This window comes from Platichthys flesus, chromosome 5, assembly GCF_949316205.1.
Source record: "Platichthys flesus chromosome 5, fPlaFle2.1, whole genome shotgun sequence".
Classification (NCBI taxonomy): Eukaryota; Metazoa; Chordata; class Actinopteri; order Pleuronectiformes; family Pleuronectidae; genus Platichthys; species Platichthys flesus.
The window spans coordinates 25,746,243-25,816,893 of record NC_084949.1 but is presented as its reverse complement, the minus strand read 5'-3'; the positions used below and the strand labels follow the sequence as shown (position 1 = coordinate 25,816,893).

The 70,651-nt window shown below is 42.0% G+C and overlaps 5 protein-coding genes across 5 annotated transcripts; 2 read left to right on the top strand and 3 right to left on the bottom strand.

Moving 5' to 3' along the window:
- Positions 1-10,271: 10,271 nt before the first annotated feature.
- Positions 10,272-20,222, bottom strand: LOC133954031 (B-cell receptor CD22-like). Its single transcript, XM_062388287.1, has 11 exons — positions 19,362-20,222; positions 16,687-16,840; positions 15,446-15,802; positions 15,088-15,309; positions 13,783-14,139; positions 13,480-13,710; positions 13,092-13,355; positions 12,742-13,002; positions 11,794-11,878; positions 11,610-11,667; positions 10,272-11,000 (listed from the first exon to the last, which is right to left on the bottom strand). Exons 2-11 carry the CDS (start codon positions 16,739-16,741, stop codon positions 10,920-10,922), a joined length of 1,971 nt encoding a protein of 656 aa, XP_062244271.1. The 5' UTR covers positions 16,742-16,840; positions 19,362-20,222; the 3' UTR covers positions 10,272-10,919.
- A 9,086-nt stretch (positions 20,223-29,308) lies between these two features.
- Positions 29,309-37,008, top strand: fam83fb (family with sequence similarity 83 member Fb). The gene is made up of 5 exons (XM_062387877.1): positions 29,309-29,945; positions 33,585-33,752; positions 34,230-34,351; positions 35,111-35,814; positions 36,581-37,008. Exons 1-5 carry the CDS (start codon positions 29,469-29,471, stop codon positions 36,616-36,618), a joined length of 1,509 nt encoding a protein of 502 aa, XP_062243861.1. The 5' UTR covers positions 29,309-29,468; the 3' UTR covers positions 36,619-37,008.
- Positions 37,009-38,226: 1,218 nt separating this feature from the next.
- Positions 38,227-48,792, bottom strand: cyth4b (cytohesin 4b). Its single transcript, XM_062387879.1, has 13 exons — positions 48,657-48,792; positions 45,981-46,063; positions 45,695-45,759; positions 44,868-44,934; positions 44,224-44,342; positions 43,731-43,811; positions 43,163-43,275; positions 42,753-42,901; positions 42,345-42,456; positions 41,893-41,969; positions 40,782-40,853; positions 40,274-40,428; positions 38,227-39,318 (listed from the first exon to the last, which is right to left on the bottom strand). The coding sequence occupies exons 1-13, from the start codon at positions 48,673-48,675 to the stop codon at positions 39,237-39,239; spliced, it is 1,194 nt and encodes a 397-aa protein (XP_062243863.1). The 5' UTR covers positions 48,676-48,792; the 3' UTR covers positions 38,227-39,236.
- A 2,335-nt stretch (positions 48,793-51,127) lies between these two features.
- On the top strand, positions 51,128-62,574 carry rac2 (Rac family small GTPase 2). The gene is made up of 7 exons (XM_062388083.1): positions 51,128-51,272; positions 54,929-55,000; positions 56,106-56,223; positions 57,184-57,246; positions 60,557-60,716; positions 61,375-61,508; positions 62,088-62,574. Exons 1-6 carry the CDS (start codon positions 51,238-51,240, stop codon positions 61,503-61,505), a joined length of 579 nt encoding a protein of 192 aa, XP_062244067.1. The 5' UTR covers positions 51,128-51,237; the 3' UTR covers positions 61,506-61,508; positions 62,088-62,574.
- A 1,990-nt stretch (positions 62,575-64,564) lies between these two features.
- LOC133953489 (serine protease 1-like) lies at positions 64,565-69,901 on the bottom strand. The gene is made up of 7 exons (XM_062387414.1): positions 67,297-69,901; positions 66,913-67,099; positions 66,573-66,770; positions 66,403-66,464; positions 66,059-66,171; positions 65,872-65,932; positions 64,565-64,593 (listed from the first exon to the last, which is right to left on the bottom strand). The coding sequence occupies exons 1-7, from the start codon at positions 67,334-67,336 to the stop codon at positions 64,565-64,567; spliced, it is 690 nt and encodes a 229-aa protein (XP_062243398.1). The 5' UTR covers positions 67,337-69,901.
- Between the last annotated feature and the right edge of the window lie 750 nt (positions 69,902-70,651).

Sequence of the window (70,651 nt, the reverse complement as noted above, 5' to 3'; positions counted from 1 at the left end):
TGTGAAAGTAGAACTGCAACACAAAGGAATTTAAAGAGAAATCCTCTGAATATCACCTTTAACCTTCATAATTACTTTCTTTAACAATTGCTGCTATTCCCTGTGTTTCATCCACAACTAACTGACGTGCATCTTATTCTCAAAGCACTTGATTAACTGAATAAATAATAAGCAACTGATAATGAAAATCATAATTCGTCGTGTAACTCCGGCTCAGTTTCCAATTAAGAAACAAATGGCTTCATTTGTCAGAAAGAGCAAACACATAATGATAATCATTTCCTCATCGTGCCTCTTGTTCGACCTGATGATAAGTCTTATATCGTCTCTGTTATAGTCGTGTGTCTTCTTTATTGTGATGCTATTCATTTTCATTTTCTGGTGACTTCGATGCACCCATCATAAACCTGTTTACTAGGGAGTTTATTCTGCTTTGATTTGGCTTGCACACGTTTAAGGAATGTGCAGGAGGGACAAGAGCAGTGAAGCGATCCATATAATTCCCAATTAAATTGGAATTGTGCCATAAAGTTATTGGCCCATCGTATCTGGGATTTATTCATCAAATGAAACTCTGGACCCGACGTATATTTTACCCATCGAATGTAACAGTGGTGATCAAAACAGAAAGATGCACAAGGAAACGTTCAGAGAGGATTCCCCCTGTCTGCCTGTCATGTGCCTTGCTCATCAGCTCTATTCCCCGACTGCCTCTTCTCTACCTGTCAGCCCCTCTGGCTCACAATTCTCCTTGCACCACTGGGCTGCATGAGTGTGTGTGCGTTGTGTGTTGTGTGTGTGTGTGAGTCTCCAACCTTCCCTGTGGGGATATTTGAAGCCTTTTAGAATGGTTGGCAAGATAGAAGAGACATACCTGTGGTTGTGTGTGTGTGTGTGTGTGTGTGTGTGTGTGTGTGTGTGTGTGTGTGTGTGTGTGTGTGTGTGTGTGTGTGTGTGTGTGTGTGTGTGTGTGTGTGTGTGTGTGTCAGCCTCGTCTCCTGAGGGCTGTAATGATCTGTGGTCAGGGTCAGGGTCTCTGAGTCATGAGAAGGTATCGACCCCAGCGAGCCCGGCAGTGATTGAGTGTTGTTGTGGGACAGTTGCTCCTCATCACTGAGCTCCGAGTGCCGCTGGTTGGACGAGAAGAGAAAAAACCTCACGATCCATCTCCCACAGCTGATGGGAACACACCCTCCTCCCTAAGTGCATCTCCTGGAGCAGAGCAGGGTCTCGGTGAACAACCTGGAGATCCATATATCACACACTGTTGTGCTTAGGCCTAGTCACCGAACAAACACACGTGTGAAACTTCTCAGATTCCTCCCCTGCACCTTTGACGTCTGCTCCAATAAAGAAACATGTTTTAGAATAATGAGCTGTCGTGTCATCCATCTTTGCGAGGGCGACACTAAGACCAGAGCTGTACACGCTGTTCTCTTCTTCGCTGTATCTCAGCAACGTTAACTGCATGAGCCGTCCCCGTTGAAAGAGTGGGGGCGTTTACACTTTTCAATATTAGATCACCTGCAGCTAAATCGGCAGAAATTTGGCAAATGAAGAATCACAGGAGGGACTGAATAAAAGTTTTATGAGAAAAGAGGATCTAGACTTTGTGAGAAGTGAGAACAAGATCAGTTCAGGAGTCGACACGAGGAAATCCCACTCAGAAATGGTGCATGAAACTCTATATTCATAGATCTAGAGCTGGAACCAACGATTACTTGTAATATGAATTTATTATTACATACTTTACATCAATACCGACAAAATCCTGTCTCACATATCCCAGAAGTCAACTTGATGTCTTCAAACTGCAGATTTCATACAACCACTTGTGCAAACCCAAGAGAACTGGACATACAATCAAATCAAATAAAATGAAATCCTGCATAATGTCTTCTTTACTGTTAAGTGTCTTTCAGCTCTTGTTTGTCTACACACAGTGTAGCTGAGACCTGGATTATGTAAACATTGGCTTCCCCTGCGAGCCCATGGGATTCTAACGTTACCCACAACAACCTTCCCTGCATAGGACAGCAGGGAATATTCAAAGAATTTTCTCCCCCAGAAGCCACAATTCCAACACAAGGGCTGGACAGTTACTGAATCATGTGAGTGAGATACTAACATGTCATGGAGCATGTCAACATTTAATAAGGTCTGAGAATCTCCACCTTCCTGCAAGAGCTACTAAAACACCCTCAGGCGAGTGAACCCCCACCAAAAAAGCCAAACAGTGGGTTTTAAAAACTGAATCAACACGTCTGTGATACTGAAAATCTACATCCAGGGACTTCCTTCAAAGCTGCCGTCCATAGCAAGACTGTCAGTCATTCAAAATCCAGAGGTCAGTACAAAACGTGTCAGTCCATGAAAAGTAATTTCTCTATTATCTTTTCTAATCTGAACAGATCTACATTCAGCCACATGGTGTCCCCAACCCACAATGAACTCTGTTAAACAAATAATGTGTCTGTAACCACCGAGTGCTGGGGGGGGGCACAAGGTGAACAGGCCTCTGCATGCTCATGTATAATTGAAGTCACACTGTAGACGGTTAACAATTCCCTGACCCCATATTTCAAGATAATGCTCCCCCCCAGACATTTCAAATCACGTTCAGCTGAACCAACAGGATAATGTTACACACCGTCCTTTTCACCATAATCTAAATTGATTCAGTCTTTATCCGTAGTTCAGCCCACTAAGCCCATTGGACTTCCAATGCCGACAAACTGGAACCGTTCCTCCATGGGGAAGGATGGGATGTTCTCTGACAGACGTGCACGGCAGCTTCCCGAGGATGATTGACACTGTTCTGAGGAGAGAGGACCACGTCCCGAGAAGGTGTTTCAGGCTTTTTCCATCTCACCCGGCGCAGCAGAAATAATGGGATGTTTATCCAATGCATCGTGTATCTGAGGCAGGGAAAAGGTTATGTATAATGTTACTGAATGCGGACTGATTTGTACTCTATTAGCATATTTCCTCAAATCTTAGAGGCAGAGGCCTTTACTTGACTGAACTGCAGAGGACAACAGATCTGCTATCTGGTATCATGAAGCATTTATTTCTAATTATCGCTTGATAATTTGTTATTTGGCTGCTTTAAGAAATGATTACAGGCTCCAACAAATCCATAAAACCCATAAAAATAATTTAGATGTAATCCAGAAGAACAAAGTTTGATTTCACGTTGAGATTATTCATTTAAATCGATAGAATATTTGCATCTTAACCGAAAGTCAACAGTATTTTGTCTGCACTGTTTTGTTTAGTTCTTAAATATTCCGACCACGTCTCTGGCCGTTGATGCAGAGCTCAAAGATCCAGTGTAACTCTGTTGTTCCTAATAACATCTTGGTGGGGAAATGGTCACCCTCTCTGTAATTGCCATTGCCAAACCCTAAGGGTTTATTTTCCAATTCCCACCCTCTGCAATTGGCAGGAAATGTACCAATATCCACATGGTTGCTATTATATTGTACAAGATCTAAACAAAATACAGACCAGTACATCAATCTCTGCTCCATTGTGCCAGTACTGGTCACCATCAAAGATGAAACAGTGAAAATACACACACATGCCTGGGGCGTCCACAATCTCATGGCGAACCTGTGAAGCCTTCTTCAAAGACAATGATGAGTTCTGCACTGGAGGTCACAAAACCCTCTTCAGCCACTAGCTGGGATTGGCTCAGGGTCATTGGCCTGGGATCCCAACCCCCACCTCGGCCAGAGAGATGGTCTCTAACCAAATGGTGGGATTAGATTAGGGTGTGGTGCAGGCTGGGGGGGGGGGGGGTGCAGCTGACCTTGAGTGAATGTCCGTTTGTTCTGGTGCTCACTTTCTCTCTGTTGCTCACTCACCTTATTTGTATAGCGATATTAAAACTCATGCACCTCTAACCCTAACCCTAACCCAGATACATGGGTTCAATTATCAACTGGCAGGTGATGGAAGCTCCTGTTGTTCCTGCTGGAGGCAAATCCCATTGTTAAAAGGGAGTGTGCTTTCTGGTCCCCACAACAATGTCACTCACAGTTTCCATCACATTTGGTTCTGCCTTTGCAAATTGATTATATTTCCTATTGTCTCTCAAGACACTGCAATCAGAAGTTAGAGTAAACACGACTTTCAAGTGTTTCTTTAGCATTGTAGCTGTAAACCGAGCAAATAAAAAGTAGAGAAGCATATACTCAGTTGTCTCCTGTCTCCCTGATTAATCTGTGGATGAATACTTTTTACATTTTTACATTTCTACTGCCCAAAATGTATCTTAAAGTTAATGGACTAATACAACTTCGGTTCTTCAGCTCGCCAAATGTTGAAGAATATTTCTCTTTGAAAAACACCCAGAGGCAGAATCTCAGTGAGAGGGGAGTCTGGTTTATTACAGCATCCGTATCCGTATTTATAACCCTAGACAAACACCTCTAGTTACCGATGCTGATGTGGCTGTGTGTGTGTGTGTGTGTGTGTGTGTGTGTGTGTGTGTGTGTGTGTGTGTGTGCGTTTGTGCATGTTTGTCCTGATGGGGAGTTCCCTCACATCCTCATATTGTGCTTGGATATTGATGAATGTTTAGCTAGATGTTAAATCCATGTCAACAAGTGACACAACATCGTTCATGCAGAGATGAAACTCACCCCAATATTCTCAAATACGTCTCTGCAGATATCTCTCTGTCTAAGCCTTTAAGCTGACATCACGACAAATTAAATAAAAACTGTCATCCTCCCGCAGGCAATTTGTCACGTTTGCCATCAAAAACATGTGGTTTGCATTGGGCTTGACTCACCACAGACATTCTTGCTCACCCACTTGCTCCCAGTTCTCATCCTTTCAGATTAAGCAAACTCTTAAACTCTTAAATCCCACCGTTACACAGAGGACTCCAGTGAAAGGGGGCTATTGCTGCATTACACATTGTTTTATATTAACACCAAATTCAATTTAAACTTGAGTTTACCATTTAAATAATTGCTGTTCATCTTACGTTCACCTGAATAGATCAAACATCTTCTCTTTGAGTAAGATCCACATTTCCATTAAACAAATTAGGAATGTGTAATTGGTGTTTGTCAAGGTTGTGTGTGCTCACATCACAGTAAAGTAGCCCTGAGGGTAAGATAACAGTGAATCCTGAGGAAGGTGCTCAACATCTTTTCAGATTTACAGTAGATAGAAGAAGCTTAATGGTCAGTGTCCTTCTTCTTAATGACTTGTACGGTTAAATAAAGGATTAGGAAATAAAAATCAAACTCAAGGCCACTGCTCCAAATGTCTGAGTAGGAAACAGGTAGCACTCATTTAATAGATGAGTGAAACCCAGGCTCATAAAACACAGTGAGCAGATTTTCAATGTATGAATGAATGAAACTGGATGTTTGTGTTTTTATTCAGAAAACTGTGCCTAAAATCATATGGTTCAACATTTTAATGACTGGAAGACACCTGAGACAATGTGGTTATAGCAGAGTGGCTCCTCTGAGGCTGTTGGGAATTAAGTGCTTTGCTTGAGGCGACAGCAACGGCCACAGCAGTGGTAGGATGAAAGCCTTAGTCCTTATTCCACCAATCACAAATCCCCCTGGAGGTTTGCATCAACCGCCTTGTGGTCACGAGCACACTCCTCTAACCTGGAGGCTACACACCCATCCGTGTGCACGTGAAGTGAGATGAGGAGAACACAGGAAAGATGTAGAAAGGCATCTTGTGGTATCAAGGTTTTGATAAAGATGTCATGTTGCTGTAACAACCATCGTCCTCGTCATTGTTTGATAGGCCAAGCATGCACAGGGGAGCAAGTAATGAGCTGCTCCCCCCCCCCCCCCCCGCCCCCTGATCATGATAAGATGAGACATCGTCCTCTGGGACTTTAATTGCCTCCCTCCTCTTGCTTCTTTACTCTTTAATCACTCTCCTCCTCAATGATACACAAAGCGTTTTGTTTATTAAGGATCAAACTGCAGTCACAACCTAAATATCAATCAGTCTCACATCCTCTACTCCCCCCCCGCCCTCCTCCATATCAAGCCTGTCGCCTGTCACACAAGTCTGTCACTGCACTAATGAATTCACCAGATCAAGTTCATTTCAAGCCAATCAGAAAATTGGATATATTCAAATTATCTACCGTCCTAATACAAGACTGCTGACTCATTATCAGCTCATCTGTTGTGCACATCCATTCATTATCTGTTAGTTTCATAGAAAATACCTTGGAGCATTTGATCTCATATCTAACCTGCAGCTGGATCTAAAAAAACAAAACAAAGAGCGCCCCCTGTTGGCTCTTTGAGTATCGTACTTGTGAAAATCAATTCTGACATGCATGAGTGCTAAGGTTCCTCTGAAACAACCATTCCAGAATTACACAAATCCAAAGAAATCAGGATCAGTACTTTCATATTTGCTGCGAAAGAGAGAGAGAGAGAGAGAGAGAGAGAATATGAGAATAAGATAAAGAGAGAGAGAGAATAAGAGAATAAGAGGATAAGATAAAGAGAGAGAGAGAATATGAGAATAAGATAAAGAGAGAGAGAGAATAAGAGAATAAGATAAAGAGAGAGAGAGAGAGAATAAGAGAATAAGATGATGAGATAAAGAGAGAGAGAGAGAGGTAGAGAGAGAGAAAGAGAGAATAAGATAATAATAAAATACGAGAGAGAGAATAGGAGAATACAAGAGAGAATAAGATAAAGAGAGAGAGAGTATAAGAGAATAGGAGAATAAGATAAAGAAAGAGAGAGAGAGAATAAGAGGACAAGATAAAGAGAGAGGTAGAGAGGTAGAGAGACATAATACGAGAATAAGAGAATAAGAAAATACGAGAGAGACAGAATAAGAGAATACAAGAGAGAATAAGATAAAGAGAGAGAGAGAAAGAGAGAGCGAGAGAGAGAGAGAGAGAGAGAGAGAGAGAGAGAGAGAGAGAGAGAGAGAGAGCGAGAGAGGCTCTCGGACCTGTTGACCCGCAGCCATACAGAGCAAATAGAAATTCATTATCCACTGAGCTTATGGAACGACCTGCACGCGGGCGTCACGTAATTGAAAAGCACATTTAATTTATTCAGATGAATCGGCCCTTCTCTTCAATAACCAACTGGGGCTTAAAAAAACGTAATTACCACTGGACGAGCACCCCCCCCCCCCCCCCCCCATTCAACGCACACTCCGCACGACGAGTAATTAAATATCTTAATTAACCCATCTCAGAAAAAAACTGATTGTTTGCGTCGTTTATGCGTCTTTTGGCAACGCATCATATCGAATCGCCTCATTGCTTAATAAAGATTAACGATGTTCTCGATAGCTGGTTGAAAACAATGAGTCAAACTGATGTTAAAAAGTGACAATGTATTGTTTATACGCCTCCACACATTAACGCCTAATATTTAACGATTCCAGTATTGGCCCGACTTATGCTTCTGTTATGTTGGATCTGGCATCACGAGGAGAACAGACGCTTTCTCTTACCTGGTCATACATTAAAGAAGAGCGCGTCCGCAGTTGTCCAGGAGAAGAAAAAGCCTCGTAATCCTCAAATCTACGATCTGTACTTTCCAGATTCCTCTCCCCTGCTCGCAGTAACTCCAGATCCTCTGCTGCGTCTCCGCTGGAGAGGATTGATATCCGAGAGATCTCCCCTCAAACCCAAAGCAAATATCCGAGCAGGAGGATTCCGCTGTGAGAAGCTCCCCGGCTCACCGTCTTCCTCTCGCACATTTCACCAGTTCCACGCAGGCATCTGTCAAACAGCAGCTCGCGCACAGAAACCAGAGGAGACGGACTGGACACCTGCGCGCATCAGAAACAGATCCGATGGTGCACCTCAAGAAATCCACGTGTGTTTCCTCTTCTTTCCTCCTCTCCCGTCTTTCTTTATTCGTGCGTTCACCGGACCAGGGAAACTAACAGTGACGAGAGGCCCAGAAACCATATCCAAGTTGTCCAGGGTTGTGATCTCTCCATCGGCGCAGGGTGACGCGCTGCGCCCCGGAGTCTGGACAGGTTATAGGCGGGACTAGGTCGGAGTCGCAGCACCGGAGAGCATCAGGTGTCCTCAGGGAGTGGGTGGTGGAGGATGTGGGCTGGGGGAGTGGGTGTCGTTAGAAGACATGCAGAGGTGTCTCCGGCTTTCTCTGCCTCCACTTTCAATCCATGCCCCGCACGACCCCCCGCGGTGATGTCCCCCCAGAAGACGAGTTTCAGCCCCAGCGGATGAGCTGAAGGTTATCGCCCACGCCCCCCTCACCATCCGTGTTTTTGTTTTTTTTAACAGGCGTCTTCTTCTCTTCCAAACTCGGGGAATATTCCTCAACTGATGAGCAAACGCGACTTTCTGGGATCTAGACGCTGCGCAGGGATTCGGGAGAGCAGAAGGAAACTACACTCGCTTGTTGCGGTGCGTGTTTCTGAGCCCGGTGGTTCATCAACAGTTTGCCCACTCACCGCTCGATGGAGCCTAAAGCCGCGCGCACGTTATCGACTGAATCCGCGGGTGGATTCATCTCGACGAGAAGATATAGAAGTGAAGTGGATTTGCGAGCTTCAGACTGAGCCACTGACCGCTCTCCTGTGATTCCTTTATGATCGCTGCTCTGACTGATCCACTTTAAAATGATAAGACGATGCGTTTAATAAAGATATTTGTCTTTTTTTTTTTATTGCGCATTGATTTCCTGAAGCCACGGGCTCCGTATCTCTGCCGGGGGGTGCAGGTGGGAGGCAGAAGGGCCTTTGAGGTGGAGCAGAGGAATATTCGAACAGGAGGAGGTGTGTGCACGCTTGCGTGAGAGAGAGAGAGAGAGAGAGAGAGAGAGAGAAAAAGAGAGACAGTAGAAGAGAGAATGAAAAAGAGAGACTAATAGAGAATGTGAGTGAAAATGAGAGCGAGAGGGGGAGGCGGGGAATGAGCAGTGTCTGTGTGTGCAGGAGAATGAGAGTAGGCAATATTAACAATCAGAAAAACAAAGTGTTAGATGGAGAGTAGGAGTAAAGCAGAGGAGAGAGAGAGAGAGGGGAGAGAGAGAGAGAGAGAAGGAGGGAGAGCGAGAGAAAGAGCAGTGAGTGTGCAGGAGAAAGTGAGTCAATGAGAGAGAAGTGGGCAATGTTAACATGTGAGCAGAGAAACTACTGTAGAGATAGAAAAAGAAGAATAGAAAGCTTGTGAGTCAAGCGAGAAAGAAAGAAAGAAAGAAAGAGAGAGAGAGAGAGACTTGACTTTTAAGTTAACTTTTATTTAAATCATTTCATGAAATAAACGTAATGAATAACACTTTGATCATATCAGATTTTACACAAGAAAACTACATGTCACACACCCACACGGAATTTAAAAATGAAAGATCAGTGAACCGTCCTCCTCTGTGGAAAATAAAACCTGTCTGATCTCCCACTGGGATGTGAAAGCTTCCAGGTTACTGGTCAGGCTGTAGAAGGCGTGTTCTATTCTCACGTGAGTTGTTACCAAGCCTTTAAAACACCTGACCACATCTGTCCAGTCTACCCCCAACATCTGGTTATTCCTGCTCTTCCAGGTAGCCAGTTTAGCAATGCTATACAGGAAGTAAACCAGGACGAGTGTTTCTCTGTTCAGTCAGGTTTAACGTGTGTCTCATGAACTCTAAAGCGAATCAAACCAACACAAAGTAAACATCAGTCCTGGAGGTGTCCTGATAACTTGTGATCAGTGCTGGGGTTTAATGTTAAAGTGTAAAGTGAGCGCAGGTCAGAGGAGGAGTGAGGAGGAAGCAGACTCCGACACAGACTCTGACACAGACCGGATCTTTAGCGAGTGTCTGTCCTGGAGCAGCTGTTAGAATTATTCAGAGTCCAAGTCGCGATGCTTCTAACAACAGAGAAATGTCCCCAGCTCCAGTGCTCAGCTCTGTGCAGTAGACGTGGAGGGAGGAAGGGTTCAGAGACTAGTCTAATCTTCCCACCTGAAATTTAGACTATTTATTATATTTTAATATATTTGTTCGGCAGGGACGCTGTGAGCAAACAGGAATATAATATTCATATATTTAAAAAAGGGCACTTTCAAGCTGCACCAGAGTTTAATCCCTCATAGAAACCAGTCCTCTAAATAATCCTGACTATTTTCATCAGTCTCACCAGTATAAAGAAGGTGATATAAACAGGCTCCTGGTTCCGCCCCTTTATCAGGATTCCTGCCAAAATGAAAATGAGTTTGTGGAAAAACTGTTTTTGGTTTTCTGTTGTACTTCTGCTCAAAAACAAACAGACATATAGATAATGACTGAAAACAAAAGACCAAAAAACTTTATTTAAGAAGAATCATAAAATCACGATACATAATAATTCATTATCCATGTAATAACCACATTAATATCATGTAGAAGACATGAGATGAGTCACGTGGTGTTACCACATTTTCAAAGGCTGATCACCAAGACGTCCAACATAGTTCAGAGGGTAACAGAAAAAAATCTTTTATCATCATTATTGCAGAAAAGACAACAACTTCAACAATAGGCCGGCAAAATGGACAAAAGAAGGAAAACCCAACACACCAACCCACAAAGGGTCGTAGGATCTGAGAATCTTCCTTCAACCTAAACCAACATCAGAACTAAAGCTCACAGAAATAAAGCTGCGAAAACTGGACGACTGGACCCATCAGAAAAGAAAAAGAAAAGAAACAACACAACAATACTCTTGCTCTAAAGGTCATGCTGTACAAACTGCTGCTGCAACTGGGGATGGAGATACTTCCTGTTCCTCCTAAATACTTTCAACTAATCACAGTGCACCTGAGCAGAGAAGAAAACAGGAAACCAAGAGTAGAAAGGAAATGTTCGGTGGTTTCTGTAAAACTCTCTTGTACGAATGTTCTCTGAAGTCGTCCATCTTGGGTCTGTTTGTCACAGTGGCTCTGACCTGATGCTTCACACCAGGTCTTCCTGCTCCTCTGTGTCTTCTGTCTGTGCTGCAGCAGCAACGTTCTCATACTCAGGACAGTTGTGTGACTGATGGGGGAGAGATGAGAAAATATTAATCCTCACTGGACTTTATTCATGAAACCTGCAAATAATCACAGTTCATTCAAAACAGTTTGAACGTAGTTGCACCCCCTGTCCATGTTTGTTTGTTCATCAGCAGGATTACACAAAAACTGATAAACTGATTTCCACAAAACTTGGTGGAAGGACGGGACATGGGCCAAGAAAGAAATGTCAACGCACCGTGACGTCACCCATTGGTTTGTGAGCTGCCATTTTGAAGTCTCCATTTTTGATATGTTGTCCGGCGCCATCTTGGTTATTTGAAACCAGAAGTAACCATATTTGGAGGAGAGGGGGTGGAGCCTGAATCAGGACCCAAGGACACTGCCCGCCTACCTAAACCAATGCCTGCAGTGCTTTATGGTCTATTTGACTCTAAATGGATCATTCATTTCACTTTCTAGACCCAGAGTCTACGTCCATTTCAATATACGGTCAATGGAAAGAACCTTTTACATTTTGGAGCAGATTCAGACAAAGTAGCTGATCCAAGAAATGTTTTCTCTCTTTCTCTAACATAGTGAGATGAAAACAGTGATATGGAGTCATTCTTTTGGCCTCACTGTCTCTCACCTCTATCATCTCCACAGCTTCATTCACTTCTGATTTCAAGCTCAGAGTTTTCTTCATCCTGGATCGAAAACAACAACAAACACAACATTTGACAACATGAACTTCATAACACTGAAACTAGTGTTTGAAGACATTTGAAGAAGACAGTAAAAGAGCAGAGGGTGAACTGATGGATTTGTTTTACCTCGTCCACAGAGTCCAGACAAGCACTGGAACCAGTACAACCACCAGAGTCAGCCTGATGATATTCATGATTATCACTGACTTCCCTGCTCAACAGACAGGAGACATTAGCAGTGTGGTTAGACTGATGACTCAGTTTGCCAGGTGATGCTGTTGGTCAGTCAGTATTGTTCATGTGCAATATGATGGGCTTGATATACAGCTGTGACACATCTGGAAATCCTGAATATTGATGGTTTAAGGTTATAGTGCAATGAAAAGAAGGGGGGGGGGGGTGTAGGCTGTAAAAGTTTTTTTTCAGCCAGATTGTGTGAATGTACAAAATAACTCAACACATGAACCAAACTTACTGGATAGTATAGTGAATATTAACTTTTCAGCTGATCGGTCAATGGTCAGAGGTGAAGATGAGCAAAGATTTGATCTAAAAGACAAATTTTCCAAGATATTTCCACAAATAGCAGAGAGACGAAATCATATACTGATCAGAACATTATTCCCCATCATATAATGATAGATGACTGATAATTAATTTCATAAAGAAGTTAGAGATTGACATAATGCATCCTTAAAACTGCCTTTCTGCTGTATTCCTGCCTCTAATAGGACTATAGAGACGACCTGAAGCTTAAATACATTGTAAAATAATCTATGATCATATGATGGGAATGTCGTCACTATGAGTTTAGAAAATGACGTCATATAGTGTAGCTATGCAACAACAGATGTTTTCACCCCAGTCCGTTTGTTTGTTGTTTGTTGATTTTAAACATTAAACAAAAACTACTGAGTCGATTAGCATGAAACTTGGAGGTAGGATGAGGAACAGGTCAGGGAAGAACTCAGTAAAGTTTGTTGTGAATCCAGATAAGGGGGCGGACCCTGGAACCTTCTGTAAGATTGTGAGACAGTGCTAGGTTTCATGGACATGTGGATGTTTTCTACTCACACTGGACGTCTAAGTGTAGAGACGTGGAGTTGATCCGTCCGTACTGATTCTCAGACTTGCAGGAGTAGACCCCGCTGTCCCCAGAGCTGATGGAGGAGAGACGATAAATGCCCTCTGGTCCTTGAAGCAGAGTTCGGTTCTCCTTGTACCAGGTGTAGTTAGCTGCTGGGTTAGCATCACTGCTGCAGGTCAGAGTCACCGAGCTGCCCTCCATGATCTCACCAGAGGGACTCACTGACACAGAGGGAGGCTTTGGAGCGTCTGTATTTACATGGATTTGAAGAATGTTACAGCCTCCGGAATTTTGAAGAAGTGCAAAACCTCTCGGCTTTTGAAAAATATTTACTCACAATTCACATTTATTAAGACACGTTTAGACGCTGTGTTCTCATTCTCAGCTGTGCAGTAATACTCTCCAGAGTCTGACGACCGGATGGAGCTAAAGACAAATTGTGTCTCTTCACTGAGACGTTGAACTTGTTCATCTCCACTTCTCTTGTACCAGGTGTAGTTAGCTGCTGGGTTAGCATCACTGCTGCAGGTCAGAGTCACTGAGCTGCCCTCCATGATCTCACCAGAGGGACTCACTGACACAGAGGGAGGCTTTGCAGCGTCTGAAGGATAGTTTATATTAACACACAGGATGAGAATACATCAAAACACTGTCTGTATTATTTGTTAAAAGTTTAAATTTAAATTATTTCCACATTATTGTGGCTTCATGAGGAGTAAACTCACCCAATCTAGGAGAAGGGAAACGCTCCTGTCCTTCTATAGCACAGTGATAGCTGTCTCCAGCATTAAAGTGTCGGAGGTGAAAGTATTTTTTTCGTCCAACAGGTTTATTGTTATTGTACCAAACGTAGGAAAGATGATCAGGGAGCTGACACCTGCTGTGACAGGTCAGCTCTGTCCAGGTAGAAGATGGATTGGCTGTTGATCTCCTCACATGTACCTGGAGCTGAGGGGCTGTGAACAAACATGTGATTTTATTTCAACATACACACTAACATTTCAAACTGACTCTAATGAAAATGTTACCTGTGACAGACAGAGTGACTCCAGCTGAACCAGTTAAACTCCCATTCGGTTGGTTTGTTGTGAACCTGAACTTGTACACAGCTGAGTCGCTCTCTCTCAGGTTAGAGATTCTCAGAGTGCACTTGTTGTTTCCACAGAGATTCTCCACACGACCTGAATACTCCGGATCAGTCCTTAGATCAACGGGAATCCCATTACTCTCTTTAATGAACCAGATAGTTTCCTGAACTGTAGTATCAAGGTGATTCAACCTGGATGGGTATGTGTAGGTACAGTTAATGTCCACTGTTGATCCTCTGAAGGCACAGATCTCAGTAGAAGTGTAACTCACACCCCAGCCATTCTGACTTTTCACCACTGTAACACAGAGCACATCAGAGAATCAGAAGATAAACTTATACATTTATAAAACTAACTTCATGTATTTTCTCTGGTGAATCACCAGTCGGCAGGTTTTCATTTTAAGATGATGACGATGCCAAGAAGAGGAAACTTTCAGTTCACATAAAACACAGTGAAGTTCCCTTTAGACTTCAGAGTGAGGGAGAAACACACTGTTGGAGGTGAGGAACATGAGGGACCTTGTATAAGTTGCTCTTATAATGGAGCAAACTGGTCAATATGGAGGACATGATCTGTGTCTTTTATGCAGAGTCGATCAAAGATGGACGACACGTCTCCACTTCCTCCCACTCTCCAGAAATGAAGCCAAAATATCCTGGATACCAACGCTGCCATCTTTCACATTTGGAACCACAGTCTGCACAGTAGTGATCCGGAGATGGAGCCACAGCATCAAGGTCCCGCTGATACATGAGCTCCACCAATCCTGAGTCAGCATCAGTAATCAATCATGAAGTTTAATCTTATTTTCATATCATCAAATAACAAATTAAAACCAAGCTATTGAGAAACATGAACAATAGAGTGAGATAAGAACGACCTTAAATGATAGAAACCATCTTTGAGAAAAATGTATTTGACTTTTTATATTGATCCATGTCCCTCCCACTAACATGGAGGAGACAGGATGCATGTTCTATACTGCAGCCAGCCACCAGGGTGCGATCATGATGCTTTGGCTTCACTTCTGGGGAACAGTCATGTATTCCGTCTGTATTTACACAAACAGAATACTAGTACTAGTACTACACTAGTTTGTCAGTACTGACAGTAGTATCGCTAGAGTTCAATGTGCCCATGCAGAAACAAGTATTTAAAGACACATGAAGTTATGGTACAATGCATTATCTCAAATACTCCAGCAGATGGTGCTGATAGTGAAATACTGAAGATTAAACTCACACATTGACGGAGAGCGGAAATCCTCGAGTCCTTTAACAGCACAGGAAACACTGTCTGCAGGATAAAAATAATCTGTATAAGGTGCTCCTTCCTCCGTCTTCTGTTGATTCTTGTACCAGACGTAGTTCAGATGATCAGGAAGAAGACAACTGCTCTGACACCTGAGCTCTGCCCAGATAGAATAGTAAGACATCTCTGATGCTCTCACCTGCACATGCAAATCTGTGTGTGAGAATGAGGAATTAATTTTAGTCCAAACTGAAAACACACACATGCATATAAAAGTGCACAGACACACTCAAGTGAACCAAACAAGATGTAGGAAATGACTGAATGAATGTTCAGATGTTAATGTTACCAGTGACAGACAGAGTGACTCCAGCTGAACCAGTTAAACTCCCAGTAGGTTGGTTTGTTGTGAACCTGAACTTGTACACAGCTGAGTCGCTCTCTCTCAGGTTAGAGATTCTCAGAGTGCACTTGTTGTTTCCACAGAGATTCTTCACACGACCTGAATACTCCGGATCAGTCCTTAGATCAACGTGAATCCCATTACTCTCTTTAATGAACCAGAAAGTTTCCTGAACTGTAGTATCATGGTTATTAAATGTGGATGGGTATGTGTAGGTACAGGTAATGTACACTGTTGATCCTCTGAAGGCACAGATCTTAGTAGAAGTGTAACTTACACCCCAGCCATTCTCACACTGTACCACTGTAACACAGAGAATCAGATTCATACCAGAGAACACTTAGTTTACTTTTTACTGTCATGGGAATTTCTCAATAATCATGCACAAGTCATTACAATGTCTTTCTGGAAGTTTATTCTACATCTGCAGATGGGCATCAATGTACAAGACCATGGGATAGATTTCATACAATGAGCAATCACATACAAGAAAAGCAGCACTTTATACATCTCCAATCCCCTCCTAGAGAGGAAACAAATGTTATCCATCAACCTCTTTGAAGTAATAGGTGAGCAATATCACCTACTCTTTCCCAGACCACTGGAATGTAATATCTGTTTGCAAGATCCCTTTCCCAATGTTTACAACCACTAATCCCCCCTGCTGTTAAGTCTTTGTTAGGTGACCCTGTCATTGAGGAAGTCATATAACATCAGTTTGAGTGCAACCCTGACTTCTCAGGGAGACATTTGTTATCTTTCTAAACATCAAAGTAGTTCCTCATATCAATCATTGCCCTAATAGTAACATTTCTATCACATTACTTTCTGTAGAAAATAAACATTTCCATGAGCAGGATTCCATATTATTTCAACTTGACTCACACACACTGATGACAAGTCCTGCTTCGAGAGGAGGGGAACTCAGTAATGATGATAATAATAATAATAATAATAATAATAACATGTTTCAGACTCTTGACGAGAGAAACTTCTAAACAAAGATACAAAATAATACTGATGATTATTCATTCATATATTTTCTTTCTGCATCACTTTACAGGTGGTGATCTGAAAATGAATGAATGGTTCATTTATATTTTTACTTTCTCTCTCAAACTCACTTCAGGTGAATCAGAAGTCTGAGTGTAAAATAGAGTGACAACATGAATGTAGAGGTACAGTACCTGTCACAGTGAGAAGAAGGACAACAAATCCACTGGCTGCTGCAGTTACACTCATAGTAGCTGCTGCTCTCGTCTGTGACTTCAAACAATTGAATCGTCCACAGATAAATAATGTGCACGTGATGAAACTCAGTCACATCACAGACACGTCTACCTACAACACAGAAGAGTCTGAGAATAAAGACAGATTCTGTAAGAGAAAGATAAATTTAAACACATTCACCTTCCTTCCTCTTTCAAATAAAACTGCTTGTTGAGCCAGAATGTGTTAGATTAAACCTAAAACAAAGAAGTAACTTGTGGTTTGTACAAACTGTGAATTTCTTCATTTAACAGAGTGTGAGAAACAACAGATTTGGTCTGTTCCCACCAAATCTGAATCCTCCTCAACTGAACCTGTAAGAAGCGGTGAACTGAAGTGACAAAATTTGAAGAAACTCCCTCAAAGAAATAAACAGTTAGATGAACAAGAAAACTACTCCAGAGAAACTTTGTATGTTCACTCACATTTCACATTTATTAAGACATCGAATGATTTAAAACTGTGAGACAGAGAGAGAGAGGGAGTGAGAGAGAGAGAGAGAGAGAGAGAGAGAGAGAGAGAGAGAGAGAGAGGAGACAGGTTTAGTAATGAGGTTATTCACTGTGGAAGCATCAGGAGGTGACGGATCTGTTGTTTGTAATTTTTCACATTAATAAGCTTTAAATTGGTGCTTCTGCCACAGGTGTCTAGGAATCACATGTTTTTCTAAATAATGTGTGAGTCATTGATTAGCAGGATCAGGCGAAACCAAACATGCATGCACATAACCTGACACATTGACACATTCAGTGTCTATAGACCAGCAGAAAGTAAATCCTAAGGATTCTGTCCAAACAAGTCAATAAGAGATGTATCATATTCAGCATCATCATATAATATATGTTCTGATATTCTCTTTCTGCATCACACTGACATTTAGTTAATTATCCCATAAGAGGAGCTTCAGTTTCAACAACACATATTCACCTTCCCTCCCACAAACCATGTCTAGTGACACAAACAACACAACGACACACAGCAAACAGTGCACATCAATAAACAATAACAACTGGAAGGGCGCTCAGAGAGAGCAGAGCTTGACCCCTCCACTGAATAGATCAGTTAAACTACCAGCCAGACAAAATAACAAACAGACAAACAGAAATGAAAACAACAAACAAGAAATCTCATGAACATGAATCACTGCAGACAGTAGAGATGTATATTACACCGGCCATCGCCCCCAGAGGACAATTCATCATCAGGAGACTGAGTGTGGGAAGACTTATCATCCTGGCAGCAGTTTGTATTACGTGACTTTGGTTTGTAACAAAGAGGAAGTTGAAGAAATAATCGGAATAACAAGGAAATGTGTGTATGTGTGTGTGTTGGTGTGAGTGTGTGTGGGGGGGGGGGGGGGCATGGAGTCCTTTAGCTCTCTAGCTTCTAGACTCAAGTTGCTACTGACAAAAACTGGCAAAATGAAAGAGGATGACTGATGACAACCTGCCAGTTCATTTTGACCAAGAATTATTCAAGCTTCATTAACACCAAGCTTCATATTAATCAAGTTCACCGTTTAAAACTCTAAAGGGAAGACGCGTGTTAATTCAGGCCCACATTACTTTTCACCCCTACTCGGGAAAAAAATGCAAATCACAGTCATTTATGGAGATGATTTCATGAAGTTAAAAATTGGATACCGCTGCACGGAGACGTAAAGTAGATCCAGTCACGGAGAGTGAAGTGCTGATTACACATGATGAAAGTCACCATGAGGAAAAGTCCTCAAGGAACGAGGATGAGCTGCAGTTTGTCCTCCACCAGGACAGACTCCCTCACTGGGGCTGCCTCAGTCTGAGAGATCAACTACACAAAGCTTTTATCACCACATCAGCCACGACAGCCTCCACAGCTGTCATGTGGAGGCAATCAAGGATTCACTGGACACAATATTTTTTAAAACTATTTCTTAATTGAAGTATTTATTAAGTACACATTATCACATTATCACAGGACACATTATCTAAAACTGGAATTACCACACTGCAGTTGTATTCAGTTGGTCTTTGGGTCCAAGTGACAACTGGTCAACGGCTAACTTGGGATGTCATATTCAAGAGGCTAAGAACATGTTTGATTTTGACCTTTGACCTTTGAACACCCAAATCTAAGCAGAACATTTGTCGTAATTTGAAAGTGTTCTCTCTTTTAAGTCCTCTACGGAGCAACCTCCTCGACATATTGACCTCTACAAGTTACACAAAAAAAAGAAACTGGGATCAGGTCACATGTGGACATGGATCTGGATTTACCAGCGTCGGATCGACTGAGGATCGATGACCAGGACAATTCAGCCCCGTTCAAAAAGTGTAACATCTGTCAGTTTCATTGAAAAGCTGTGGAAGACAGAAACCAGACGGAAATGAGACACAAAGGGGAAAAGGATTTTGAGAGAATAACCCAACTATATTTAAAGACAAAGGCTTTGGAGTTATGTTAAGTTGAGACACGCGTAGGATTTTCTTTTACCTTCAAGTTCCTCATTTTATTAGAAATGATTCACATTTTACAGGTTGAGCATTTAAGAAACTCTCCCAGTGACAAAACACAGAACCGATGCCAATGAAATTTCCTGTGTGTGTGTCCTTACTTGTTACGTAAGTTATCTCTTCTTTTTCATCATTTCCTCCTCCTTTTCGTCATCGGCGCTGTGATCTCTAATCCCCTCATCAATATACAGAGAGGGGGAGAAAAGTAAAGTTCTTTTAAAGAGACACAAGCAGCACAAAGCTCTGGAGACTCCGAGGTAGGAGGAGGAAAGAAAAGAAGCAGCACAAGGAGCTTCAGAGATGATAACCATCATGTTACTCACCTGTTTGAGCCACAGGGGACAGTTAGCTCACAGTTAGCATGCTAACGTCTGCCAGCTGAAAATAACGTGTCTGAAGCATTTTACAACATTAAAATGAAAAAACATCCACAGAAGCACCTGACGCTGCAGGGGAGCAGAGGTAACTGGGTCTTCTCTGAACCTCTTACCTCAGTGGTGCTGTTTACTTTACAGATTGTCTCTGTCATAACGAGGCAGAAGCTCCAAACCTGCACCTCCTTCTTCCTCCATGGTTCTCCTGCCCCCTCCTCTGGAATGACACTAACAGGGAGACCATTGGGTGGATAATTAAATGTGAGACTCGTGCATCTCCCTGGTGCTCTACAGGACCTGATGGTATGTCTGAGTGTGTGTTTGTGTTTGTGTGTGTGTGTGTGTGTGTGTGTGTTGTGTGTGTGTGTGTGTGTGTGTGTGTGTGTGTGTGTGTGTGTGTGTGTGTGCGTGTGTGTGTGTGTGTGTGTGTGTGTGTGTGTGTCTGCTCCTTGTCCATCTGCCTGTCTGTGAGTTCCTTTAGAGCCAAGTTGCTCTTTCTTACAGCAAACTGGAGGACAAGTGGCTTAGAACTTTTTATCAAATCAAATACCAAATTAAAACCACTAGAGGGCGTGTGATTCTTTTTTGGCTTCACTTTTGAAGAGATTTCACGTTTGTCTTTATTGACAGTCACTGATTGGACAATTAGAAATTAGAAATCAACCAATTGCATACCATGATTTAAGATATGTTCTATGTTAAACCACCAGTACCTCATGGGAAAGTCATAGATCAGATGTGGATCAGAATGTGCAGAGTTAGACAGTAGCTGTGTCTCAATTCTGAGGGTTTGGGCAATGGCTTTAAGGGTGACACCAGCTTTTCTTATCTCCGTCTTATTTGTGTGGGGGAACACTGGAGAACTGGTACCTGAGGTTTGTTTGATATCAACCTGATCTACAGATCTTCCCTTTAAATATTCAGTTCACCCTTTTCATCACAATAAGTTACACAACTAAAACCTCCAACTTTTTGTAAACCTGCCCTATAGCTAAATAATGCAGAGAGTCAGATAGCGTGGTTTGAGAAAAATACGGGTTTTGAAATCGATTTTAACAAAGAGTTTCAAGCCTTAAAAGATATTTGGGTTGTGTGTGTGTGTGTGTGTGTTTGTGTGTGTGTGTGTGTGTGTGTTTGTGTGTGTCAGGTTCCTCAGGGGAAACTAAGCAGACTAATTCAGAGGAGGGGAGGTCTGATAGACGAGTGCTTTGCTCCTTCAGTTGTTGCTGCTTAGCAGTTATGATGATGTGATAATGTGTCAGTGAGGCAGATAATCATTCTCTGAAGTCAGCGTTCCCTATATCTCATTTATTTACTGGTGAAGTAGTAAATACAGAAGACAAGCCTAGATAAAAAGATAGATAGATAGATAGATAGATAGATAGATAGATAGATAGATAGATAGATAGATAGATGGACGGACGGACGGACGGACGGACGGACGGACGGACGGACAGACAGACAGACAGACAGACAGACAGACAGACAGACAGACAGACAGACAGACAGACAGACAGACAGACAGACAGACAGATAGATAGATAGATAGATAGATAGATAGATAGATAGATAGATAGATAGATAGATAGACTTGTTAAATAGACACTTGTACAACATTCTTCCCACACAGATACAGACCACATGCAGATTTACAAAGTCCTGCCAACTGCAGACTCATCCACACCTACAGACTTGGCCTACCTGGACACGTGCACACAACGTGCACGGAGACTCTAACAAACACATGCACACTCAAACGCACACACAGTTGAATGGTGCTTTGCATAGATCAGCACTTCTCCAGGGTGTAGGTGTGTGTGTGTCTGTGTCTGTGTGTGTGTTTCCTTTGTGGACTTACACATTGTGCAGCACGTGTGTGAGTTGACAGTCCAACATCTGTGAATAATGCATCGGGCCACGTGTACAGGATATTAAAACACATGTATGTGAGCAGCTGCATTAGAATGAAGACGTGCTGCTTCTCTTTGTCCAGGTTCAGGAGGAGCTGGTTCTCCTCCACAGCTCCCCTCCGGCTGCACAGCCCAGATTAGTGGCCTCTGACTGGGCTGTGGTGGCAGAGAGAGCCGCCTCATCACCAGAGAGCTCCAGGGAAGGCCCCCCCCTCCACAATGCACAGTGAAGTGTCTATCTCTTTATCAGACGGGTGCTCTCTTGTGCTCGAGATGAAGCTTTAACAGCCAATCATAACGAGCGCACAGGGCTTTGGTCTGATTTGCCGAGACGTCTCGACAGCTGAGAGCGAGCGGCCAACCACGCCACAGAGCCTCGGGTTCACTGTGGTCATATGTCTCCCTGTCGGCTGCTCTAGAAAGGACACATACCGTAAATGGCCACATGCCGACGCTACACCAGGATCTACGGCACGGTTGTTTTTCAACCTGAGGGAACAATTTGTGTGTCGCAAAAGAACGTCTCAGCTTTGAGATTCTCCTGCTGTACAATCAGATCATGTGCACCCGGAGCTGGACGATAAAACTTCTGGACTTAAAAGGTGAATTAATTTTTTAACCTGGGCCCCATGTTTATAAATGGGAATTGGTGCAATAGATCCACACGGTGGATACGGAGTAATCTAATGGGGGAACTGGAACAGAACATGAAATATCCACTTATAACCATTTTTCCACCAATAAAAGTTTAACATTTTTCTTGTGGGTCTTTGTTAGGTTTGTTTGTGAGACAGAACAAAAGAGTAAACAATAGAATCACCAGGAAAGTTCTGTAAATATGCATCAGTCATTGTTTTGTGGTACTTTACTATGAAGTTAGCTTTAGCGTGGTATAGCTAGAGCATCCAAATACAGAGTCGCTGGTCTGAGCACAGTGGCGGACCTTTACCATCCGACCACAATGAACCAACGTTCTTTCCACCTTTCTTTCAACCCCTCCCATCACTGAGCACAACATATCCCAGAACAGCTGGACCAGCTCTGGGCGGTTTACTGGTAAACAGGATGGAAGCAGTTTCATCCTGTTGCCATTTGGAACCAGTGACCTGGTGGATTTCATTCAAGCAGCTTCAAAGCCATGTTTCTCATTTTCATACTGAAAAGGTCATGAACGACTTTCATCTCAGGAAGTCGGTTTTACCCCAAAAACCTGCTGTTTGCTCGAGGAAAATTAGTTTGAAAGTTTTTTTTAATAAGTTACTGCCTGTATTTATTTTTCCAGAACCTTATTTTCAACTGTTCTTTTTTAAACTGACGTAAACTCCCTCTTCATAACGTCTCCCCTCTTTTCTACTCCAACCTTTTACTGTCTTTTACTGTCTCACCCTCTCATTCTCTCATGTCTCCGAGTTGTAAATGAGCCGAGCCCTGAACCGTAGGAACTGAGCTCCGATCACCAATCTGGCCCATTCTCAAATGCCAACCATGCAAACATTCACAATGTCTCCCCTCCATTCTTTTGCCTTTCTGCACCTCACCTAGTTGTCTGTCATCTGATCCCTTCAACTCTTCTTCCTTCCCCAGCTCTCTCCTGTTCTCTCTCTCTTGCTTGACATTTAGAAGTGTGCACTCGTCGCCTCCTCTGTTATTTCTAGTCATCTCTGGCAATTTAGCTAAAGAGAGGTTACGGACGGGAGGTAGAATGAACAGATCAGGGTCGAGACGAGCGGCGGTGACATTTCCTGGCACGTTCAGCTGCTCATAAATCCAGCCGATCGTTTGGATCAGAGCTGTTATTATATGACAGAGCTCTAAACCCGAGGAGGCACTGAGCAGATCACATCTGTGTGAGGCCGTCAATCGCAGAGAATCTCAGTGTGAATCTTTTTTACGAGCTTCAGACGCCTGAGAAGACTTTGGTCGGTAAACATCAGATTAATCTCTGATCTGCATCTCAGCCGTGAAGAGGAGGGCTGGGGGGGGGAAAGGTTCTGATAATGTCTGATACCAATGTGAACTTTAGATTTCTATGACAAGTTTACGGATGTAGAGAGCAACTTAATAACCTTAAATAACTTCAATCTGAATCAGACACTGTATTGACGCAGGAATAATCAATAAACTCAAACTTCTGCTGCAACACTCAAAGACAGCGTCTGAGTATAAAACATTTTTTGAACTTTAATCCAGAGATGTTTGATGTCTGGCCCGAGTCATGAATTAATGTCGGTTGGTATTTGTTAGTAGCAGCACGTGATATCTGCTTTTTAAAAAGAAGACACCACAGTAAAAAAGTATAAATCCGCCGATATGAGCCTTTCACAGACATAAGAAATAAATTATCTTTACACGATAAAGAATCTTGAAAAATAGACGTTGATACTTACACATTACATTAACATATATCTTGTTATCTTGTTATCTCTGCATTCTTTTTATTTAGTTTTATCTAGTTTATCACAATAATGGTTGTTTATATTTATCCATATCAGAAACTTTTATCCCCAAAAGTCCACATTGGTCAGGCTTTGCTCAGAAGATAGTGAGTAATTATGAACTGGCAATACTGATGAAACCACAAATGAATGAACACAATTCCGTAAAAGTAAGTGTTAATTAAATGGCTGTTTCATTAAACCGAATTAAAGGTGTATGTAAATCAGAATATCCCCAAAACCGCTGTAACACAAATAAGGATACACAGACATTTAAAAAGCAGAGTGCAAGCATGTAAATGTAGATTAACTATTATCATTATAATAATCAGTGTGCTGAATGGAATGCAGTTGCATGGTGGAGCGGAGTGGTTCTCAGGGCGGCCATCAGGGCTGTATGATTGGAATGGGGGGGGGGGGGGGGGGGGGCCCAGGGTGCAGGACAACTCCTGTGGATCAACCATCTGGTGCCTCTGGCAAACAAGGGCAACCGTGTGACCTGCAGTGTGCAGACCAACACAAAACATGACACAGAGAGGAGGCTGATGGATCAGAGAAGCAAGGACGTTAACTTTCTACACAAGTGAAGCTTCACTTATAAATATATTGATGAACAATGATGATGGACGAGCTTCTGTTCGGGCTCAGGTGGCTGATCACAGAGCAGCCGGGTCGCTCAGGTATCTCAGGCGTCTCCTTGCGGCTCCAGTGAAGAGGATTAGCACGAAAGCCCCGATGCTGCTGATCCTACAATCCTGAGAGCAAACCTGCAAGGAGCCCTTGTGTGTTTGTGCACTGTGTGATCTTGGTTGACGTCTCTGGTTCACACTCAGGTGAGCAAATGATACACAACACAACAGAGCCAGTGGAAAGTGAGAGACGTCTCGGTCCACCGCCGACTACAGAGCAGCTAATAGATCTGTAGTTTAGCTCAGTGAGGAACCTCTGGACCTGCTCAACGGAGCGTCAGCTGGGGCATCAAGAGCCACGAGCCACCAGCTGTGAGAGTGTGTGCTTCTCTGACAGTGTGTGTTTGTGTGTGTGTGTGTGTGTGTGTGTGTGTGTGTGTGTGTGGACACAGGGGCACACCATCATGGAAGGTGGCTGTCAGACGCAGGGCAGCGTGCTCACTGTGTGACATCATTTTAAACTCTGTTAAAATTGTGATTGATGGACAAGCTATCCTGTGTGTGTTTGCGTGTGTGTGTGTTTCTCTGTGTGTGTGTGTGTGTCTGTGTGTGTGAGTGTGTGAGAGAGAGAGATTCAGAGGTGCCAAAAGATATTTAATTCCAATTTGATGCTGCTACTACAAAATATGATAATAATTCATAACAAAGATGAAAATTTGTCTCTGATTGTTCTGATCATCAATGAGATCATTTATCTGCAAAATGAAGTAAAGCTATTAGCATAACAAGATTAAACCTGTGTGTGTGTGTGTGTGTGTGTGTGTGTGTGTGTGTGTGTGTGTGCGTGTGTGTGCACGCGCTTCTGTTTCCACTCAAAAGTCTCCAGCACTTGCTCTGAACAGTCTGCAGCTCTCTACTGACCCCTGCTGACCAGCATCAGTACTATCTCAAAGCCCTGCCCAGCCCCGCCCCCTCAGTACTCTCCCCTCATACACAATATATCTATAAATCTCCCTCCTCTCTTATCTGATCCACGGCCAGCTCCTTCCTTTGTATCTAAATGTCCTGTTTCATGATCAGCAGAGACTCAAAGCGGGGAACCAGTGGGATGTCCATGTTTCAACCTGATGGAACCTCTGGGTTTATTGTCCAGTGGAGGATGAAGAGTGAGCTGGACAATATGTTATAGTGAGACGGACGCTCCACACACAACTGTCCTCTGGAACACCTCTGTTCTACTGAATTATTCAACTGTCAGACTTGGCAGGAGGTCAGACGTGTGCATTTGTGTGTGTCTGTCTGTGTGTGTGTGGTGGGAGTGTGAGGAACCTTCATCCCTCACGTTCCTCTTCCTCTCCACCTCATCCCACTGAGACCCAGCCTCTGTCCTGTGTGACGTCCAGATGAGATGAATATGCATGGGATTGAAATGAGGGGTCGTCTCAGATCTGTTTACAATAACAGGACCCACACGGGAGCTGCTGCCATGGTGAGGAGCATTGTGTGACCCCGAAAAGTGAAATTACATATTCATGTTTTTCATTTTCAAAAGGGCAGCACGTTTTGAGTGAAGGCTGGGCCAAGAATCTGAACTGTGAGGGAACACCTGGAATACCACAGCATCAAAGTTTGACTGATATCCTCATATTTGAGCTGATGTGGTTGAGGGGAGGAGTCAAAGGATTCATGTCATCGCTGTTAAAGAGTTGAGGAAGAGAAAGACGAAGCAATAAGGTGATGCTACCAGACAAACCCTCATCAGCATCTTCGTCTTAATCCACTTTGCTTGATGGACAGCTCCTGTGGTCTCACCTCGTCCTGCAGCCACAGACACAACCATAGGATCACGGCGTAGGATGCATGGTTATAAGAGCCGGTGATGTATGAGTCCAGTGGACGGAGGTGAGGTACAGACGCTCACTGACGGAGACAGATGGGCTCTCCTGTCCATCGTTATACATCCGGATCAAGACCAGAACACTGAGTGGAAGGGGAGTTCTGCTAACACGCTGTATTTCATTGATTCTCTGGGGAAACCATCGTTTCACTTAGTCCTCATTTTGCAAGGAGGTCGTGTTCGGCCATCGGTGGAGCAGAAGGTAAATCAGGCTGTAATAGAGGAAGCTACAGCAGAGCCGGTGTTTGAGTCCCGTGGTTGAGGCCTGAGGTTCAGGAGGTTCTGTGTTGGCTGCTTGTGAAGGTCAAGCACTGGACAACAAGCGTGAACCTACTTAAAAAGAGCATCATGGACCTGAAACTAGAGACTGAGACATGAACTCCTCAGGAACGTGTTTATTGATTTTATTAATTATATATAAGTGAGAAGAGGACTTGTTTTGGAACCAGTGGAGTCGCCCTCTGCTGGTCATACAAGAGTATACAGGTTTCAGTACATCTGCATTGGCTTCACTTTTCCAAACCCGGAGTCTACGTCCATTTTTAAATACAGTTTATGATCCGACCCAAAGATTTCTGAGGTTCAGATTTACTGACCCTGATATATCCAAGTTTTTTCATTTTACTTTTCATGTCAATCCCTACTTGAAGGTTTATCTTCCTCCTGAGAAGGTGTTTGCTGACAGCGCTGCCGGATCCACCATGTTAGAAGTAAATCTCATCCTCTGTTTTTTCAACGTTTCAATACATGGTGGGATATTTCTATATTTGTGTGTCTTTTAAGATTGTTCAAAGAGTTGTTTTGTCGTAGAAAACACTTTCTATCATTCCGCCTCCTCACACTTGGACAGAGGTTCGGGGGAAAGGAAGGCAAACAGAATGAAATGTGAAGTTCGCTCACGGAATATTTATCACACGTCTCTGTCTCTCCCTCAAAGTCTGAAGTCCCTCGACGTCTAGAAGAACACAACTGTCACAGAGCGTCACACACACGCCTCCTGAGTTACGGGGCCCATTAATTCAGAATTGCAGCTCTGCACCGAGACACATTTGAATCCTCTCCACCTGTTCAAAATGCTTTTATGAGCTCTGCCATCAGATATTCTACGAGCTCGCTTCATCAAACACAGACAAAGAACACACACAAGACGGCAACAGCTGATTTGACTGGTGACACCTGCACCTATTTTGATTTTCCTGATGCCGCATAATGAGCTGCATCACAATGGATGGAGGTCACCTTGGCAATGGCATCAAGAGGCAAAGAAGAACACACTTAACAAGGATGTTCACTCATCAGGCCTCTGGTGGGGAAGCTGATTGCCTCGCCTTTCTTTTCCTTTTTCAAATCAGTCGCATGATCATATCTCTTCATCTGAGGATCCGTGGCAGGTCTGAGGATGAGGAGTGGACGTGGATATCAGAGAGAGAGACACGCTCACATTGTCCCTGTGTCTTCCAGCACGTTCTGGTTTCCTGTCTCATGTCCTTTCTTATTCCTTTTTTTTAATCCATCCTCTAGTCTGCCTCCCTTTTTTTTATGTCTTTGTTACGTTTCTTCTATAGAACACCTTCTCCATCTTTTCTGTGTTACTCCTTCTCACCTCCTCCCTCACCAACGCCTGCAGGGGAAAGAGAATAAAATGTTCCTAATTATCTAAATGAGGTTAAGTTTGACAATAAGCAACATTTCACTTTAATGTTTTGACAGATAATCGGGAAACTTAAATGTTGTTGAAATCTTTGATTTGGGTTTGTTTTCACCATCCTCACTTAAAATGATTAAAATATTGTATTCTTTAGAAGACATTTGATGAGTTTTACATAATACTTTTTATCATCTACATCTTTGATTTCCAAATAAATTGGTAAAATCTGTCAGTGGTCCCAAAACAACTATTAAGCTTTAGTCAGCAAAACAGGTATCAGCTGTTTGCTCAGAACTCCATAGAAAGTAAGTGCTTTCAATTTTGGCATTTGTATTGTTTAAATACTCAAAAGAAAAAATAAGAAAGAAGCAAAAGCAAATTTTTAAAACTTATTTATCTATTATATCTCATAATATAAATGCATGTATTCATAGCCTTTGTTTACAAACCCTCGTGATGTAAAGTTACACAGTTAGAGTTTAGATATCCAGAAAATGAAAGAGGAGAGCTTTCAGGACTCAGATTCAACCTGGAGAATTTGTCACTTATTACACTTGACTCAGTCTGTCGTCATCATTTGCTCTCAGTTTGTTAACTGAGCTTATTTAGGTTGCTCTAAAGAGAAATCGAAACTATATATACATGTTTCCAGAGAAGCTGCCAAGATCTTCCCAGGAAAACCTCTGCTAGTTCATTCAAGTTATTTTACTTTGGAAAGTTAATGTGTAATCATAAATTACAGGTGCTCAAACAGAAGGATTGTTTTTAAATGAAAGGTCACATAGAGACCAATGAGCTGCTGAACCTGAGCTGCTGGAGGAGCCGGAGAATGGAGAGAACATGTGATCTATTACTTTTATTTGATTAAAAATGGGCACAGTAATTAATGTCAATAATTTTTTTTGTAATTGGTCGAATTGAACTATTGTTATTGTTAACTGTCAGTGAATTAATAAATTATTATCGTTATTGTTTTTCTGTGGCGTTAGAGACAATGTTCCACTCTATGGACAATAGAAGTAAAACGATTTCGATTAACACTGAATCAACTCCAGAGTCAAACGAGTCAGGAATAGTTTTAAAACTTTACTTTACTGTGTGAAAGTGTGGTGGGCGTGTCTACGCTCCACTGCTATTTATTCCACCAGCTCTCGATGGCACCGTGCGTAAATTACGCACAGAGCCGCACCTATCTCCCTCCCGTCCAGGTGAGGAAACTTCGCCAGGTTAGCGTCACCTATCCGGAGTCATAGTCTACACAGCAGGGAGCTGAGGTGTCTGAGCTGCAGTAGAGGTCAGCGCCGCCGGCTCAGCCATGGCCGAGTCCCAGCTCGTGTGCATGGAGGACGGCCGCATCGGAGTCCAAGTCCCGGAGTCCAAACCCGAGTTCTACTACAGCGAGGAGCAGCGCGCCGCCATCGAGGAGCTGCTGAGGAACGGAGACGGAGCCTTCAAGACGCGACTGAAAGGAGACAACATGAAGGATTTCTTATCCGCCAGAGAAGTCAAAGTGTTGACGAGCACGTTCAGACAGTTCGAGTCCGATCAGGAGGACAAGCAGCGCGGCAGCAGCCCGGAGCAGGCAGCCGCCGGCTGCGACGCGGACTCGGGGCTCCACTCCACCTACTGGCCCCCGATGTCGGACACAGAGGTGCCGCCGCTGGACATCGGCTGGCCCAGCGGGGGGATATTCAAAGGTCTGACCCGTGTGACCGTGCACACGCACCCGCCCAAAGAGAATGGACCCCACCTTAAAGAGGTTGTGCGGCGGCTCATTCAGGGGGCCAGCAAGGTAAGGAGGCCCGGGCACAGAGTATCAGGGGCCAGGAGAGAGGACAGGGGGCAGGAAGAGGAGCAGGGGCAGAAAGAGAGAGGTCAGGGGCAGGAAGAGAGAGGAGCAGGGGAGGTCAGGGAAGGGCTACAGAGGACCAGGGGAGGAAGAAAGAGGTCAGGGGCAGGAAGAGAGGACTAGGGGCAGGAAGAGAAAGAGAAAGGTCAAGGGAGGTCAGGGAAGGGCTACAGAGGACCAGGGGCAGGAAGAGAAAGAGAAAGGTCAAGGGAGGTCAGGGAAGGGCTACAGAGGACCAGGGGCAGGAAGAGATAGGACCAGGATGAACTTATTTTCCAGTTGCACAATTTAGGCCTATTTAAAATCAGATGTTTTTTAATGTTCATTATTTTCATTTCCCTAAATGACAACCTGCTCATTTTTCATATTATGACAAAATATAAAATCACTCAAAATTAAACAAATCTGAATGAATTTCTAATGAGCACAAGTGTTGTGGGAGAATTAGAACATAATGAGGCCATGGGAGGGAAATCCAGTGATAGAGAAGTAAGGATATGATCATGCTAAAAATAATCAAATGTTAACAGTTTACAGTTGAGTAATTAACATCTAGATTAACTTGTTATCACAGTGGGACAGAGTCCAAAGCTCAACTCCCTCTCCAGCAAGTCCAGCAAGGTTTATAAATACATGTCAGAATCTTTTAATTATCTTCAGCAGCTTTCACTTTCACACACACACACACACACACACATGTTTAACCACATGTCTTACCTGGCAACAGGAGGGAGGGATGATGTGAAGGCTCGATCCAAAAGCCATTTCTCTCTGTCAACTGTCAGCCTCAGTGGGCAAAGTTGATCCAAAATCAAAATATAAGTGATTGTGCTTATAAAGATTCATGTGACCTGCAAACGTTTGAATTTTTCTTAGGATTTATGGACAAAACGCTTCCGCTTGCTCTCCATGGAATGACTTTTATTCCTTAGCTTTAAAATGTTTTATGAGTCTTGATGTTTGTTTGTAAGAAGGATTACGATCAAGCTTCCGGAGGGATTAACACTAAACTCTGTGGAAGGGTGTGTTATGAGTCAGGGAAGAACACAATCAACTTAGATTGTGGACGAAGGGATTTGTTTCTCTTTCTGTAACTTTGCGAGTCAGGGCGTTTTTCAACATTTCCACTGATTTCACCAGGGAGAGATTTGTGAATCTAAAGGGGCCTGACATTTGAAAAAGTGTGAAGTTTGATGCAGCTTGATTGTGTTTGACTTGTCTGTGATACGAGCTCGGCTGCGAGTGTTAATCTAAACTCAGGGAAGAAGCAGGAGAGTCCTGGTGTTTGATCGGCTCCTGTGAAACCTCCTCATGCAGTCGCTGACATCCTGGAGCACGTTGCTCAGTGTAATGTTTACTGATCGGTGCCAGCTGACTGGGCTGAGTCATCTGTTCCGCCCATGCTCCCAGTCTCTGACTGCCCCCCCCCCCCCCCCCCTGCTCCCAGTCTCTGCCCCTTTAAAACTGGGTCAGGGAGGACGACGCATTGGTCTTTTCAAATACCTGCAGTAGCCTTATTACATAACTCCTCTTTGTCCCTCCTCTCCCTCCCCCACTCTCTTTCTTCTGTGTCTGTGCATTCCTTCTTTGATGTTTCTATTTATCTTCCGCTCCGTCACTTCTTCATTGTGTGCGACTAAGTCACACTGTGCCTCAGAAGCAGAGCCGGCAGAAAGTTCACACATTCTTTACTCCAGCAGAAGTACAGACATAAAAAGTACGGGTCTCTGAGATGTTTCTCAAAGTAAACAAAGTTTCCCTCTGAAGGTCATTTCCACCGACTGAGACTCTCACTGACACTTTGATTTGAAAAGACTAAACACAACAGGAGTTACTGGAGAAAAGATTTCTGATTTCAGTTTTTGTTCTTTTCTGTTTAGATGTAAGTACAGACAAGTACTCTTAAAGTACAGACACCTGAAAACACATCTGAGGTACAGTCAAGAAGTATTAGTATTGTGTTACTTCCCAGCTCTGCTCAGAAGTTTTGAAAGCGGTGAAACAATTTGCATTTCTCTTTTGCCTACCTTAGAAAAAGTTATTTTTAGAATTCACATTTGTGTTTACGTGTATACACGTTACTTCCTGGTCGCTCCGCCTTCCCAGTTGTTTACATTCACTGGTAAACTTACTCTTTCGGAAATATTTCAGACCGTCAGCTCTCTGCGAACATAACTTAATAATACATATACATATTTTGTTTTTTTCTGTGAGTAAAGGAAGACGTTGGATGAATAAATAACCAGCAGGTTGTTGTGGTTTATGTGGAATGTAACAAACCACCCAGCTCTTTCCAGGGAGATAGAGAGCTACCCTGAAAGATAAAAGCACCACACACACACACACACCCGCTGACGAACCAGTTCTCCAGGCACCAACATGCTCTTTCGTTTTTTGATTTAATTTGTGTGTGGTGTTGCTCGGTGCTGAGACGTCTCTCTGAAGCATCGTCTCCTGTGTCCACACGTCTCAGCTCGTCTCGTCGCCCTCTCCCACGTCCACTCAGTGAACGAGTGGAAACAGCAGCAGGCCTTTTTTCTGCAGAACACAGGGACATTTGTTGAGAACCTTTTCTTTTTCCAGGGAACAGTGGAACAGTGGAACAGTGGAATGATTCAGGTTTCCCACGCCTGCTCTTCTCAGACTGAACATGTCCACACAGAACTCTCTTCACTGCTATTCTACAGTTTAGAAACTAAACATTCAACATGTGTTTTGCTTTACCCATCAAACATAGGATATGTTACAACCCTCCATTCAAATCAATTCAAACATTTTCAATCTCCAAATTTATTCCAGATGTTTCATTAAGTTCAAGTTATGTTTAAGGGGTCGCCCTCTGCTGGTGGTTGGGCAGAACACAGGTTCTAGTCTACGTCCATTTTTATATCCAGTCTGTTATTTCACAGGTCAGAGGTCAAGGTCCCTGTGACCTCACAAATCATATGAACACGATCTCTCTTCTTCAAACTCGGGACAAACGTCCTCTAGGACTCGACAGCAACTCAAAAGGTAAAAAGGTCAAAGTCACATTTTTGGCCATAACTCGAGAAACAAAACTCATAAGGATGATTATTTCCTTCTTAGTTATTTTGTGTTCACTTCCTGGTGTGTGTGCCAGCGATCATTCCGTCCCCGGTCCTCACCACATGTGCCGCTGGCCTGGGGGTGGCTTCCCAGATTCTTGATCTTCCGCCAAAGATTCTTTGTCGATCAACGCCACGCTATTGTGCGTTCATGCAGAGTTTGAATAATGGGGAAATTTGTTCCGCCTCGGAAAGTTCATGTGAACGCCATCTCAAGTCGTAACAACAAACAAGTCAGCCCACCTCTTCACAAACACCTCATGGAAAGAGGTTGAGTAGTTTTTACACATTCCTGCAAACTAACAACAAACTCACGTGAAGACACAACCTGCTTGGTGGAGGCATTCATGTTTTTTAACAATAATTTATCCAAATGAAATTAAGCGGCGCTCAAAGATGATTTAAATCTCGCTGACGTCTCCTTCTGCTTCGTCCCACCATCACACATTAATCACAGCTCCTTGCCCCCCCCCCCCCCCCCCCCCCCCCCCTGCAGGTGATAGCGATAGTGATGGACCTGCTCACAGACGTGCAGATCCTGCAGGACCTGATGGAGGCGGCCTCGCGACGCTCCGTCTCCGTCTACATCCTGTTGGACCACCAAGGGGTGCCGCACTTCCTGGACATGTGCTCCAGGCTGCAGATCGGCTCACAGCACCTTCGGGTAAGAGGATGACTGTGGCACAGACGTGTTTCACAACCACTGCAGTGCAATACAAGGTTCAAAGGTTCATTTGTTTTTATACAGATAAAGATAAGCAAGCAAAACTTCAACAATGACCTTTGTTTAAACTGTTGTGTAAAAAGTCAGAAAGAAAATGAAAGATGTCAGTTTATGAAAATTATCTCATAAGCAGCGTTTAGTTTTAATTTTAATCTTAACATTAAAATGCAAATGGGAAGAGTTCAAACATATGTCAGATAAAGTTTCTATAAAGCAAATAAGTGTCATTATCAAAGAGATGACTCAGCGCTTTATTCCTAAAGATGACAAGAAGTCAATTTCAGACTAAAATCCCCAAATTAATCTAAAGTCATAAAATCAGCTTTGAAGTAATATGTGTTCAGATGATTCCTGTAAAAACAAATGACTTGAAGTTAACCACATGACTTTGCTGCCTGTGTTTTCTTTCTGTGGCAGAACATCAGAACCAGAACCCTGCAGGGGATCGGCTTCTGTTTGTCGTTCGGCAGATTGCCGGGTTCCCTCTGTAACAAGTACATGTTGGTGGACGGAGACAAAGTCGTGTTCGGCACCTACAGGTGAGTTTGGCTGTCTGTGTGTGTGCGTGTGTGTCTGTGTCTGTGTGTTTGTGTGTGTGTGTCTGTGTAGAGCCCTTTGTTTTCTGACCTGTTACTGGTGAAGAGAATGTGTGTTGGAATTGTTGTATTTGGTTCATGCTGAATGTAAAAGTGAGATTTAATAAAAGTTGCTCTGTTTAAGACTTGAAAGATAACACAAAAAATACAGACTGATCTTACTGAATCTCAAAATATAAAATATAAGACAAATTATTATTATACATAGTAAATAATAATAAACTTTCATTTTAGGACACAGATCTTGTTAGAGGGGGAATCAAAAGATCTGCTGCCTACATTAAAATGTAGAATGTGAAGCATCTTAATTACTTTAGTAAAATAAAACTACAGCAAATGTCGCAAAAGTCAAAATATATTTCTTTCTTTATTCTAGTAATATTGTGACTCTATTCTCATGACATTATGACTTCATTTAAAATATCAGACATTTCAATATGGCCCTCAAACTCAGTCGTAAACCACAGACATATAAACAACTGCCACAGCTGTCAGTACCTCCTCTGTGATTCCTGCACTAGTGTGAATGAGTCTCCAGGACCACATTTTGTCATGATGACACACAATTACACACACGTGTACACCACACTCACACTGAGGTTGTGTGTTGTGTTTAATAAACTGAATTATATTATGATTTTAACGTGTGATGTTTGTTTAATGTATTAAAGTTGATAACAGGCGTTTCTCTCTGTGTCTCAGCTTCTCCTGGTCTTCAGCTCGTATGGACCGGACCATGATCACTGTGATGACGGGTCAAGTGGTGGACTTCTTTGACCAGGACTTCCGGGAGCTGTACGCCATCTCTGAGAAGATGGACCTCTACAAGGAGTTCCACGTCAGCCCGCCTGCTGCTGGCGCCACCGGCACGTTACCGTCCAAGGCTGGGACCAAACGTCCACCTCTACCTGCCACCACCTCCCGCTTCCAGGTCACATTAGGGGATTCACGGAATGACAAAATCGAGGTGCCCGCGCATAAATACTACAACCCCAAGTACTCGCTGGCGATGGGGGACCCCATACGTCCAGCTGTGTCTCTGCAGGATGCGAGAACTAAGAGGGGGACGATTCGATGCAAGTCCCCTGAGGAGCTGGAGCAGGAGACCGGAGTGACCAGCAGTGAGAGGCTGGATCGGTTGAGCCCGTTCCCCGCCGAGGCCCCGAGCGAGATCTTCAAGGGACCCAAGGCGCAGAACAAGAAGAACTTATGGAGGAGCTTATTCAGGAAGTCGTCCAGAAAGCTTCCAGATAACAGCCCGTGCCCCTCACCCACAGAAACCAGTCAGACCGATGAGACGCAGGACAACGTCAAGGTGATGGTGAAGAGGCCCTCTAAGTGGAGGGGGAAGAAGGTCCAGAGGACAGAGTCCCAGCAAACGGTCAACTCCACACAGGACACAGAGAGTAAGTCAGTCACAAGTGGATTAGTGTAAAGATTGACACATGATTTTGTCCATTGTTTCCCGACCTTTAATCGCTGCACAACTAAGTTCAGAAGGCAGAACTCGTTGTCTTGTGATCAGGAGTCAAGCTGACGGAGGTGAAACTCTTCAGTGGACGGAGTCACACTGAGTCTTTGTGGCTCTGTCCCTCACACACATGATGATTGACTGATTGTCCTGATTACAGACGTGTGCAGTGTAGAAAATCAGGGGGCATCTCCCGTGTAGCTCCACCACCTTCATCCCATCCTGATTGGCTGGAGTTGATTTCAAACTCTGAGTAGATTTTCCGCCGTTAGCGTCTCTAATCGTGTCTCTGAGGAGTTTGCACAGAGCGACCGGTAACTGCTGATAGAGCGATGATAGAGGGCCTTTGCTGGCTCTTCGGCAAATGGCAAATGTGGCTGAAAATCGTGTTTTGGGAACTCGGCTTAAAGGGACAAGACGTAGATCAGACGAGTGACGAGACAATTTCATAAATTAATTTCATGTTTTCTACAAATAGGGACCATGAATCTCTTGTTTGCTGATAAAACAAAGTGGTGACAAAGGATCACAAGTTGTATTTGAAATGATTTAAACTAACTCTCTCAGCAAATTAACTTCTTATTCAATAATGGCCACATGATGTAATCCTCTGGATCCTCATGAATTCCACATAATAACTGTCTCACGCCTCAAATCTCTCGTTGTAATTTTGTCCTTGTTGTGTTGTTTTTTTCATCCAGGTCTGAAGAGAGACAAAAACAAGTGTAAAGCGTCCTGAGGTGAACTTGTCCACAGTCTCAACATGGAGCAGGACAGGACGTCCCTGAGACATACCTCATCTTGGATTGTGCAGTATTGTATTTCATCCAGTGCCTTCAGGAAAGAGCCAATAAACGGATAATTCACCAGGTGCTGTTTTCATGTTTAGAGCCTAATACAGATTATAATGTGCAAAGCATCATGGGATATCTGTTGCCGGGTTGGCTGCCTCTTGTTTCTCATGAAACTTTAGGGCTTTAGATATTTAGGTTGTTCTCCTTCCCCTTGTGGAAACTGTGAGCATTGCACATTTAAGTGCACAAAATGAAAAGTTTGCACAATTCTTCTTCAGCTGTTGGAATGTAAAGATTTGTCTGAGTTTATAAATTAAACACTTGAGCCAAACCTTTACTGTTTTTCCGTAAGGTAATTTATCTGCAAATGAAAGCTTATTTTAATATCTATGTCTGCACCTGATTGTGCATTAAATGGATTCAGATAAGAAAAACCTTATAACGGCCAAAATAAGATGTGTTAAATATTTGGATTGTTCATCGGTTCCAAACTGAAAATGAGTTCACATTTAAAATGATTGGAGCTGGACTGGCTGTTTCATTACTAGTCAAAAACATTACTTTGACTGCAGCTCAACCTGGTGGTGAAAGACAGTATTACAATTGTACAACATGTAAGATGGGAACGTAATGACTGCACTGCTTGTACTCACCACTAGCTGGCGCTCTGCTCTTGTCTGCTGCTCTCGTCTGGGTCTTTGCCAACAGTTCTGAGAGGAACCACAGGCCTGAGAGGAACTCATGGTTGAGCTCAGCTACAGGAGGGGGAGGTGATGCCAGAGGATGTGCAAGTGGGATGTGGTGCAACACAGAAACAGGAAGTCAGAGCTGCAGCAGGAAGTAGCATGCTCGCACAAATTAACAGTCGAGTTTTACTTACACACTTCAGATAGTTGAATCTTCATTTTCCTTCCAAGGAGGCATCAGTATCTTATATAAGCTGTAAATTAAAATTCTTCTTGGTCGGGTCACAAACATAAAGGACTCAGGGGTTTGATCTCGGTGTAGAGAGATTATGTTGCTGTAATATTACGTAAACACCATCTCAGGATACAGATTGGACCTCACTACATGGTGAATGGCAATAAATACATTTTAACATGATTTCATTTTAATTAACAGGACTTTATTTTTATCTTTTTTGTAAGTAAAGCATATTGAGTTGAATTCGTTTGTATGAAAGGTGCTATTAATACAAAGTTTGTCTTTGTTATTATTATTACTAGTAGTAGTAGTAATACTAGTAGTAGTATAAGTAGTTATAGCAGTATTATTATTACAAGAGGCAGTACGCATCATAACTCTTGTGAATCTGTTGAGCTGTTGCAGTCCTCAGGGAAAGTCAAAGACGAACAAGCTGAACATAAAGGATCTTTTCTTTGAAGAACTATTTTTGCAGATGCAGTATTTTAATAAACAACTTTTGGACACGTTATGGTGAAAACTTCTGTGGTTTCTAAAAGTTTAAAGTTGGTGGTTGGTAGAAAGGTTTTTTTCTACGTTGTCTGAGAGAGCTCTACGCACTGCAAATATAAAAAAAACACACAGTCAAAATAAGTAAACAACTTCATTCATTTTACAACACATTCGCTGCAAAAAGTCAGCACATGTGTAATTACAGACACGTGCTGTAATTTGAGAAAAACAACCAGGGAAATGTTTCCTTGGGACCTAAAACAGTGACGAACCATCTGTAGTTCAGTCGCACAGAAGCTGTGAATATGAGGAAGTGAGGTGTGGTCTCATGGTTTCGAGGTGTGTTGAAGTGAAAACACAGCTGTCCAACACAACGTCCACTCACACATGTCAACACACCTGAAACCTTGTTTTTATTAAATAATTATTTAATGAGAATATGACACACAGAATAATTACAAGGTAGATTTTGCTGAAGTTTCAAAGACTAATGACGTAATGCATGTTAGACCTATTGCACTTTGGAATATCAAAGAAAATGCAGGCGTATGCATTTCAAGGTAAATCCTGTGGCACGTTATAAAGTATCATAAAGTTTGAAAATACATGAAACTATTTCTGCAAACCTGAAGCATTTTATACACGAGTTTCTTCAGAGGACACCAAACGTCATAAAACGTCAGGAAACTCAAAATGACTCAAGGAACAAAAGCAAAGCTGTAAGATTTCTAAAAAAAAACAATGAAAATAATGGTTTTATTTACAATTGTCCATTTTTAAATCTTCTGGGAGCCGTGAAGAAGCTGAGAACAACTCAGAGAAACCTCTTCTACTGATGGTCGATATAAACTCCACAGCCCATCCCAGCAAGCATCTTCAGCCTGTTCAGTTTCTTTGTGGCTTGTCTGGTTGACGATGAGCGCTACGTGAATGAGTCATCGTTGTTTCACCGTTTGACACTGAATACCACCAGCTGCCAAAAGGGAAGTGGAAAGAGAAGTCCCTCTTTTAGCCTGAATGAGCTCAGTCTGTGCCGTCGTGTCTCCAGCCGTCGCTCAGCTCAGTTCAAAGTGTTCAAAACAACTGAGAGTGGTCAGATCCCTCTCCGGTGCAGTTCAGTAAGCGTCCATGGGAGGCAGCGGACGGCTCAGTTCTGCGGCGCCTGGTTTATCACCTTCTTCTTACGGACTGAGACCAAGTCGTAGAACGGATCCTTGGTGATACTCGCTCTGTTTGAAGTAAACAAAAAAGGTTGTTATGAAGACGCCGATGCAGCAGTACTACAGAAATAACTTTTGGTGTTTAAGAGAGCAAGAGAGACAGATAGAGAGAGAGAGAGAGAGTGTGCATGTGTGTGTGTGTGTGTGTGTGTGTGTGTGTGTGTGTGTATGTGGGTGGAGTGTTTGTGTGTGAATTTCCATCTATGTGAGGACCTGCTTCAGTTTTAAAACATCTTGTGGATTGTGAGGACATTTTGGACCCTCCTAGAACAGATAGGACAAATGTAATATTGCTAATGATGAAAATTATATCGTGACAATAAACTTTTGCTTTATACATAGCGTCAACTGACAGATGGGAAATGAACAGCTAGCTTGTGAACATAGTGGAGAAACTACTGACACTACAGACTTGTGTAAGTTCAGTCTGTATGATTATCTGAACATTTCCTACTGATTCAAACAAACTAGTTTAAGCCACTAAGGTTTATGCTCAAGCAGAAGTTTTACGTGTCATTTCAAAAACTTAACGGGTATTGTGTAAAAAAACATATTGTTATGTAACTATACACTGATGTATGATCTTGGTTTTACTGCCAACTAGTGGCCACATTAACACAGAACACTTTTAACTAGAGTACGAGAACTCATCCATAACAAGTGGATGTGGTCTCAAGCAGAACAAGCCACACTTGACTTCACCCAGCTGTGATGTTGGGTGTGGACAGATGTTTACTCGACTTTTCAAACCACAGAGGTGAGAAGTTGTGTTTCTTCATGTAGAGTCGCTCTCAATTAGATGTAATAACTGATAAGCATCTCAGTAAAAGCTCCTCACATTCAAACAAGGTTGCAGATGTTTGGGGGGATAAATGAGCAGATGTTTTCTGATGTGTCTCATTATGCTCTAGTGTTGTTTGTGTTGATGTTTACGCAATTGTGTACAGCAAGTGTGTGATTTGACCTGATGGCCTCGATCCAGGAGTCCCTCTCCTCGGCGCCGGGGGCACAGATGGTGTACGACTGATGTTTGCCCTCCACCACTCGGCCGTCCGTCTCTGTTTTACAGGCTTTGATCTTCTGCCCTCGACTGTTGGGGTTGAACAGCTCCAGACAGTACTAGACGACAACAGAAACACAATTTATTCATCTCTCTGTTGATCTATCAAACACGTGTTATGTTCATACCAAATGCCCATGTTCAAATTAGTTGAATTTTCTTTTTCTAACATGTTTGTGATGAAAGAAAATACATCAGGCAGAAACCATAGACTGTCTGAAGCTTCCTTGAATTTGTATCCAAAATATCCTAGACATGGGCGCTGCCATCTTGTTTTTTTCGGTATCATTTGGAGCCAGAGTCTGCACAGGTTTATGACCTATGCTGCATTAAGCAACTATTTGATATGGCTTCACTTTTGGTGAGCTGTCATGTCGTCCATCTTTATTCACAGTCCATGGCAGGAACTCACCGGTTTGCGAGGATATGGCACTTCCCTCACACACAGGTTCTCCAGAGGGATGATGCCTCTGGGCTCTTTATCCTGCAGACAGATAAAAAAGAGATGGAGTGAGTCAGGAGGAAAAGAAGGAGGAGCTGAGGGTAAAAATATTATTTGCACCAAGAAAAGAAGAGAAGCAGCAGAGCCAGAGTGTCTGAGGACAGATTGATTAGACACTTGAGGTACATTTGGGATATTGGGCAGAACCTGAAACTTAACAACCTTTACTGAAAATAAATAAAAATGATTTTGTTATGCACAGCCTAAATAACACTATGTTAAACGAACACAATGTTTTGTACCTGTGACATATGATTAACAGAAAGACCTTTATGACTTTCAAGTACCAGCTTGTGAGCATTTTCTGATCACCTCTGGTTAAGGTTTGGTTTCATATCTTCTATCTCCGGCTGTTGTTTAAGTGAACGTTACAAGACAAACATACACCGTTGCTATCCCTCCCCCAGAGGTTTTTCATCAAATGACTCAATTATAGACCACAAGACTCCTTTTGAACTTCGTTTGTTCAAATAACTCTCATTGAGGACTCCCTTCAACTGACTGGTGGAAACAAAACTGTGAAAATGGTTTGAAATGAAACACCCCCTTTGTGGTTGTATGCCTCCACCACCAAGACTCCAGACAACTGGTTTAAATAGGAAGAAATAATCTTAAAGCAGACTTGACGTATCTTCTGGAGGAACATGTTTTGTGAGGTAACAGTGAAACCATGACCTTGGATTTCTAAATTCTTTTCAGTTCATCTGTGAGTCCAATTGAACCTTTGTACCGAATTGGAAGAAATCCCCTCAATGTATTGTTGAGATATCGTGTTCACAAGGCAACACGTGTAACCTTAACCTTTGAGCTTTGACAACCAAATTTTAACACATTCCTCTTTGAGTCCAACTTGAAGTTTTGTATAAGGTTTGAAGATATTCCTTAAAGTCGTTTTTGAGATATTGGGTTCACAAGTAAGTTGCATATATCCAGGAAACTGAATGGGTGTCGCCTTTGAGGAGCCTGGTAAAAACTTTCAGATATGCTGTACTCGGAGGTGAATGAAGAGGAGCAGGCTTACAGTGGTGTGCTCAAAGTAGTAGAGGCAGTTGTCGGTCAGGATGAACCATCGCCTCTTCCACGTCTTCACTCGGCCTCCTGGAGACACAGCCACGAAAAAGTTGTTGTTTTTTTCAGTATAGAAACAAACTTAAAAAGCTGCGTCACTTTATCACAGACAAAAACAAAATACACACTTTAGAAAGAAGTCAAACATCTGTGTTGGTTTGCGTACACAACCGCGAGGGTATATTCCACTGTTGGGTCAGTTTCTCAGTACTTCCTGTTTTTAAACCTTAGTCTGAGACGTAATGTAGCAGAGTGTCGAGAAGCACATCTAAACCACCTGTCGAGTTCATGGTTTGAATCTGCAGCTCTATGGGTTGAAGATGTTGTGGTTTGTGGGGGATTTACATCTCTTCAAGCATCTGTTCATAACAATCCATTAAAACGTATTCAGGAGAGTCGTGTTACCGAGTTTTAACAGCCAGCCTTCTCTGTCGGGGTTGAAGAAAGTGTGAGTCAGATCGTTCCCGTCGTCCTCTGGGATCTTGAAGGGTTCGGTGCGAATGCTCTCGTAGAGTTTCTGAGTAGAAAAGAAGTGAAAAGGTCAAATATCAGAAATGTTTTGACCTTGATACAAATCAGAGGAAAAGAAATACAAGAAAAGTCTAAAAACGTCCAAACAAGACGGATTCAAACCATTTCAATCAGTCTATCAGTGAATTTACTCTAGTTTGTATTTCAAATGATAGTATAAAGGTGACATGATTAGAATTCATAGTTTTAGTCTGGATGTACTGAGTATTTTTACCAAATGTGTTGATAATCAATTCCCAGTGTTATTATTGTAGGTTCCAGTGATTGGCTGTAAGTTCTCACCGTGAGCAGATCGTTGGGCAGATCCTCTCCGTTGTTGATGCCTCTGTTCATGGAGAAGAAACGCTCCAGCGTGGTCTTGTCCTTCACGTTGGGGTTGTGGAGGCTGGTGTTGAGCATGATTATGGCAAAGGACAGGATGTAGCACGTGTCTGGTGTTGTACAAGATCCACACACACACACACACACACACACACACACACACAAAGAGTAAGAGGATGTATAAAATAAACATATGATGATCTACTTTACTTCACATGAATACAGTCAGTAAAGATGAGACAAGTCTGGAGAGATATGAAGAATTGAAAGTCTGAAAGTTTCTGTTTTACAGTCACACACACACACACACACATACACACACACACACACACACACAGAGTCCAGTAGAGGAAGTGGACACGTGCACTCACCAGTCGACTGGAAGACGTGAGTGTTGCAGTCGCAGTAGCGTGTGGCGAAGGCCTCCATCATGCGATCGATCTTCTGGGCTTCACCAGGCAGACGGAAGCTCCACAGAAACTGTCTGTCACGTGCACAACACAACACAAATCCTGTTTATTCAGGTGCTTGACACGAGTGTAGACACTCAACACATCTCCGTGTCTGGTGTGTGTGTGTGTGTGTGTGTGTGCTGCAGCTGGACAGTATATTGTCAATAATTCAATTCCTTTTTCTTTCCACTCATGTAATGAACCTCCTGAAGGGAAAATGCTCTAATGTCTTTAATGTATTTGTGAAAGATTGTTTTCTCATATGTTGTTTAGTGAAATGTGTTTTGTTATTTGTGTTTTGTCCAATGTTGTCTTTTGTGACATGTTATCTGACATGATGCTGTTTTGTAAAATGTTTTGTTTTGTTTAATTCAAGTAGAAGCAGCTTTACTTTGACCCTCAGTGAGATCACAACTGATAACATCCAGATGTTTGAGACGTTTCCTGTTGATTCAGTTACTAAAGATTGACATAGTTGAGCACTGACCTGAGGGCCTGGACCAGGTTGAGGTCGGAGAACTCATGCAGCTCCACATAGGCCTTCAGGGTCTGCAGGTGGAGCTCCTCCCTGTAGGTCAGAGGAGGAGGAGGAGGAGGAAGAGGAGGAGGAGGGGGAGGAGGAGGAGTGGGAGGAGGAGGAGAAGGAGGAGGAGGAGGAGGAGGAGGAGGAGGAGGAGCGAGGAAGGAGGAAGAAGACACATGAAACCAGAGGAAAGTTTCACCTTGTTGGAACCTGCCTTTACAATCCCTCCTCCTACAACCTGTTTCCCTCCCTTCTCATTCCTCCTTCTATGAGGTTCCTCCTTCCCTTTGCTTTTCTTTCCTCTCATCATTCATCTCTCCCTCCTTCATCTACTTGATATTTCCCTCTTCAACGTTTCTCAAAACCTCTTCCATACTCTTCCCTTTCATCCTGCTCACTACCTTTTTTATTCCTCTTCCACATACTCCACTTCCCACCTCCTCCTCGTCTTCCTCACCTCTCTCCGAGGAATTCTCCTATCGCCGTCTTGTTGAGTCCCTCCTCCTTGTAGAGGAACTCAGCGATGGGCTGAGCACTCCCGTCCAGCAGTTTGTTCTCCACCAGGTAACTGATGCCCTGCAAGCAAACACACACACAAATTAAACCTCCATGCACGTTTCATGTGCAACTTGCAGACAGAAGTAGCACGCTCATTTTATGATGTGGTGCTTCAGAAATACTCTGCTGCGGTTTCACAATGATCTCATCTCCGGTTGGTAAAAATGAGCGAATTTGCAACTTTTTTTTTATCCCAATTCCTTAAATTCGCGTCTCTTCCTCTTTCCTCTGTGCCACAGGGTTCCGAGGTGACGGGTGAAAATCTCCATCATGCATAAAGTTCAGGTAAACCTCAGAAACCAACCTCAGCTCGGAATACCCTTCTGTTTCCAGTAAAGGAAAACCGTCGTGCTTTTATTTTGTATGCGTTGTTGCAAAGACAACAGTGACGAGCTGGAGCCGAAACCACTGAAACCGCGTGAAGGGCTCGATTCAGCGTCATTTCACAGACTGACACCTTCAGTGTGGTGGAGAGAGAGGAAGTCCACACAGTGACGAGCGAGAGCTGATCAGGTAACACAAAAAAAACACACTCCTGCTCACCTTTTTCGGGTCCATGTTGAATTTCTTCCTCCCGTTTGAGAACAGTTTGCTCTTCTCTATTGTTTTGCTGCAGGAAAAGTAACAAGGAAGAATAACAATGAAAACCCCCACACTCATATTAAATGAAATGATGATTAAAAATAAAATGGAGATCATTACCTCGGCTTATTAACTAAAACTTATTGTGTTGTTTGTTTGTTTGTCTGTTTGCAGGATTACACAACGACTACTCAACCGTTTTCAACTAAACTTGGTGGAAGGATGAGGTTTGGGTCAAGAATGAACCAATCGCGGGTGGATCATTAACATTGTGAGATAAATCATGGATCTTGATGACATTCTTTTCAGGTGACTGATATTAAGGAGAATAAAGTAAAATGTAAATAAAGTTTGGAGTGAATTTAAAGTTGTTTTTATCACAGTGCTGTTGAATCATTACATTTGTGAGAGAAGCTTTTATTGTTCTTTCAGACTATTTGGTTTTCTTTTCGGTCTTGAATCGACCTCTTTGTATAAAAGGAACTTTTTAAATTAAATTGCCTTGTCTTTAATCCCTCAATTTTATCTTCACAAAAGTTTCCTCACTTTAAATGATACTAAAAGAACAAATGTTGTATTTTCTATAAAAGACGAACTGAGAATCCCAGGAAAAGGTTTCAATTACTCAGAAAAGACAAAGAAAGAAACTCCACTAATAGAAAACACACCAGGAGGCGGGGCCTTGTGGTCGGGGGACATTAGAAAACGAATCAGTGTAAATGGAGGGTTCTATTTATATAAATGCAGATGTTCAAACAGGTGCAGGGCTGTTCCCGACCCGAACTCACTTTTCCTCTGTCGACTCAAAGCTGAGTATGTCCGCCATCACGCTGTCTATCTCCATCTTTAGCTTCTGTACAGGGAGGAAGAAAAAGAAACCGGTATCAACAGAGAGGACAAGACTCCTTTTCCAGTGACAAAGCTTTTTTTGTGAAGGATAGGCCATCGACTTTTCAGTTTGGCCCATGTCTAGTGATTGACACTGCAACCAGCCACCAGGGGGCAATCAAGACGTTTTGGCGTCACTACATCTCTAACAACACTCTATGCTATATTTGCGTGGACGTGCGTTACCTGGATATCGTCCAGAAGGTCCTCCTTATGCGTCTTGATGCCCTTGAGCTCCATCTTCTCATCTTCTGTAAAATCTGAGGAAACTGGTGAAAAAGACAAATTGGAAAAAAACCATGAAACAGATCCCCAGGAAGTCAACTTCCTCAAAATGAGTAAGAGCCAGTTCCTCACATATGACAAACATAACATTTTTAACATCACGATACTTTAATGATGAAATGCACTTTGACGGCCTCATTATACACTGATTGATCGTTTAAATCTGTCATACAGAGGCTGGAGTCGTACAGAGGCTGCAGTCGTCCTCCATTGGCCGCAGGTTCAATTCCAACCCCTTACTTTGCTGCACGTCTTCCCTTATTTCACACATACAGGAATATTATACATTTCACAATAAACTTCACCAGTTCTTTTTTTGATATTTCACAACACCGTCCAACCAATGATGGTGAAATGCCCCCAAGAATGATCTAAATTTTTTGAACAAAAACGTACAAAACGTTTTCTCCTTGTGTTAAACATACGACACATTAAGTGTGAGAAACTGATATATTAATATATTGAAAGTTTGGTGTTTCTAAAACATTCCTATAAGTTCTCCCCGCTGCGTATTTCCCAAAACATATTTTCCTACCTTGTTTGTAAAATGAGAATTTCACATTTAAAATTTAGAAATTGTAGAAAACAATGGTCACAACCCACATAGCAAAATAGATTTTATCCCACATCTTGGCCACATACCGCATGGAATGATGGCACATCTGGGCCACAGGTGAGCTGGTGCACTACCACAGTTCAACCAGAGGGGGCCAAGAATGGCCTGGATCTGTTCTGTGCTATATGGGTCACTTCAACTTCTTACCGAGAGAGAAGTTTGCAGAAAAGGCCCATTTCTTTTAGAGCATTTGAGCCCCACCTGCTAATCCACAAGGAGGCCAGTAGTTCTGCATCCCTACCTGAAGTGGCCCACATCTGTATGCTGTCTGGGAAACATCTGGAATTTGGGTTTCATTAATAACCTCCTGCCTCACAAAGTCTTAAACCTTTTAACAAAGAGTAAAAGTCTTTTTTTTGACTGTGCGATAATGTGAATAGATCCTTGATCAGTGTAATGTGTATTTACAGATAACGTCATCATAGCTGGGAAATGATTCTGTGGAAGATTTCGTGGTTTCCATATTTAAGACATGAGCACGGAAGTACATGTTAAAATAGACAAGGTCAGTGGTGACGAGTGGATTAAAAAAGATCTCACACAGTCACAATGAGAACAGACTCATCACGATACAAGTGTTTCTGGGTTTATCTCCACAACTGATAATACTAACATCAACATGTTTCCTTGTGGTCATTGTGCTGCAGGAGAAACTGAGTCTCCTGATGGAGTTAGACTCACAAAGTAAAGTCCAGACGTTTGTGACAGAATCAATTTGAGTCTTAATTATTTTGCAAATCAGTTCAATCAGGAGGTCCAGGAACGCAAACTGAGACCTAATGGAACTGACTCAATCCAAACATGAAAACAGACAAAGTGACACAGACGACCGGGGGAGAAATCAGGAAGTAAAGTAAGAGATACACAAGGACAGAAGTTTCAAAATAAAACAGGAAAGAGGACCTCAAAGTGCAGACAAAGACTAAACCAGAGGAAACTCTGAGTCCACACACGAGTCCATAGGTCAAAAGTCATAAAAGTCAAAAGGTTCAAACACAAAAAGTCTAAGAATCATCAAACTACCAAACTGATTTGTCCTGTTGCTCTTGGATGCTCACTGTGTGCAATACTGGTACTTATACTTAAAAAAGTAACGTTAAATAATAGAAAATATTACTAAAATACTCAAAATACTGGAGTGAGAAAATCTGAACCACAACATCTGTTATTTTAAAGCAACACTTTGTTACGTAATTGTCCCTGAGCAACAGCGCCCCCTGCAGCCACGTGTGGTAATCCATTCTGTCGAGCGATGAAGTGGTTTTCATGATGAGTAAAAACAAAGTCTATGAAAGTGTTGACGTAAACATTCTCAAATGCAAAGTTGAGAAAAAGGGTGTGTGACAGCAGAGACATGTGAACTGTTTGGTTTTAAAGATGCATGTGACCACAGGACCTGCCCAACTCCCCCCCCCCCCCGCACAGCGAGTTGTCAAACTGCTCATTTCAATAATTTGTGTAGAAGCTGTTATGTGACAGTTGGACTTTTAGCGGTGGGACGGTGAGCAGACATTTAAAGACATCAACTTCTGTTTTTATCTTATCAGTGATCTGCGACTGTGTGAATGTCTCTTCCCTGTTTCAGTGGCGTGTGAGTCGAGCATCGTTAAACCACAACATGTCAAACCCTGAGAAGAAGAAAACTGTGCATCCAAAACCTAAATACTCAAACAGCTGCTGGTTCACTTTATTTCTAATTTTCTTTTAGTTGTTTCTAAATTATGAAGCAGATGAAAGTTGACAGGATAATTTACTATCTCACTCAGAGGAGGGATAAATATAAAAGACAACCTGAATTATAGAATGTCATAAAACAACAATCTCTTACTACTAGAGTAATAAAAAGCCAAACATTATTTTTAGAACATAGACATATATAAAAAATGCTAAATGTTTTTGTGGGAATCAAAAATACAATACATGCAATACTCAAAAGACAACAAGAGGAAATCAGGTCTTACCCATTTGCCAATCAGTCATTTATATCCAAGAAAATAAGATAAAATAAGTCCCGACTCCCAGGCAGTGAAATGTGAAGAGAGGTGAGAGGACGCAGCCTCAGCTCACAGCTCAGTCTGAAGGAGATGTTGTGTTGTGACTCCACCTCTCCCCCCCGTCCATCACAACCTAAAGCTCACGTCAGCTCAAAGCCAGAAATAATGACAAGGAGTGGCTCCTTCAAAATAAAAGTGTTATTAAATGGACTAACCTTCTTTATTGCCCCTCCACACCAGACACAGCTGTTTGGCAAAAATATCGACTTGCACTCGTAGATGAACTAATTAGAATTTGTCAAAGGTTAAAGGTCACTTTGACCTTAACACATCTTTGTTGACTCGTGAACGTGGTATCTTGACAACGCCCCGAGGAAATCCTTTCAAAGTTTGCACAAATGTTCACTTTGACTCACGGATGAAGTGAACTTATATGTCTGGGGATGCATTATATCACAAACACCTGGAGGGACTGAATCTACATCAACGGTGGAGGCTAAAGACAACAGGACATTGGTTCTAGTCTCTTAAAACAATTCCTGGAGGAGAAAATGTTTAACTCACAGTCACATGAGAACAAACACACGTAGCTACATGACCGGGACTTGTAATTCTTAGTTTTGGACCATTGGGTGTTTCTGTAGACGTCAGATTGAAACGTCGTCCGGTGTGGAAGTGACACAAAGTGTTTAGAAATCTGTTCGCACGATGAAGCTCATTACAAAACACAGCGGAGGCCAGGAAGTGAGTTTTGAAATCCTGGCCTCACGTCACATGTGAGGTAAACACGGAGCGGACACAAGTTATTCATCCTGCAACTGCAGCTCGGATCATTTTATTTTGAAGAAGAGATCCTCCTCCCTCTCGTCTCATGTGTGGCGAACCGACTGGGGCGGACTTGACATTTGAAAACGTTCGATTCCAGTAGAGGTGACGACACAAGCACGCTGACATTTAGAAGCAAACATTATGCTGATGCGCCCTCTAGTGGAAGCGGAAGGACATCACAGTTATTAGATTAGATTAGATTAGATTCAACTTTATTGTCATTGCACAGTACAAGTACTTATACAACGAAATGCAGTTTAGCGTCTAACCAGAAGTGCAAAAAAGGAGTTAAAGTGCAGAGTATGGTGCGTATATGTAATGTAAATAAATAAGATATGTGTTATTATGATTGTGTGTGAACGTTTGTGTGTTGCAATAATGCATTTTCAACAATTGTCACTTTATTAATTTGAAAATTAAAGCTTAAACTACTTATAACAAACTTTATGTCTGTGTGTTTGGTGAAGAAGGTTAATCACCGTGGTTCTGTTTCTTTCTTTGATTTAAAAAAAGTGAATTAACTTATTTTTTAACTACACACTTGGTGGAGGGATGTGGTTCTGGTCGAAGAACCCATTTGAATCTGCTATGAATTCAAATAATTCATAATTTAACATTGCAACAGGCACATTTTTAATCTCTTATCTCAATGGGAATTAAACCTTAACCCTTTAAACTCAACTAGAGTCAGACGTGTGTGTTAATATAGTATTGGTTGCAGGTATTACTCATGTTGTGGGGACCTAAAGCTATTTATAAGATTAAGATTAAGATGCATTTATTAATACCAAACACATGCACAGACATGCAAAGGCACACTCATGCCGGTAGGGAATTTAATCTCTGCTTTTGACCCATCTGGTGCAGGACACACAGATCAGTGAGCGACCATGTACGGCGCTCGGGGAGCAGATGTTGGGGGAGTAAGGTGCCTTGCTCAGGGGCACTAGACAGGGTAGGGAGAATCCTCTTGGATTTTTGGACAGATCAATCCAGGTTCGTCTCTTTGTTGTTTCTCCGTGGAGTTGAACCAGAGACGAACCAGAGACCTTCTCTGCCCATAGTCCAAGTTTCTGCCACTAGACCACCGCCTCTACACACACACACACAGTTGTCTTCCATATGGCGACAAAAAGTGAGTCCACATAATGTACGTTTTAATCTTAAAGACCCGTTTTAAGGTGTCGGTTTGATTACAGTTCAGTTTAAACGTGTAGAAACTATGGTTGAGGTTAGAGTTGGTCTCCAGGAAATCAACGTGCTGTCCTGTGTAGTCATGGAGACACTGCTGTGTGTGTGTGTGTGTGTTTGTGTGTGTTACTGTGTTGGCGTGTGAGTGTGCATATGATTGCAAAAGGAGGAAGTTTAAAAAAAAGCCCTTCAACTTCTTCCCCCTTACGAAACCCTTCACGTCCAGTTTCACACCTTCGACCTGTTGCAACTTCTTCCGTCCCACTTGTAGTGTACTTTACACCACCTCGCACGCCGATGACACAAGTTGTGCTGTTTAGAAGACGACACACAAACACAAACACAACGCAACACAGGAAGGAGCGATGAGTGCAGAAGTGAAGGGAGAGAGAGAGAGAGAGCGAGGGAGGAAGAAAGAGAGGCAGCAGAGGGAGGGGAGCGAGGGAGGTAACAGTTTCCTGTCGTGTCTGCACCTTCCCCTCCGAGTGTGTGTCTGTCAGCGAGCAGAGACGAAGCCGAGCGGAACAGGATGCAGGCGATCAAGTGTGTGGTCGTGGGAGATGGGTACGACATTTATTAATCTTCAACTTTACCTTCTTTGCTGTAACTTGAATCAAGATGCTGTGAAAGATGTCGAATCTTGAGGTGTTAACTCGGCCGGGGTGTGATGGGGCCGTTTGGGGCCTTGGCCTCAGAGCTGAGGGGGTTTTCCTCTTCATAGATTGTGTTCAACTTGTGTTTTAATGTGTTTGCTAAAAGACAAAAACTCCTAGACTCTTCAAAACTCATGAGAGAACAGAGTGTGTCCGGGGAGACGTGTCAGGCTGTAGGCGTGTGTTTGACAGCGCTGATTCACAGTGATGGGGCCTGATGGGGAGAACAGGCCACGACATGCAGGGAAATGCAGTAACGCAGCGCCGGCTCCGAGCAGAGGCTCTTCACTGCAGATGGACAAACCAAAGAAGAAAGAGGAGCTCCAGAAGAGAAACCAGTAGATTAAACCAGAAAAAGATAATGGAGGCTCTACTTGGTTAAAGCTGGAAGTTGTTAAACTCCTTAGAATTAAAAACCTTCTGCCCCGTCTAAAGGTTCAGAAGATTCAAACCTCTACACACTCTCTGTCCTTTAAGGTGGAGCAGCAGTGTCATTTGTCGTGATGGCGGAAGTGGGGAAGTCGTTGCTGCGGCGTGATCGATAAATTAAATTAGACTTTTGCCGGGCGCAGGCTTTACAGGACCGTGTGTGTTGAGCTTCCTGTCTGCGCCGAATGTGACACTGTGATTTAAAACTATAAAGTTAAGCTTTCCTGACTTATTGAGGTGAACACACTTAAAGAGAGTTGCAAAGTTCCCCCCCAAAAAAGAAGCATTACGTTAAAGTGACAAATCCCTCTAGTGGAAATTAAGGTGTTTCATCTCAGAATTTATCCAATCTCCTAAAAGTTACATTTTAAATTAATTAAGATCACAACACCTGATATGTTTTGGTGGGAAACCTAAATACGACCAGATTGAAATTGTTCTAAAAACTAGTGAATTGTTGACAGATATTTTAGTTTCCATCTGAACTTTTGATCTATTTTGAGTGAGGACAGCATCATAAAAGTTTTTTAGAAGTTCAGAGCAGTTGGTTAAGTTTAAGGAATAATCATAATCATAATCCTGTTGTGGTTTGAAACATTCATGAACAACATGTTTAAGTAAATTTGACCAAGACATCGATCTTTGTCCAACCTGAACTAACGTGATTTGTCTGTGAGACACCACACCTCATTGATTTATTCATCCACAGCTGTGCACATCTGGACAATCGCAGCAGAAAGTAATAATTTCACTGTTTTCTGAAATTGCTGGATGACAAAAAGATAAATTCCGAACCAAGTTGAAAACCCATGAAGGAGCTTCACAGAACCGACCATGCAGAACTTCTGAGAGCGTCCAGAACACTTTTCAGTCTGAGCCGGTGTTTGCGTGACAAGTCATTGCTTATTAATATAGAAGCAGTTTTTAACTTTATTTGTGTCATTTGGGGATTTCCACCAAACAAAGAAGTTGAATTTTGTTGAGCCAGCAGAGAGACTTCATCCCCTGAAGCTGTTTGTGTGTGAACACGTGTCCACGTCTCCCTGTGTGACCGAAGAGACGTGAAGCTGCTGTTAACAGAGAGAGAGGAGGAAGTTATAGAAAGACAGTTCTCTCACAAGGAGTTGCGGATAGATCAAACCTTGTGTAACACTCCATGTCTAATGGATCTCTGGATCAATCACAATACGCACAACGCGTCACTAAAAGCGTTAAACTCTGATTTTAAAATCTCGTAACACACGAACAATCTCATGGTGGCAAACTCAAATTAACCAAAAAGCTAAATAACATCACAGTATTTTAAATACTAGTGTGCACCCCCCCAAAAAGAAATGTTCCCATTGGCTGAAATGACGAGGCGATAAAATAAGAAGGAAAAGAAAGTTTTATTGTTCTGAAACATTGTCGTATTATTAGGCTTTTTGGATGAATTGTAGTTTTGCTTTGGAACATTCAAACTTTGTAAACATCAGGCAGCTTCTCTTAAGAGATGGATCAAGCTGATAAAGAAAACGAGAAGAGTCGTGTCATATCAACAACATGAAGGAGGTATTACCCATAATCCCCGGCTTCCTGAACCAGAAGAGCTGCTGCTATCCACCAAGCTCTGCTCAGAACTCTTCATATTTCAAAAGCTTCCTGCTGAACTTTGGAGATAAACTCTTGTTTTTAATAACTTCTAAGTCTTTTTAACTGATCTACCATCAAACTCATTTTAATGAAGCTGCTTTAAGGTCAAAGATAAAAAGATATAAAACTGCTTTCATGTAAACAAACATGATCAGATTTATTTCCTGCATCCTGTATTTTTTTGGGACTGAACCAAGCAGAGGAATACGGGGGTGTCTCGAGCAAGTCGTGTTTTGACGCGATGCTGACGAACCAAGAAGCTGCACCCGAAGACAGAAACAAGGAAGAGGAGATGAAAACGAGACGGAAACAGTGACGGAGCGAGAATGAGTCTCCTCTGAAGAGATGGCTGAGATAAAAGCAGATAACGAGGGATGGTGTGAGGGGAGGAGAGGAACCTCGATGGAAAACCAGATAGAGAGCGGACAGAGGGAGATCAGACGGGGACGGGTTTTTTCTTCTTCTTTAATTTAGCTGGTTCCTGTTTTCCGCTTATGAAACAGATCAGTTCCTTTTTCGCTCACACACAACCACAGAAGACACACACACACACACACTGGTATGTCTATACTTGTGACAGAACACACTCCCCAGTCCTAATAATACAAACTTTACTTTTGACCTCTCACTGTCGTCGTTCAAACAAAGTCTTGATCCTAAAAAACTGCTAAACTAAAAAGTACAGAAGTCATCCATCGACAAAGAGTTGAGCCAAATCCAGGAGCTTAATCTTGAATTTAAATATTCATCTATAAAACCGATTAACCTGTAATTTAAGCTTTTTATTATAAACTTGAGAATCTGCAGGTAAATTTCAACCTTACAGACAAACCACTAGCAGAACATTTGGGGATTTGGGTTCCAGAGCTGGAGATTACACAGTTTAGAGATGAGCTTCCCCTGCTGGAGATGCATTTGTCTTTGTGTGTGTGTGTGTGTGTGTGTGTGTGTGTGTGTGTGTGAAGATGAGTTCTGGTGATGTGGTTGAAACGCTGACAGCAAAGCTCTGGAACAAAATAAGAGTGAGGCCAGTCGGTACTTGTTTGATCGGCTCTTCCTCGCTGTGGAAGAACTGATGGAATCTAAAAATCCAAACCAGAGTTGACCTGTGACGCCTTGTGGACCAGTCGGGGCCTAAACTCAGAGATGTCAGTGCGTGTGCCTGACTAAAAACGACCCACAATGCATTGCACCAAGAGGAAGGGACAGGCTGATCACAGTTGAGCGGCAGCTGCATTTTGAAGTCACAGTGTGAGTCTGTCGGTGCACGTGTTGCATCATTTCCTGTCGCTGCTCGATGCTTCAAAATGAAGAACAGAGTGAAAAATAGTCTCATTATGTTACATACTGTTGTTAATTATATATAGAGATATTTTGGAGGTGGAACAAAGATTGTGTCCCTGTGTCTCTCTCTCTCTCTCTCTCTCTCTCTTGCTTCAGACTTTATGGCCTCAGACGTTGTTTTTGTCTTCATCGAAAAAATGTGTTTTTACTTGTTTGATTCAGAGCTGTCGGAAAAACATGTCTCCTCATCAGCTACACAACCAATGCCTTCCCCGGGGAATACATTCCTACTGTGTGAGTATGACACACACACACACACACACAGAAATACACACACACGTGCTGTCTCTCTCTCTCTCTCTCTCTCTCTCTCTCTCTCTCTACTTCTCTCTCTCTCTCTCTCTCTCTGTGTGAATGTAAATGAAAAACAGTAAAATTACAACAATTAAATATGCAGCTACACTGACAAGGATTTAGCAATACGAAAACACATGCATTGCATATGTCTTATCATTGCCTCCCACACACAAACACACACACACACACACACACACACAGTGCACGTGCAGATGTCTGACAGGTTCAGACTGGCAGCAGCCTGATTAAACCCCGGCAGCTACAGTAAAGACAGGGCGTTTGCAATAATTCAATCATTTTAGGAAGAAATTAAATAACAACCTTATTTAATAAAGGTGATGTGAGTAATATTAATATATAATTTAAAGTAGAACTCCTTAAAGTCACCTGAAAAAATATTTCATCTCTGACCTTCTTTGTTTTTCACTGTGTGAAGGAAACTTGGAACTATGAAAAATATTTTTATGTGTAACCAAATTTTCATTATGTTCACAAATATTGTAATGAAATAGACATAGAAATAAAATATAGTTAGGTGAAGAAAAAAATGATGTAGATATATTATTTAAAGAGAAAAAGTCACTTAAAAATCCTCTTAACCAGGGATTTGGTCATAACTGTAGGTGTCAGCTAATAACAATAATAATCATAATAATAGCAATTACAATTCAGCTGTATTTCTTTATTACATTTCCTAACTATATTATACAAAGTCTTTACATGGTAGTAACACACACACACACACACACACAGTCACACACACACACACACACAGCAGATGAGTGGTGTTCCAGTGTCTCCACATGGAGGCAGTGCTGCGTTAGCATCACAGACTCTGTGGTTATTTCCAATAAGAAAGAAACTCACAGTTTTTAATGAGCTTCTCTAATAAACAGCTCCTGCTCTCCGTCTACTTCTAAGAACCCATCGTGACATTTGTATTATGAATCAAATGATTGATGGTTTGGAATCCTCCTTTAAATGACTGTGTGACTCTGGAGGCGGCTGATTGATCGACCTCTGACCTTCTGGCTCCCCACAGGTTTGACAACTACTCAGCTAATGTGATGGTGGACAGCAAACCAGTCAACCTGGGCCTGTGGGATACAGCTGGACAGGAAGACTACGACAGGCTCCGCCCGCTGTCCTACCCACAGACGGTACGCACACAGACACACGCACACACACACACACACACACACACACTCATAGATGGATGGATGGATGGATGTAGGGAGTCATTAAATTCAAAGACAGGGACAGACAAGACAAGAAAAGACGAGAAGTTACTGAGGAAGTGGAAACACACAGATAGGAATTTCATGTAGAGCTTAGTAAAGGGAGATGTGACCGTAGCGTAGCAGGAAGCAGAAATGAATTGCACAGATATTTATCAACAGATGAAAATATGCAATAGGCCTTTTCACGATTATGGAGGATGCTATTGGATCGAGCTGAAACCCAGAGTGATTTGTTCTAGTAACTCACGTGGTTTCTCCAGAGCCTTCCTTCCCCCGGCTGTGGACCTCATCAGCATCAAATCCTCAGTCTCAGTTTGATTTGAAGTTTCTAGATCAATACACAGATTGAAATATCTTCAACAGCATGAAGGAAATGAGTGAAGCACACACACACAAACACACACACACACATGCGTATATATTATGTACATATAAACAATGTCTACATCTGTGAGAGATACTTTTCAGTGTGAGAGTATTCTCCAGTTTCTCCATGAAACAAGAGGAAATCATGTGAAGAGTCCTTCATTCCAGAAAATGTATTGATTCCCCCCCCGACACTCAAAATGTGTCCCTTTATCACCTGCTCAGTTGTCTTGGAGATGGAGTGGTTATTATTCCGTGGCGGGTGAAGTGAAAACAGGAATCAATCTCATGAGACACAAGTGATGATGAGGAGTGAAGCACGTCGCTATAAGTTTAATGGTTTTTAAAAAAACATTAGATATCATGAAAACCATATGTTTTACAGATTCCTGCTCAGGCTGCATCAGTTTGAAATCAAACTATCTCATCTTCACCTTCTCGTTGTTCATCTTCAGTATCTCTTCATCACCCCCCCCCCCCTTCTCCTCTTCCTCCTCCCCTTGTTTCCTGCAGGATGTGTTCCTGATCTGTTTCTCCCTGGTGAGCCCGGCCTCCTACGAGAACGTCAGAGCTAAGGTGAGTCTCTACACCTAAAACCTACACATCTATAGATCCTATATCGAGGTAGAGCTGATCAATATCCATGACAGTCGCTATCACATGGAAGAAACTGGATTCTTGCTTCTTTTCCTACACGTGTGTTTTTAGATAATCAAGACTGTTGGATAGAACTTCATCCTTTGTGCGTCACCACATCATGTGTCATCTATGATATTCTGTGTCTGACTGGTGAACAATGAGGGGGAGGGAACCACACAACGATTCAAACGAACAAACCACATGTACTTTAAGTCACACAAGTTATGATCTTACTAATTAATTTTTGTTTTCTCAAATCACAGTTATATTTACATTAAAGCTACAACACATGCAGTTGCAGCCCTTTGCCAGTGAGGGGTGCTGCAGCCCCCTCAGCACCCATACTTCAAGCGTCCTGAAAATCCTTCCGTTAATTTATTATAATTTTTTGTTTAATTGATGACAAATCTCTGTCAGAATGCCATATGCAGTTTATCTGGGACCAATCAAATTAGCTTACTTCTGTTCAATTTAAGATTAAAATTTAATTAAAGGTATATGGTGTATAATTTAGTGATATCTAGTGGTGAAGTGTCATGTGGTAGCTGGATACCCTTCAGTTGTCATAAAAACTCTAAAAGGTTAAGTTTGTCCAGTCTGGGCTACTATAAAAAAAACATGGCTGCCTCCACAGAGAGGACCCGCTTCTGCCGTAAATACAAACTATTGTAATATATATATATATATATATATATATAAGTATTTAAATATAAAGGTCCCGTTCTAGGGTCAAGAAAACAACATTTGTACAATCTAGATGAAACACACATGACAACATCACCAGGATTAGTTTCATAGTCAGTTTTCTTCCAATAAATCCTTCCACCTAAATCTTACACACTGGACCTTTAACATTAATTTAACATATTTAAAGGTATAATGGTAAAAACATGGGACAACAGGAGCTGGATCCAGAGACTGTTTGGCTGATAAGTGACTTCATCTGTCATAGACTTGTGATTTCTATCCTCCCCTCCGTGTTCCACTCCTGCTTATTCCTATTCAGCGCCATGCGGGCTAACGAGGAGACGCCAGCTTCATCGTAAACCGAGACCTTTCATGTTCGGGGCCACTCTCTAATGAAGAGCTCTCGAGGTTAACCCTTTCATGCAAGAGCTCCAACGAGCCGAGCTTCAACGGCAGCTCCCTCATTGTTGACCTCTCTCCAAACCAGTCGCACGTCTTCACCCAGCCCAGTCCGTCCTTTAGGAAGACAAAGGGGGGGGGACGTTGTGAATATTGATCAGACTCGCTTTTAGTGAGAATCCCAAGTAAGTCACCATGGTAACAAGGAGCTGGAGAGGTAGAAGTGGGTCCATGAAGATGAAACGGCGAGGAAGGAATTTAAAATGAGGAGCAGGTTATGAGGAGGTAAAAAAAAAAAAGGAAACGCTGGTGAAACTTCGATATAGAGGGAAAAGCATTTCTTTTGATTTCTCATGGAAGAACACGTGGATCTAGATGAAACCCTCCAAATCACCAAATCTCCAAGATAACCAAGGGGACTGATATTTATGAGCAATGTCAGTGTGCATCCGGATAAAAATCCAGATGTGCTGAATTTCAATGTGGTTTCACAAGGAGACTGAAGTATGAGCTCATGTGGTCATTACAACAACCGCCACTGTTTCCCTAATTGGGTGTTTTTCATGTTTTATTGACAACATCTTCTGGGTCCTTGTGAAACCCTTTGAATGGTGAGATCCGTATATGTCCATACAGAAACATATTGCACATGATTCTGAATTTACGAGATCAAAGTCCTGGCATCTCTCAGTGTCTCAGAACAAAATAAAGCTGGATCAAACTCGATGAGAGCTTCTCTTTGCATTTGGAACTCTGCCGTTTCGCTTATTCAGCAAAACAGTAAATTAAAGTAAATTCAATATATATCAGAAAGTGTTCACTTCCTCAAAACGCCATCTTCATCCGATCCCAATACCAGATCGTTCAGCCTCTAATTCCGGGACTTTGTCTGGTTTAAAAAAACAGCTTCACAATCCTTCTTTAATCAGTTTTAGAAAGCTCATTTGTCTTTCGTGTGTAGAGGTTAACGAGTATCGACAGCGAGCGGCCTGAGCATCTAAATGTCGAGCAAATCAAAGTGAAGTGACACGGTGGAGTATAGATTAGCAGTCTCCTGTTCACGCAACGTCCATCCATCACCAATCACACTGTATTCACACTGTGCTGCATCACATGACACACGGTCAGGAGGAGACAGATTGGTGTGGCGTTTAACAACAACCATTTTGTGATATTAAAAGGAAATGTAATCTTTTATTTCACGACTGATGCACCGCAGGAAACATGAAAAGTGAAAGAAGATAAATTACACAAAAACAGATTCACCTCATTTCTTGAGTCAAATCTCAGAGGCTTGAGAAAAGCCAAATATAAAGTTAATTTAAAAGTAATTAAAGAGACAGGAGCTGAAACCAAGTGTTTCAGACAGAGGCTGAAAGGAGGAGCTGCAGCAATGGACAGTCTGAGGAAAGAAGTGTAAAACTTCTCAAGTAATAACACAAATTAGAATGATCAACCTGATTATGAGCAGAACATGTTTCCTTTGGCTAAATGAAGATTATAAAAATTCTAATCAGGACTCAAATCTTTCAGAATTAAGGTTACTCGCATGTCTCAAGAAATCCTGGAATTCAAATCAGGGAGTGGTTAAAAACTTCAGCCCTTCACAGTGAGACAGTTGAAAGACTGAGTGTAAAAAGCAGCAGTATGACTCATCAGGTTTTACCCACAATCCCCCACATGTCCCACGTGTGAACACCACTCCTCAGCCTGGATTTGCCAAATCCCAAAATTACGACTGTCAACTTAATTCCTCCAGCCGATACTGATCTTTAATTTGCTCACTGAGGGAAACGGATGGAGGGAGAATGAAAAGGGAAAAGAGAAGAGTGAGAGACAGACGTCCGAGGGTTGAAAAGGGACAAGTGAAGGAGAGATCAAAGGGAAAAGGAAGGTAGATACTTGGTGAGCGATAGAAAGATGTTGAAACAGGACTGAAAATAAAATACTTCATTTTGGGGCCTAAACACTGAATTACAACAATTTCTTCTTCTCATTCTTACATGTTTAAATTGTTCCTTGTTTAATAACAATTCCTAAAAACTCCCTAATCTAACTTCCCATTTTTTCCATTTTTCCTCTTTCTTCTCGTCTCCCGTCTTCTTCTCACCTACCCCCCGCCCGCCCATCCCCCCCTGTGTTTGCCTCCTTCAAATTCCAGTGGTACCCGGAGGTTCGTCACCACTGCCCCTCCACGCCCATCATCCTGGTGGGCACCAAGCTGGATCTGCGGGACGAGAAGGACACTATCGAGAAGCTGAAGGAGAAGAAGCTCGCACCGATCACCTATCCTCACGGCCTGGCTCTGGCAAAGGATATAGGTCAGTCACTTGATGATGAGGTTCTCTCAGGTCTTGTTTGACTGTGGCCTCTGTAGATGTGGTGAGAATGGGGTCCACACATTAGCTTTGTCTCTGATGGTGGTTGATCTGGTGCCATAACTGTGGAGATATTGATTCTACGGACAGTGTAAGCACATGTGAGTGGATTGGACATGGTCGATTATTACCCTCAAATGACAGATTTTTTTTTATATTATAATGGTCAGAATTCACACACACAGGCATGAATAAATAATTGAATAACAGGCAAAAACAGACAAAACAAGGCCAACTGACTTCCTGGTCCCGCCTCAACTGGTACCATTAAGATTAGTTTGTAAACCCCATCATGACATTACACTCAAACAAACCTATGGCAGAAACCTTAACAGTTGAAGTTGCACTCTGACTTTTAAGTTTGGTCCATGTTCCCCTTTCACTGGAGTGGGCAGAGGTTCTGACTCCTGCTGAAGACAGCCACCAGGGGGCGGTGGAGGTTTCACTTCTGAGGTGCTGCCTTGTCGACATGAGGCTCACGCAGCGTTTCTTTTCCAACACGCCTACAACACACATTTAGATGCACTAGTTTTCTTGTCTATGCCTCTGCCTGACCCCCTTTCATTCAGTCTCACCTGCATGGTTTTGTTTACATGTACAGACGCAGTGAAATACCTGGAGTGCTCGGCTCTGACCCAGCGTGGCCTGAAGACGGTGTTCGATGAGGCCATCCGGGCCGTGCTCTGCCCCCAGCCCACCAAGGTCAAGAAGAAGGGCTGCTCACTGCTGTAAAGGGTGAGAAACTGAAAGGGTCAAAGCCAGAGCAGAGTGTGGGAGTATCCTCAATGGTTCTTTCATTCATTTCCTTTCCCCTGGATCTGAAGTCTACACAACTTATGTGAGAAAGAAAACGTCAGTCACACAAATTGCCAAGACAAAGACAGAGAGTGAGATATCGATGGAGTGAGCTGTGAAAATGAAGGCTGGTTCTCGTCGAGGAATTTCTCCAGTGTCACGTTTGATGTGTGAAATAAAAGTTGCAATAACAGAACTAGGTTAATTAACTGTCTTTTCAAGACAGATTTTCAATTTGTCAGGTGGACGACTGATATAATGTAGTGATCTGGAAAACGCAGTAATAATGTGACAGGCGACAATACAATAAGCCACTTCTCCACAGGAGGTACATTAACAACTGAATAACAAAGTCCACATTAAAAAAAAGGATCCAGTTTTGAGCTTTTTCATTTTTTTCTTCAAATTACCATAGTTATTAAAGCCGTGATTGCACCCTGCTGATATTTCAACATACCCGTACACTGACTGTCATGCATCAGCATCATCCCCTCATCTGGTCGTTTGTTGTTTTTACAGATTCTTCCAGGACCAGGGAGACGAGAGGAAGAGATTCTGCTGAGCCCGGGTTTTAAGAAGAACATTTGAAATGTCTGTAATATTTCTAAGAGAAACAACAAGAAAAAAACAAACAAGCATGCTTTTGCAGTTGTAAACAAATGGTACAATACTCTCTGTACAGCAAGACTGAATCTTAAAGTTCGTTATATATACGCAGCAGCAGCATTTACCACATCTCTGTAAGATAAGACCCTTTCATTGGAGTGTATCACCCAGATCACAGATTGTACATGAATCCAAACTTCCTGCTTTTGTTACACAGCACTTCTGGAGCCCAGAGGGAATAAAGGTGTCTTGTGCTTCAGCTGTTGAGCGCTAACGATTAAGAATAAGGATTAGGATATAGTTTTGTATAAGTAGGGAAGTGAACAATGTTTTTCAATTAACAATTATTGACTAATGTATCCTTTGTTGTGATATGAAAATAAAAGATCTGTATCTTTAACATTATCCTCATCAAGCATCATGGTGGGGGACAGGAGGCCAGGGTATTGCAACTATCTTTCTCAGTCGGGTCAATTAAGAGATTTCAATTAACATTTCAATTAACCCTAACCCTAACCCCATTGGATTGTGGGAGAAAACCTACGAGGACACACAGCGGCTATGTCCGATCACTCACTGTTGTGTACCATAGTGTGTTTGTCTTGTTGTGGTGTTGTCTGAATGTCGTGACATGTCGTCCAGATGTAAATAGAAGCAGGGCAGCGCATCACAGCACAAACAGCAGGAAACAAGTTTATTTCTATATTTAAAGATGATCATTCAAATTTTTTTTTTGTTTTAAGTGTTAAATAAACCTTTACTATGGGATTCTCCACCGGCCGACATTTGTGGTTTATGTTGTTGTATGTGGAAATCCTGTGAGAATGACTTCAGTGTTTAGTTATCTATATGTAGAAGTCACTATATGGTCAAGTAGGGAATAGTGAGGGAGTGGTTTCAGACACAGCCGGGGACATAATGCAAACTCCACAAACCGCATCAGACATGTATCATCATCATCATCATCATCATCATCATCATCATCATCATCATCGTCATCATCATCATCCCCTGCACCACCAAAGCAGTGAGACGAATGAGCAGCACGTGTCTGACTCACAAACATCACGCTGCCTCGGCTCACACTTCTACCATCTGGTTCAGACATCATCCATCTCACTTCGCCTGGGACACCGGGACAGTGGCATCAATCTGACTCCTGTGTTCGGGCTGATAAACACACTGATTAATGGAATAAATGAAGGTCAACATCGCTCATTATTGGTTTAAGTGTGTGTCTGGGAGAACGAATGATCCTACGTGGGTTGAATACACAATCAGATGCACAACGACTGCACCACCATATCATGAGAAGTACACTTTGAGAAAACAGTCAATGGCCAAAAGAGTTCAAACATTTATCTTAACCTCATAAATCCTTCAAATGTTTGTTCCTGAATGAATAAGATGGAGGTTGTAGGTTTTAGGTTTTAGTTTAAAGAAACGTAATTCTGCTGTGTCCATGAAGAATAGCACTGTGTGAAGTTTCATCAACACTTAACCACTGTACCTTTTTAAAGCCCTGTATAGATCTATACAGGGCTTTAATGTTTGCAGGACACAAGCAGCAGCCCAGGGTAATTGGTCTGTATTTATAAGATGAACACGTCTTGCAAAGTCAGTTTACAGTCAGTTTGACTACAATGGGTATGGATGTGGGAAGTGTTCATCACAGAAACATGTCCCTGCATTGAATCAATTCCTCATCCTCCGCAGTGTAAAGCCTCCTCTTAGTGGTGTGTTGCTCAGAGGCTCCTGGTATGCAGCAGTGAGGTGGGCAGCCTTTTCAAACCACATTATCCTCGACTTGCTGATTGCTGGGCTGACAGCTCTCCAGTTCGGATCAATGCTTGATGATGTGTTCCAGCGAGGCAGGCTTCCTGAAATGTGCAGTCAGGTCGAATGTGGCTGAAAACAATGCTAGACAATGCAAGAAGAAATAAACACTGCGAGTAAAAGTAAACGTAATCACTGTTAAACTAAACATCCATTAATATTTCTACCCTCAGTGGTGCTTGGATAACAGGAGTCTTGTTTAATATAACTGTAATTATATCAGTGGAACTGCAGTCCCACTGTAAAGAGGCGGATGGATGGATGGATGGAAGGATGATGGATGGATGATGATAATATCAGATTTTCATGCACAGACATAAGGATATTGTTTCATAGCTCTACTTGTGCATACAGACTCCAAACGTAGGATGAGCTGCATTCAGACAAATGCAGGAACTAATTAAATCTATTCAAATTTGAAACTATAAAATTACTTTTACACAGCATCGTAAAAACAAAGCGTGACCAGTATTAAGTATAGAAAGCATTTGAATACTCTACTGAGCCACAGCAGATAGAGAGGAAGCATCAGCTGAGCCATTGTTCTCATATGTTCACCTTCTTCCTGTCTCAGCAGTGGCAGCTGACGGTCAAACCACAAACACTTATCAACATGATCCTATTGGCTGCGGACCTGTGCCGTTTATGCAAAGGGAGTTTTCCATTCCTACCAACAGTTTCTGCTCTTACACTCCATGAACTGGTTCAGTGGGAAAAGTTTACAGGGATCTATCGGGTAAACTGAATATGAAGTTCACATGTTTTCATTAGTGTGTAAATCACCTGTCATCAAGAGTGATGTTGTTTTCACTGGCAGAGAACGTCATCATGTTTCTACACCAGAAGGGACAGAAACCAAACACTGGGGACCTCTCGATGGTTTATTATGGTTCTTCAGGACCAGTGGGTGGTGAGGCAAAGATTTTTCAGGTTGTGAGACATTTGAAACTTCCCAGTTGTGCTTGTTTACTAAAGGTTTGTGTGTTTTCTGTTTGTAATTACTTTCTAAGTCCCACAACTAAGTTCTGTGAGGAAAAGCAGACTCTATCTACCAGCATCACCAGCACAGCACCCAACAAAGTGAGATAACATGGACTGGAATAAAACTGTGACTTTACTGTCTTCTTCTCAATATGGTGAAATGCAAAACACATCTTCATGTTATGGTAAAAGCAGAGTTGTTGATTGAACTATTTTGATGCATTTGTTTTGTCTTCCCACAGGTGTTCCACGTGGAGATGAACTTTAATAGATAAACAATGCATGAAAAAGTAAAGCGAAATCATAAAACATGCTCTTTCCTCACAGTCCTGCAGGGTAGTCATTCAATCATTGGTGGTAAAGGTAAGAAAAACAGGAATGTGTTCATGTGTGTAGTTTGACTTTGACACAAAAGTTAAAAACAACAAGCCACAAATGCATTGATACTCATTTTATTTCAGTTGACAGAACATTGGGAAAAGAGTCAAATTTATAATTTTCTTTTTAATATTGATAAATGAAGAACAGAATATTATTATGTCTACCGTTATAGTTTTTTTTTCCAACACAATGATTGTATAATAACAGAAGCCATCTTTAGAATTTACATATGGGAAAATGCACAATTGTTTATTTTGACAACTTGTATTTCATATACAAATGTATTAAAAAATATTTAACAAATGATAGTTAAAGATTTAATGAACAAATACATCAACTGTAAATTTAGATATGAAATTTCTGTTAGATAACTGAACATTTCACCATTAACCAGAAGATTTTTTTGCTCCTGATGGGTTGATAATAAGATTGATCCAGTCCAAGTATTCTGGATGACAGAGTTCCATTGCTTCAGCTGATTCAGAACAGACATATCTACCAGACGTTATATGGACACCATAAATCCTGTTATTGTACACCAGTCCTCCACCAGAGTCACCCTGTGAGAGACAGACGTGTTTTTATTGCATTTTTTTTATGTAATCATTAACATTTCTATTCCTAACCAACAATTGAAACTTGTTATAGCTGAAGAAATGAAACGTTGTTAGAAGCCATGTACTCACGGGACATGTATCCACCCCAGGTGCTCTGTAAAAGATGGTGTGCTGATGTCCTTCAACTTGATAGCTGACGATGTTCATATCAGCACATTGCAGAGTTGGTGAAGAATCATGTACTGAGGAGAAGAAAACTTTTTACCAGTGAACTCACCACTGGAAGATTATTATACTTATTGATACTTCAATAAACTACATTGAACCTATAAGAGTTTTTTTTGTATAAATAGGCAACACAATATAAAGACAGAAAAAACTGACAGATTTAAATATTTTTCTCTTAAAAAAGAAAAAAACAAGAACACAAGGAAAAAAAGATTACAAAAATAATCCAATAACATGAAACTCACGTTTTTCCTTATTTGGGCCAGCTGTTGTTGCAGCGTGACCTGCAATCTGAACCACATCACCTCTGTAAGAAACAAACATTTAAATAAAAATATAGTTTGAAACTATACGTAGTAAGTTAACTAATTGTAGTTTTTATTTTCACATGTTCACTGAAAGGATGAGAACTCACTTCTTGGGAGGAGCTGTACAGTCAGGAAGTGGAACAGGTTGGATAACTTGCTCTGCATTAGGCAGCTTCAGTAACATGAGGTCGTGTTTCTGGCCATTGACGTCTTTGAAGATCACAGGTTGAGCTGTGATCGGCACTGCTTTAGGAGGCACTGCTTTAGGAGGACCAGGATGCACGCCTATATTTGCAGTGATCGTCCTACAGGTAAAAGTTGAAACATCACTGAATCATAGTCAACATAACATATTCTAATACTGTTGGTTATCAATCATAGTTTTACATCAAACCATTAATGACCGGTGCATCAGAGCATTAAAGTATAGTTGAATCACTTTCTCACCATCCAGGCTTAAAGCAGTGAGCTGCAGTCAGAATCCACTGGTCACTGATCAGAGAGCCACCACATAAGGACTCGTGTGTTCCATTATCGGCTATCACCTTGACATGGTACAGACGCTCCTTTGCCCCACACGTTTTACCTCCGTAGACTCTCTTCTCCAGATCAACCAATGTGCTCACTGTCACACCTGAATGAGACAGAGAACAACATCTCATCACAGTATCTGACCAAAAGAAGAAGAAGCAGCAGCAGTGTTTCTTGGTCAGACCCGGTCATGTAACAAAATGCTTCACTTTCTCACCTTGATAAAAGACAGACATGTGATGCATTGCTTTACTGAAACAGGTTGAAACTAGAACACAGAGAGAACTGCTGCCTACTCACCAAGCCACATGGCAAAGAGAAGAGTTGTGAGACGAGCCATCGCTGTCCTTCACCGTCTCAGTGTCTGTCCTCCAGAGGCAACAGTTGTGTCTTTTTAAATCTGTTCAGGATGTCCCGTCGGCCTCTGAGGCACCAATCACATGGTGAAGAGTTACTGATGCAACCCCATTGGCTAAAGTCATCTGCAGATCTATGCTAATTGTTGGATAACAGTTTTAGATTAACATACAGTGTAATATTTTGTACTAATGCTGTACAAATACATCACGTATCAGTACTTATATGTAGGAAATGAGGACGAACTTGTGAAGTTCATCAAGCAAAGAGGCACAAATTTGGGATCTTGTAAAGAATGTATATATTGTAGGTATTTTATATGTAGCTGAAACATATTCTATGAGTATTTATATAACCTACTGAACTTTTGTTGGAAAGACCAACAAACAGGTTAACTACATTGATCCTAAATAATCTTGCGGTAGGCTGTTTAAATTGAATTGTAAAGATTGATGTGTTTTCAGGGCACCATTGAAAGAGTGTTGAATTAATTCAGTCTAATACGAGTTAAAAGAATAAAGTTTGTTGAATCATTTATTCAATGTGACATTTATGTAGGAAACAGCTACACTTCTGATTGAAATCGCCTCCTTATTACTTAATAATTCAATATTCTATGAATCTAATTAATATGAAATAAATATGAAACCACTTAATTACATCCCCTCCCTACTCAGACTAACAGAGTGCTTTTATTATGTTTTTGGGTGTATTGTATTTTTTCTAACACCTTACATACAAATGCATGTTTAGTGTTGAAAGAACCAAAGACAAGTTAGGTCTGACCAGCTGCTGAGTCATTTCATTACATTGCAAATGATGTGGCTTCAAGTTTAAAGTTTAGTAACTGTGTGTGAGTGTGTTTGCACATGTGTGTCTGTGTAAGTGTGTGTGTGTTTGTGTGTGTGTGTGTGTGTGTGTGTGTGTCTCAACTGAAGATAAGACATTTAACACAAGGTTCTTGTTAAAGTTAGTTTATCAGTTACTTGGTCAAATATCTCCTCTTGCTGTGATGATAAGTTCAATAGCAGAAGGAAATATTTCACTCAGTAACTGATATGCAACTACAACTTGAGTCCTGAATTTACCTGAGGGTCTGATAACACATGAAGCACTGGGTACTATCGTCTGTGCAGCAGGTGTATCTGAACTTCAATGTAACTTGTAACTGCTGTTTCATTTCACTTGTACACATAGATCTTTGTGCTCCGAGACATTTCATTGGACCAACATATAACCTGTAGTCATATTTCCATGTATACGTCAGCTGTTGTTCTGTAGATGGTGATCACGCTGCGAATCAAGAGTGCGTATATATTTATTTCCCTCTCTTTATCACACATGTGTATAAGAGCAAGAAAAGCTTTATTTAACCTGCTGATACGTGATATGTAATTTTTGCAACTTTAAAAACTTTAAGGTGTGCTACTGATGGTACAGGCATTACCTGTGACATGTGTCTGTGATGATGTAGGTAAATGTTGGCAGATCCAGCATCAGAACTGTAATGGGCAGTAGCCCATTCTTGCATCATAGTGATGGCTAAATTGCCTTTATCAACTATGTATCGTCTCATTCGATTGTGTAGTTGATTTGCATGAGGTGTGGACTTTGTAGTGTTTTTACAAATTTGTGACTGGTGTCCTGGTGGCCGATCGTTGTCCTTGTCTTTTTGACACCAGATTACAGACTGTTTCAGATATTTACTTGTGTTGAGATCTTTTAGTAGCACAGTGCAGCCGTCTGTTCTGTTCCGCATGTAGTAATATGATAGTGTTTGTTGTTTATCCATGAACAATACACTTTGTTTGGGTGACCAGGATAAACCATGGGGTCGATGGCCAAATGACAGCTATCTCTCTCACAATTGTTACTTTTGAAGAGAAAAGACATTGATAGAAACTGTGTTGTAAGTGACGCAGAGTAACTGTACTGACCTTGGCACTGTTTTTGTTCTCTAGACACAATGCAATGGGGACCACGATCGTAAGGACGTGGTGCTTTCTTTCACATTAACAACTGTAGGTGGTGTGAAGAGCACTTGATGGGGTCCAGTCCATCTGGGTTTCCTCCAGTGCTTCCTCTTTAGGTCTTTTATCAGCACCCAGTCTCCTGGTCTCAGGTTATGCAACTGGCCCTCTGCTAGCTGAGGGATTGCTGCATTTACCTGTGTGAATGAGGCTCAACATTTTGGTCATGTGCACACAGTAACTAAGCATCAACTGGGATTTCTGAGTTGGGGACTTGATTTTTTGGGGGAGGGACCTCCAGGTATTCATAGGTCTACCTGGAAGAATTTCAAATGTGGACAGAACTGTTCTGGCCCTTCCCCTCCCTCTCAAGGTCATTAACACAACCGCTAGGGCTTTAATCCATGAGAGTTCTGTGTCATCACAGCATTTGACCAGTTTGTTTTTAATTGTTCCATGTTCTCTTTCAACTGCTCCACCCCCCTTCGATGATAGGTGCAATGCTGATTCAGACCTAAAAATGTTGAAAGTTGATTATTTGCATGATTTTTCTAAATGAGTTCCGTTATCATTGTTGATTTCATCTGGGATTTTCCAGGGGGAGTGATTTCTCTCACTAACACCTTTCCTACTGAAGAGGCATCTGCTTTACCTGTAGGTTGATGCTCTCGCAGAATAGAAAGATAAAAGATATGATTTGCTCTGGAATGTGAAAGCAAACCAATACTGAGAGTCTGGATGAACTGGGACACTGAAAAATTCATTAGCCAAATCAACAATTTAAAAGAAACAAAAACCACATTCTTTCTGGTAAAACTAGAGAAACTAGTATATTATTTTTCTCTTTTTTATTTTAATTTATTTAATAGGCATTCTTACTGGTGAGTGTGCAAATGGAATGATGAGTCCGTTTTTACCAGGTTTTAAAATACTGGTGTTATCCCTGCTACTGCCTCTGGTTTGAGTGGATGTTGTGCTTGAGAGGTTCAGTTCCTTTAACTAATCCCAGATCATACTTATCATTAGCCCATAACTTTTGAGAATTTTTTTCCAAGTCCGTCGTTTAAATTTAGCAGTTTGTGCTAAATGCACGATTCGTTTTCCCCCAGAAACATGCTCTGAAATGTGCGTCTGTATGTTTACATTCAGGATTAATATTGAATTCCTTCTCCCATATCCTCCCATGTACAATCTTGTGAACACCGAGTGACCCAGGGTGCCAAATTTTCCCACTGCACATAATTTGCTTTAGCTAGAGACACATTCTATTATGGTAATACACACAATCACTAATAATACAATCGCTTTCTTTATCTGTGTGCCATTTC

Excerpts from the sequence above, each read along its gene's own strand:
- LOC133954031 (XM_062388287.1), bottom strand. The coding sequence starts at position 16,741 with ATGAGTGTAACTGCAGCAGCCAGTGGATTTGTTGTCCTTCTTCTCACT. Across the intron at positions 13,003-13,091 it reads TGTCTTAATAAATGTGAATT|ACGCTCCAAAGCCTCCCTCT; the intron begins GTGAGTAAATAT and ends ATGTAAATACAG. Across the intron at positions 11,668-11,793 it reads GTCTGGACTCTGTGGACGAG|GATGAAGAAAACTCTGAGCT; the intron begins GTAAAACAAATC and ends TTTTCGATCCAG.
- fam83fb (XM_062387877.1), top strand. The coding sequence starts at position 29,469 with ATGGCCGAGTCCCAGCTCGTGTGCATGGAGGACGGCCGCATCGGAGTC. Across the intron at positions 33,753-34,229 it reads TCGGCTCACAGCACCTTCGG|AACATCAGAACCAGAACCCT; the intron begins GTAAGAGGATGA and ends TTTCTGTGGCAG. Across the intron at positions 35,815-36,580 it reads CTCCACACAGGACACAGAGA|GTCTGAAGAGAGACAAAAAC; the intron begins GTAAGTCAGTCA and ends TTTTTCATCCAG.
- cyth4b (XM_062387879.1), bottom strand. Across the intron at positions 40,854-41,892 it reads ACTACTTTGAGCACACCACT|GATAAAGAGCCCAGAGGCAT; the intron begins GTAAGCCTGCTC and ends ATCTGTCTGCAG. Across the intron at positions 40,429-40,781 it reads TGCCATATCCTCGCAAACCG|TACTGTCTGGAGCTGTTCAA; the intron begins GTGAGTTCCTGC and ends GTTGTCGTCTAG.
- rac2 (XM_062388083.1), top strand. The coding sequence starts at position 51,238 with ATGCAGGCGATCAAGTGTGTGGTCGTGGGAGATGG. Across the intron at positions 51,273-54,928 it reads TGTGTGGTCGTGGGAGATGG|AGCTGTCGGAAAAACATGTC; the intron begins GTACGACATTTA and ends TGTTTGATTCAG. Across the intron at positions 56,224-57,183 it reads CGCTGTCCTACCCACAGACG|GATGTGTTCCTGATCTGTTT; the intron begins GTACGCACACAG and ends TGTTTCCTGCAG.
- LOC133953489 (XM_062387414.1), bottom strand. The coding sequence starts at position 67,336 with ATGGCTCGTCTCACAACTCTTCTCTTTGCCATGTGGCTTG. Across the intron at positions 66,771-66,912 it reads CACTGCTTTAAGCCTGGATG|GACGATCACTGCAAATATAG; the intron begins GTGAGAAAGTGA and ends TTTTACCTGTAG. Across the intron at positions 66,172-66,402 it reads TGGCCCAAATAAGGAAAAAC|TACATGATTCTTCACCAACT; the intron begins GTGAGTTTCATG and ends TCTTCTCCTCAG.